A 72,089-nucleotide genomic window follows, 5' to 3' on the forward strand; every position below is an offset into this window, starting at 1 on the left:
GTTTTGATAGCGGGATGGAGGGTCTTTTATAAACTGCCCCCCCCCTCCCTACGTGCTCGCTTCCGTGACTGTATTTATAAATTCAAACTTAAAAAGCAGTATTTTTGTTCCTTATAAAACAATATGTAGAAGAATTGCATGTGACAGTCAAGTACTTCCGTATTTAATAATATGAATAAAATATGCTCATTAAAACCCCTTAAGCAGAATATTTTATAAATTGTTTTTATTATAAGTGACCAAAAAAAAAAAAAAAAAAACTTAGATGGTAAATATTCGCCAATAAATTTTAAATTTACCCAAATTTAAACAAAACAAATTTTTAGAAAGCCATTTTTTTCGGCATAGTCGAAATATCTAATAACTATGTCAGTCATGTGCGTGTGTGTGTGTGTGTGTGTGTGTGAGCCATTACCAAAGCCTAAAAGTAAAGTAAAAATTAAAAGCAGTCAAAAAAAGAAGAAAATAAAGCCATTTGGTTTTGATTTTGGAAAATGTCCAAAAAGTGTCCTTTTTTCAAAAAGTTGCCTTTTTTTGACTCAATAGTGTCCTTGTGTCCTTCAATGTAAATTTGACTCGATTATTTCCTACAAGTTAAGTTAGAATGAAAATCAAGAATTTAGCATATTTTAAGTTTAAAATGAAAAGTATTCATATGAAAGAAAATTAAATTGGGAAGATGCCCCTCACCTGGATTTGTTATTGCTAGCCTACTTCGGACTTTTCTAGATTTTTGCCCCTCCCCCCTGGATTTGTTATTGCTACCCTACTTCGGAAGGAGCACTAGAACTTTTAATTGTCATTCAAATGAGTCCTACAGTAGGATGTCTGGCTTTCTAAAAATTTGGATTGTGTAACTTTGGGGAACCCTCCCCCCTGGAGACTGTGGGGAGATTAAGTCATCCTCAATGACATAGGTATTAGATATTTCAACTATGCTGAACAAAATGGCCTTCTAAAAATTTGGATTGTTTAATTTTGGTGAAATTGAGCATTGAATGAAGCTTAGTTGCCCCTTCAGTTTTTTGGTCGCTTAAACAGGGCACTAGAACTTTTAACCCTCTCCCTGGATTCGCCCCTGTCAGTAAGTGGCAAGGGGCTGGGTTGATGAGCGTAATTTCCTATGGGACAGAGGGGACAACTGCCTCTCTCAGACCAAATTTTCACCCCAGACCTCATTTTGCCCCCCTCCACCCCAACTGAAATTTAGTTTCTTCCAAAATGTTTTCAAAACTAAGAAAAGAAACTAGAGTATTTCACGTAAAAAAATCTATCAAACGTTATTGTCATTGATCAAACAGTCAATGAATCAAATAATACCAAATATGAAAAGCATATTGACCCTGTCCAATAATTGTTATCTTAAAAATTTTGGGTTGACATAAGACACATATCAAATGATATTAACATTTTGATTACTAAATATCAGTATATGTCTATTAAACTGAAAATGCACATTAAATTCTGTTCTGGTCTTGGGAAGGCATATGGGTTGGCGCATGCACCCTCCCCCTGGATTCGCCCCTGTCCGTAAGTGGCACGGGGCTGGGTTGAGGAGCGTAATTTCCTATGGGACAGAGGGGACAACTGCCTCTCTCAGACAAAATTTTCACCCCAGACCTCTTTTTGCCCCCCTCCACCCCAACTGAAATTTAGTTTCTTCCAAAATGTTTTCAAAACTAAGAAAAGAAACTAGAGCATTTCACGTAAAAAAATCTATCAAACGTTATTGTCATTGATCAAACAGTCAATGAATCAAATAATACCAAAGATGAAAAGCATATTGACCCTGTCCAATAATTGTTATCTTAAAAATTTTGGGTTGACATAAGACACATATCAAATGATATTAACATTTTGATTACTAAATATCAGTATATGTATATTAAACTGAAAATGCACATTAAATTCTGTTCTGGTCTTGGGAAGGCATATGGGTTGGCGCGCTTACCCTCTCCCTGGATTCGCCCCTGCCAGTAAGTGGCAAGGGGCTGGGTTGAGGAGCGTAATTTCCTATGGGACAGAGGGGACAACTGCCTCTCTCAGACCAAATTTTCACCCCAGACCTCATTTTGCCCCCCCCCCAACTAAAATTTAGTTTCTTCCAAAATGTTTTCAAAACTAAGAAAAGAAACTAGAGTATTTCACGTAAAAAAAAATCTATCAAACGTTACTGTCATTGATCAAACGGTCAATGAATCAAATAATACCAAAGATGAAAAGCATATTGACCCTGTCCAATAATTGTTAATTATTACATTTATCTTTTCAGTTTGGTGGGCTTCTGTTCCACTTCATTAGATCAAGTAGGTTTGATGATTTGTTCAACCATGTCCTATTCAACTAATTAACAGAAAAAAAAACTGTTTGTACGGGGGCCTTGGCAAATTCAAAAGACCTATTCTACTAACCCTCAATCACAAAGGTCGTTAATTAGGATAAATAGTTCTTATGAAAGTACTAAAAAATCTTTGTCTTAAAGAGCGAGGTACTGACTAGGGGGCGAACTCAATCATATAGGTAATAATTTCTGTTCGTTTTACTTTTTGATGTTGCTCCTTACTTTCAGTTGAAAAACTTGTTCTTTTTAAAATTTAATTTCTGATCGTTTTTTAAATAATGCTGGGAAATCCGGCGCCCCCTTTATAGCAATGTCCCTTCCCCCATGAAAACTTCCTCCTTGGAAAGATCCTCCAACATAACCTCCGACCCTCCCCCCCCCCACCAGTAACAGAAAAAATCCCCCTGAAAACGTCTGTATACTTCCCAATAACCAATACTATACGCAAACATTGGGTAAAGTTCATAACTTTCAGCCCTCCCGCCGGGGGCTTTGGGGGATTAAGTCATCCTAAAAGACATATTTATCATATTTTCGACCACGTTGAACTAAAGGGCTATCTCAAAATTTCGATCGGATGACTTTGGGAAAAAAATGAGCGCGGGAGGGGGCCTAGTTGCCCTCCATTTTTTGGTCACTTAAAAAGGGCACTAGAACTTTTAATTTCCGTTTGAATGAGCCCTCCCACGATATTCTAGGACCACTGGGTCGATACGATCACTCCTGGAAAAAAAAAACAAATAAACAAATAAACACGCATCCGTGATCTTTCTTCTGGCAAAAAATACGAAATTTCACATTTTTGCAGATAGGAGCTTGAAACCTTTACAGTAGGGTTCTCTGATGCACTGAATCTGATGGTGTGATTTTCATTAAGGTTCTATAACTTTTAAGGGATGTTTTCCCCTTTTTTCGAAAATCAGGCAAATTTTCTCAGGCGCGTAACTTTTGATGGGCAGGATTAAAGTTGATGAAACTTATATATTTGATATCAGCATTAAAATCTTATTCTTGTGATGTATCTATTGATATCAAAATTCCATTTTTAGAGTTTCGGTTACTATTGAGCGGGGTTGCTCCTTACTTACAGTTCTTTACCAGGAACTGTTTGATAGTCGTCGGAATTACTTTTAACAGTGACAAATGACTGGAAATTACGGACAGTATGTTCATCTTAGGCTGCATTTGGTTTTCAATAATATAAATTTCAAGTGTTTCAAAACAATCATACTTGCCATTATCAATGCAACTTTTCCACAGCGTAAGCTTTTTCATGACTGCAAAAATGTCTGTTCTGTTTGAACCTTGCAAATACAAATTGAGTTCATTTAATTTGAAAAAAATATCCGCCAAATAAGTGAACTTGAGAATGAATTCGTCGTCCAGTAGATGTTTAATATGTTCAGTTTTTTCCTTCCAAGTAAATTATGACTTCTTTACACAATTTTACTAATCGTGTCAGTAGTTTTCTCCTGGATAACCAGCGAATTTCTGTATGTAGAAGTCATGTATTACGGCCAACCCCATCTACTAGCTCATATCTATGTGAGGCCGGATTTTCGGCTATGGTTTACATTAAAAGTAAGTACAGAAATAAACTGAATACACAAAACGCACTGCGATTAAAAGTAACTAGAGTCGAAGTTGTTGCTGAAACTCTAATGAAGAAAAATCGAAACAATACATCCTTCCCATTGAAATAACTTTGTAAAAAAACTTGCAAGTGTAGTTATGTAAGTAATAACAAATTATTTAAGTAGCGACCCACTGGCGGGTTATGACCCATAGTTCGGGAAATGCTGCCTCGAGACATGTCAGAAAATCGGGAATTTTCGGGGGAATTTTCAGGGAGGAGAAAAGGTTTGGGAAGGATTTCCTTTGAGCGGGGATCAAATTGTCTGGCAAGATTTTTTCGACGAAAAACGTGGATAAATACAGGTAATTTCTACGTATACATTCAGTTTACGCCTTTATTATTGATGCTGAGGCGAGGTGGGGGGAGTAGTAGTGTCCTAGTAGTGACCAAGTTGTTTAAAGTTATGTTTGATGAATGGAAATAAACTTCAAACATTTTTGTGCAATAAGAAGGGAGGTGTCACCTTGCAACTTCTTTGTGGATAATAACCGCATTTTTCTATGGAAAAATCTTGTCAGAAAATTCAATCCCCGCTGAAAATTTTCCCTGGACAATTCCACCGTAAGATTTTCCCCATATTTAAAATAGTGCGAATTCAGGGTAATTCTTCTCAAAAAATTTCTCCTCTCTGAAATTCCCCGAAGTAATCCCCTCCCCTCCCCCTTCTGCAGAAAGCTCCCACACGAAAAATATCTGATTTTTCCCAATCACAGATAGTATCTGTAGGCAATCGACAAATCCGGGGGGGGGGGGGTAAACGCCTAGACTCATTCCACACTAACGGACAGCTTTGCGCTACACATTGTAGCGATAGAAAAATTGGTATTTAAATCAAACGTATTCTTACTAGTCAATAATAAAACCTGGCTTTCTCAATAAATCAGATATGAATGGCATAGGTAATTTCCCTATTATTATTTCTTATATTTGAACCGGATGCTGTAATTTCTCCAATATACATATTAATCGAATTGTATTTTAATGCTGATCTTGAATATCTTTGAATTTTTTCATTTAATTTAATCCATCAAAAGTTATGAGGAATTAAGAATTATTGAACTAGAAATTCTGACGTCTCAGAACTTTGTTTCCACGGCACGATTAGATCTGACTTCAGAGACACGAATACTAATAGGCTAACAGGGGTTAGAAACGTTATAAGCCGTAGCGATGACAACTTTTAGTATTTGTAGGGATGAAAAAATGTGGCCTCTTCTTTCTCGAGCTTTCTGGAGATCAGATTCCTTTGGGAGCGTTTACCTTGGAGACATGCGAACTAGTTACCTCTTATTAGACTAGATGCTGACATATAAACTGAAATAAACACAGATAAAAAGGGCAATAGATTTATTGAACTTACATACTTAGGTGCACAGCAATGGGTCACTTCAAATGACAATAACGGTGACAACGATGAAAGAATATAAGAATTCTGTCTGAATGATCCTGTTTCAACTTTTCGAATCCCTCCAAATCTGACTTACGAATCCCCCTAGATCTGACTTGCTAATAATCTTAAAAAGTACTCCTACCCCACTATCAAACATAGTTTCTTAGTCCCGCATCATGAGGACTGGCTCGCCATTGGTTCGAGTAGACCAAGGATGTAAATCTTTCGTCCAATAATTTGTTTTGAATATTTCTGCTGATTCAGGCGTTCACAAGGCTCTCATAGTTTAAACTTCCTTAGAAATATGGAGCGTGGCACCTTTTTTATTACCACTTTCTTAGCGAAATCTAAAACTTGATTAATGCCGTTCTGAGACTGACTGTAATTTTTTCTCTTTGCTGATTAAAGACTTTTCATTTTTTGAAACTAGATTTAGCTTAATTGGAGGAAGTTGGAATTATCTTTAGAAAGAAGGAACTTTATTTTGGTATTTTAAATACATCGCATCTTACTCATGGTACATATCACCCGTCCCATCAATTAATGACGTCCCGTCATTAGTAACTGCTCGCCTTTGGTCTTTTAAAATGTTCGCCATTTATTAACTATTTCTTCTACATAATTATTTTATATTTATGTTATGGCTTAATCGGGATTGCTAAAAATTTTCTCTGTTACTTTTTTTTTTATTCTACATCCCTATCTAAAATTCATCTACAGGAATAAGATTATTCATGGTTCTAGACTAGCTACTATACTAAAGATTTTTTTTTTCAATTTTTTACAAGGCTTTTTTTTTATTTTGCTGTCTATATGACATACTACTTTCTATCTACGCTACATTAAATGAATATCTCGACAACGCTACACATAACTATCTGGACATCTAACACTACGTACAGAAACGATTTAAAACACACAATATTGGGTTTACCATGTTCACTGGTAATTTTAAAACACTTTCACTATTGGGATTTTTGAATTATCAAAGTTATTAGGAAGTAACACATGTAGATTCACATCTATTCATCACCTTCGAGTCCTTAGTGTACTATACCCTTCTGTTGCATATTATTGTCCTTCAATCTTTTTGTCTTGGCAAAAATTTTGAAGCATTTACGTTATGGTTTCTTCATGGAACAGTTCGAGCCTGACTGTCTTAACACGACAAGTTTTCTCTAATAGTCAACTGGGAAATGATGCTTCCCACTACAGGTGCTGGTGTTTTTTCTTCTCAGCATATAATTTTTAGGATTTTTGGAGGCACATAGAGAATGTATTCTCGCTTAAAATTGTTCATTTGTGCCTTTTATAAAATTGTTAGCTCATGGCTTGCGTCGATTAGCCTTTGCGGTGATTCCTAGGTTAATCACGGGGTAATTGAAGTTTGGATTTAGATTAGGTTGTCATCAAACTATTGTGGTTCTTTTAACATATTGTCTTTAACTTCAACTTCAAACATCTTCAAATATCATTTAACTTCCAATATCGTTAAATATCGTTTATTTTTTATTGATTAATTGGGTTTTCGTAATTAAACTTCAAATTGTCTCTAACTGCTGCTTCAAATATCTTCAAATGTCTTCAAATATCGTTTGACTTCAAATATCGTTTATCTTGTATTGATCGATGGGGTTCTCAGAATTAAACTTCAAATTGTTTCTAACTTCAGCTGCAAATATCTTCAAATATCTTTAAATATCATTTAACTTTAAATATCGTTAACTATCGTTTTTCTTGTATTTATCGATGGGGTTCTCAGAATTAAACTTCAAATTGTTTCTAACTTCAGCTTCAAATATCTTCAAATGTCTTTAAATATCATTTAACTTCAAATATCGTTAAATATCTCGTACGGATCTGGTATTGATCGAGCTGGATACTAAGATTCAAATATAGTGTTACCTGATACGTAATATGGTTCATGGTCGAAGAAACGACGATCGAAGGTAACTGTTGTTTTCGTAGACGAAGCTGGGATGAAAATTGCCTAGAGTCTATGGTGAGTATTCTTCGTTGGTTGAGATATGATAAAAATAGATGCTACTGGGTCGTAGCTGTACTGGGCAGCTCATTGTAATGCTCAATAAACAATGTGTCCATTTACTTCCTGTAATAAAAATAACGAGGCAGAATCACACGTTCTTTAAAGTAAACACTCATAGTACAAATAAGTCACGTATTGATTGGGTACATTAACTTCTAAGCTATGAGACAGAATTGAATAAATGCACTAATATTAGTACTCACAATGAAAATCTAAAATTTAAAACAGATATGTCTTCAAATTTGTTTTGAGAACGGAAACATCGATAAAGGGCTTATATAATTCTCCAATACTTATTGAATAAACATAATTTACCCTACATTATTAAGTTTGAGGTCTAATTTTACAACATATTTCATGCCTGCATTGTTCACGCACGTCCGTGCTGTTTAAGAAACGCATGTGCAGCGTCATAACCACACGGTTTTACGTAAACGATACTACAATGAGGGAAAAAGACACAGCGAGGACGAATGGAGACCTCTCTACCCAGTCGTTTTCTAATTTCTTCCCTATTTCTTGGCTTAGACGTTCTCAGGGGGTGTCGGGTTTAACCTCCGCATTTCAGCTGTTTCCCCGTGTTCTTCTCTTGGTTTTCGTCTTCCTAGTCCAGGATTTTTCCGTAATTACAAGTCAACATTGGTGCCTCATATTCGCCTTTCGAATAAGGTAATTATATGTAGGATTTCCAAGCTTGCCCGCGTAGATTCCAGTTGATGCTTGGCAAAGAATATAAGCGTAATGAAGAACTGACATCAATATCTTTTTAGAAGGCTATTGTTTGAGCAAAGCCTTCAGCACTAAATAAATAAATATGATATTAAAGTTTTATTAGAATCCGTTAAGTGAAAAACACCTTCACATTGATAGGGAATTCCTGGTGGGTTTTACTTAGTCGCCATTGGACATACACAGGGTTTCAATCCATGTATCTTAACTGATTAAATGGTTTTAAAATTTTCTATATTATTATTGAGATATAATTCCACATCCGCCGTGAAATTCTAAATATAAACGAACCAATAGCCAACTGCTGGTACATATATTTCTCAAGTACGAAATATTATATTTCTCGAGTAAGAAACACATGAATAAGTAAGCATGCAGCATATAATTACACTGGTATCCTATTTTATTTGTAGGCCTAAAACAATTATAATCTGCACTATGAAAAAATACTTCATATGATTAGACGCTTCTGTACTGATAATTTCTTGTTTTGGATAATATCCATCTTAGTTAAGACATGGGTTAATTTTTCATAGAAAATTCGAGGGGACCTGAGTCAGTATAGATAAGATATAACGTGACTGACTTGCGAAAATATGTCACAAAAATTAGAGCACAAGATATGTCATAGATAAACCAATGAAATTAAAGAACATTTTTGTCACAGAACTATAGAACAGTGATCACTCTGTTATTGTATGCGTCATAGACATAAACTAATGAAATTAAATTTTTCGCCAAGGAGCTAAAGACATAAATGTCTCTATTTCTCTTTGGAAGTAATGTTTAACACAGAGCTGTAGGACAGCATACGTCAAAGATATAATATAATGAAATTAAAAAGCTTTTCTCTTTTTTTTTCGCCTCGGAGCTATAAGAAAGTAAACTCTCTGTTTCTCTTTCAAAGCATTCTGATCCAAAAAACGAAAACTGAACTAGCTCACAGAATTTTCTATTCAACCTTTAAATATTGCTTTGACTGGCCCTGATTGGCGTAAAAATACTAATTTCGTACACTTGAATGACTTAGAAATATCCCTTCCTCTGTCAGTTTAAAAAAAAAAACTAAACCAAGACCAACATGGTCTGTTAGTCCTCCCCGGGCGTAACCACAGGCCGTGGACAGAGCCCCGTTTCGGTCTCAGGCATACACCTTCTGACAATCTTTTGTTATTTTATTTTAAAAACTCTCTCTATGATAACCAGTGTTTTGACCTCACTCGTATTATTTTTTTTTTTCATTAATATTGACTTTGTTAACTTTACTTGCACACTTTTAAATTCATTATGGTGTTAAGTTTAACATATTTGAAATTTGTATTTACAGTGATTAGTGATATTTCAATCTGTCGGGTTTTCTAACCGTTCTACCTGACTGTGTAGTTAGTCTCTACTCGGTTTCTTGTGGTTTTTTATTTTTATGTTTTTCTAGCGAAATAAGGTCAAACTTCTTGTATTGTTTTTTACAAAATTCTTTCCCCTTCAATCTTGTTTCCTTCGCGTGTGCAGCTGCTGAATTCGGTTTTGATTTTCCTATTTCTTTAGCTACTCTATGATCTGATTCGCTGTCAGACTCTTCGGAACTGGTTTCCGACGAATCTGGATGGGAAATTTTAGAGGTGGCACTTTTTTAGGTATCACCTGCCCTTCCTTCGTAAATTTCTACTCCCCTAGAAGTAGAAGGTTTATTCTCTAAGTCCTCGTCTTGAGTTCTCAACTCGGGGGATTTGAAAGATTCTTGAGAGCTTTGGGAGAAATCAATAGTTTTTGCGGGGTTCCTCCATTGTTTGAAGGCCATGTCTTTAGGGGGATGGGGCATTCTTTGCACAAAGGCTTCCCTCCATGAAGTCCACTTTTTAGGTTTGACCTGGGACACGGTTATATCATGATGTTGACCTTGCTGGTCATCCTTGGGAGTTTTATTCTCGGGCAATGTACTTTGACTCTTTTTTATGGGGAAATTAATTAAATCCTTAGCTTCTCGCAGGTTTGTTTTAATTAAATCTTTGAGAGGAGTTTTCTTTACAGCAATGCCGGGGGTTTCTACAGCTCTGTTTAATTCCTCCTGTAAAGACAGGGGCCTTTCTATCGGTGTTGCAGGGGAAACCATATCGTCTGAAAAATCTTTTGGGGGGACATGGGGTCGAAATTCTATCGGAAAAAAATTGGTTTTTTGGAGATATTGTATAATCTAAATCTCCTGCACTCGCCGATGAATAACTTTTTGGACTTTTTGGCATTTTTATTCTTACTGGTGTTAGGGTTTTTTTTTGGAATAACTAGATTTTTCATAGCTAAAAATTCTTCAAAGTTTTGTTCATCACTGTCATTCTCGAAATAGTCTTGCTTGAAATTAAAAGGTTTTAGCTCTGCCAATCTTGACCTAGGGGGCTCATTTTTCCGAATCTGACGAATCAGCAGAAGAGGGATGTGATACCCATCTCTGTGGAAATTTGGCTCTTTTTATTCGGCTAACATGCGCCTTGTAAGTTCTTCCACTATCGGGGTTTTCCATTTTAAAAGTATATTCGTTATCGTACTTTTTGACTATTCTGTACGGTCCAGAATATTTGTTGGAAAGTTTTTTTTCTTCCGTTTTTACCTCGTTCTTTAGGTAAACGAAGTCTCCTACTTTGAAACTTATACTCCCCTTGACTTTGGGTTGGTTTCTAAGCTCTTGGTTTATTTTACATTTTTCCAACTCTTGCCTAACAATTTTATAAGTTTTCCTCATCCTATTCATGAATACTTGTTTGTAATCTTCTGACCTATTATGATACTGCCGAGATTCAATAATCTCATTATACGGGATTCTGAAATCACGACCAAAAGTAAATAAAATGGATTGTCTTTGGTTGTTTCGGAATAAGCAGTATTGATTACGTTAGTTAAATAAGGTAAGAATTTATCCCAGTCGCTCCTGTTGTCTTTCGTATAGATACTTAGAAAGTATGAGAATATTTTATGCGTGTTTTCTGTTTTACCATTAGCTTGGGGATGGTACGGTGCTGTCACCTTTTTCTCTATATTAACGAAACTCGTCAAATCTTTTGTTACTTTCGCAACGAAATTTCCCCCGTTTTCGCTCAAAATTTTACAATTTGGGAATGCCAAAATGTAAAAATATTTTTGCTAACGCCTTACTTGTGGCATAAGCACCTTGATTTTTTAATGCTTTTGCAAAAGTAAATCCAGAAAAATGATCTATAACCGAAAGAATACAAGTATGGCCTCTGCTAGAAACAGGTAAGCCTCCACTTGTCCCGTATAAGTCAAATGAGATAATATCGAAGGGGTACTTTGCTACTGGGATCCTTCCCATTGGAGGATTAGGGTAAGCTGGGGGGATTTTTCTTAAGTTACATGCTTCGCATGTACTTACAAATTCTTTAAGTTTTGTCATTGCAGACGGGACGTAAAAATACTGTTTTAACTTATGGAACGTTTTCATAACTCCTAAATGTCCACCTGTATCCGAATGAAAATATTCAAATGCAGGCCCTATCAAGTTTTGTGGTAATACAGGTATTATTGAGGTTTGGTTTCTGTTTGTCTCAGAATTCACGATTCTACACAGTATCTCTTCATCAAGATCGTAGTAAAAATTATCTATTTCTTTTCTAAGAGTTTTGAATTTGTCTGGCAACGCATCATCATTCACAAAATAATCAATTAGTGCTACACATATTTCGTCCTTTTTTGCTTTCTTTTTATATTTTTCCAAAGATAAGGGACAATAGTTAGTCCCATTTTCTTTTAATGTGTCTTTAACTTTGTTTTTCTTGCGTTTTTGTTTGCTCTTAGTGTTAATAGTATTGTCTTTATTTTCTTCATTGCCCAACTGAATATTTTATAAGTATCTACTCAAAAAGTCACAAGCTGCGTTTTGTGTGCCTTTGCAATGTTCAAATTTGTAATCTAAGTCTTGAATTTGCATAATCCCTCCAGATAGAATACCCGTGGGGTTTTTGAATGTGCGCAGGTACTGCAAGCTTTTATGGTCTGATCGTAGTATAAATTTTCTACCAATTAAATAATGTCTAAATTTGTCCAAGTGGTGTATAATAGATAGTAATTCTAAATATGTGGCGGAATAACTACTTTCGCTTTTTGCTTAGGTTTTACTCGAATAGCATAAAAACTTTTTCTATTTGTTTTTGTTTAGGCGTTCCCTCTAGAGGATTAGGGTTTTCTACCGGGATAATTTGCGAAAGGATAGCGCCTATGCCCTTTGAGCTAGCATCCGTCGTAACCACAAATTTTCCGTTTTCGAAATCAGGGAGCGATAAAATTGGTTCAGAAGTGAGCGCCTTTTTGAGTCGGTCTAGGGAATTTTGGGCTTCTTGGGACCAGGTAATATTATGGGAATTCCCTTTAGTTAATTCCGTGAGGGATTTTGCAATTTGGGCATAATTGCGTACGAATTTTCTGAAGTAGCCAGTAAGACCGAAAATTCCCCTTAATTCTTTCTTAGTTCTTGGGGGCTTGAAGTTTACAACGCAATTTATTTTATCAGGGTCTGGGGATATCTCTCCCTGGGTAAATACTACTCCTAACAGTTTAATTTTGAGTTGAAATAAATTTACTTTCTCAGGCCAGCATTTTAAATTGCCTTGCCTGAAATTCTCAAACAACTTAATTAATGTTGCTAAGTGGTGTTCAGTGTTTTCCTCCACGCATAAAATATCATCTACAAAATGAATTATATTCTTTAATCCTCTTAACAGGTGTAAAAGAGGGTCTACATAGCGCGTTTGAACTTGTTTTAAGCCCAAATTGTACTCTTAAGTATTCATAAGAACCATATTCAGATGCTGAAAATGCAGTTTTAAGGACATCCTTTTCGGCTATTTTCACTTGGTGGTAGCCTTGGCTAAGGTCCAAAGAAGTAAAAATTTTGTTTTTTCTTGAAATTGAGTCAAGAATTTCATCTATTCTTGGTAGAGGAAATTTATCGCTAACTACTTGTTTGTTGAGGGCTCTATAGTCTACTACGAGTCTAAGATCTCCATTCTTTTTTGGTACTAGGATCACTGGTGCACTATACGGACTTATACTTGGGCGTATGATTTCATTTTTTTTCTAATTCCTGGATTTTATTTTTTAACCATTCTTTGTGCTTATATGGCACACGATATGGTTGTTTTGCTACGGGATTACCAGTCGTTAAAATTGAAAGTTAATAAAAAGGTATTAGCCCGATGTCATCTTCAGATGCAGAGAATACATCCTTAAAATTCCATAATAATTTGCATAATTTTTTCTTAAGGTCTAAGTCCGTAATATGATTCATATTAAATTTGTTTGAAAATTGCGATTTAGTTAAAGTATATTTGTTATGTGAAGTTTCAACACCGTTAACTAGGTTTCTTTTAGAAATTCCCCATCTATTTAAATTATTTACCGTTAAAACCTGGATTTGAACTAAACATGTCCTCTTTTTGATTGTAATTGTATCATTTTCGTGATTATTATTTACCCAAACAAAACCTTCTCCTTTGTCATAAGATATAATCTGTTCCTCGCATAGCAGATTTTGGGGTATTTCTGATGGTGTCGCAAACCATATTTCTGATTTGCTAATCACTGGCTCAATCATCTGTGATATTTGAATTTTTTGCATCGTTTTGGGAGGGACTTTTGTTTTCCTTATCGCGAATCCGTAATATTGCTCTTTATTTTCATTATTTATTAGATTCATACTGGCGCTATGCTGTACCATTGTGGCATCTTGTGGAGTCGCGGTGTGTTTTACTATGTTCTTTCATAATTCTGCTATTTTCTTAATTTCGTTTGACCTGTATTGTCACATATCTCCTGTTTTTATTTTTGCAGGTTCTATGCTTTTATCGTTTAAATATATTTCATTTCTGCAATGTCTCTCGGGGTAATTGAAGAAATTTCCCATTATGCCGTGTGTTTGCGAGACATGAGGTTCAAAATACTGCGACATTATACCACCAGACATTTTGTCTACTGTCACGTTGTCTTCGTAACCTCTGTTACGATTTCTTAAGGTAGAAATGTCTTCCCCTACCTTAGCCGGGTAGACAATCCTTTCATTAGCCACGTCTAATAGTATTCTATTAGACCTTAGAAAAGTTGCGCCTATAATAGCTTCATGTGGGAAGTTATCGCATAGAATAAAATTTGTCATGAAGGTTCTATTGTCTCTTTTTACGTTTAGGCCAATTGAACCTTTTGCATTTAATTTATGACCTGTCACGCTCGTTAAATTGGGATTATTAGAGTTCCTCTGTTATTTAATGTGCGGAGGCAACATATTAAATACGCATGAGTTTATTATATTTACAGTAGCTCCGCTGTCAACTAAGGCCATAAAGTAAACGTTTTCTACACAAAAATCATTAAATATAGGTAACTTGTTATCAATATCACTACAAGACGGAACCACTGTTGTTTTGGACCTATTAAATATACCGGGCAACATCTGGGTCCAACTTATATTTTTGAGGGGCCTGAAACGTTTCCTTGAGGATTTGTTTCATTTGTCGGTGCCCGTAATAGATATTCAGACGAATGAGGTTCCGTAGGCATATGTAATTGATTTACATCTGCCTGCCTTTGCCATGTATTATTACGGTAACGTGTATGTCTCGTGTCAGTGCCGTTTGCTGGCGCTGATTGCAAGTGCCGTTGGATTACAAAATTTTCATTTCCTGTTGGCGAATTTTCGTGATTTCTATATGGTATTCTTGCATTATATTGGCCTTGGCGAGTATTTTGGTTTTCAAATCGGTAATTAATTCGTCTGTTGGGGGGAGGGATATAAAAGTTTTGTTGGTACGCATTGTAAGGTACTGATTGGCGCAATCTTCCTTGGTTGTAGCCTAGTGCACCATCAGCGCTGAAATTTGTTCTTTCGAAGAAATGGTTGCCGTAATTTTGCGTATTACCGACAGCAATTCTTGGTATGCGGTTGGGGACATAATGGCACTCTCTCGCGATATGCCCAACACGATTACAATTATAATACCTTATTATTGTAGGGTTATTTCCGTAATTAGATTGTTTGATAGGCTGAAAAAGTACTGTTTTCTGCCTAGCGGGTTCTTGTGTTTTATTTCTTTGAGGCACTGGGGAGTTATCCCTTCAAAAGTAATTGGGGGATGCCTGATCGCCCTTGAAAATTAAGTTCGCGTTTGAATCGCTTGGGCTATTTATTTTTGCATTATTATAATTAGCGACCAATGTCATAATTTCGATCAATGGTTTTACCCCCTGTCTTATGAAATTAAGTGTCTGAACAAGTTAGGACATTAACACTCTATATCGTTTTTTAGTTAGCCCATGCAAATCTGCGGGAGGTATGACTTTTTTATACCTTTGTCCCGAACCCCATTTGTCTCTTTCTTTTCCCTAAATGCGTATGTTATCAAGGTATTCCCTAATATTCTGTGAAAAGTCAAAGTTCACTGCTCCACGTTTTAATTTATTTATTGAACTGGTTTCTATAAATTTCTCTTTGAATGCTTTTAACAAGTCATCAACCATATTTATTGGCAAGTTGGCGTTATTGCCTATGGTATGTTCGATCTGTTTTATAAAGGTTAAGGCCTGGCCTTTTAATCGTAGTAGGAACACGTCTTTTAACGCTCCAACGTCTGTTTTTGTTAGTTGTACGAACTGGGTCAATTGGATATTAAATTCGTCAATATCTGATTGACCATTGTACTCTGGTATAGATTTTACGATTTCTATATTTTTCGCGACTAACTTCTGCACTATTAATAAATCATTAAGTTCGTCCATTTTTTTTGAATCAATCGAAAATAAATTTATTTTTACTTAACCTATTTTGGGGGTTGCTATTATCTCCTATGAGATATAAGGGTTTTTCTGTCGTAGCCTAGCGGTTATAGGCCTAATTACTTTTCTTATATGTCTGTATCTCTATAATAATTAAATTCGAATTACAAAGGTTATAGCGTAGCTAGTTCGCAATTTTTCCTCCAATTGCCGACTGCACCATTTGTAGCGATAGAAAAATTGGTATTTAAATCAAACGTATTCTTACTAGTCAATAATAAAACCTGGCTTTCTCAATAAACCTGCACCAGCAGTAGAATACCATATATTTAAAATACAAGATTCTTTCCTTCTAAAGATGATTCGGGCAGAAATTAAACGTACCCTAATTGAGTTCAAATACCGCTTCCAAGAGTCTAAATTCTTAATCAGCAAAAAGAAAAATTTCATTTCTAGCTTCAGTCAGACAACGGCGCTAGTCGTTCTAATTTCGCTAACATAATTAGTAGCAAAAAATTGCTACGTGCGATATTTCTAAGGACGTTTAAACGGCAAAAAAACTGTATCAACGCCGGAATCATCTGAAATATATTAAAGAGATTATTTGACGAGGATTCGCGTCCTTGGGACACGTGAGCCAATGGCGGGCAGTCCCTACAGCGCAGGACGAAAGAACTGCGTTCGGGAGTGGGGTAAATGTGTTTTTTAATTTTAATATGAATTCAGATTTAAAACGATTAGTACCGCAAATAATCTCAGTCACCATTTATTGTCATTGAAGTGACCCGTTGCTGTACAACTAAGCATGTAAGTTCAATAAATCTATTGTCTTTTTATATGTGTTTATTTCATTTATATGTCTGCATCTAGTCCGATAATAGGTAATTAGTTCGAAAGTCTCCAAGGTAAATGTTCCCAAAGGAATCTGATCTCTAGATAGCTCAAGAAAGAAGAGGCCACATTTATATGTCTACATATTAAATTTTCTCTCATTAATTGAGAGCGGCGCTAGCCTAGTTGACACAATCTCCAGCGCTATAAGCGGCGCTATCGGAGAAATTTCTATCGCCACATAAAAACCTTTTACCGCTACAAACGGCGCGTGTCGGAAATTGGAGGAAAACTGCGAACTAGTTAGGCTATTTAAACTTTGTAATTTGAATTTAATTGTTGGAAACATACAGACATATAAGAAAATTGATTAGGCCTATAACCGCTAGGCTACTATAGTAAACCCATTTTATATCATTGGAGATAATTGCATACCCAAAAGCTTGTTAAGTAAATTTTGATGTTGTTATAAACGCAAAAAAAAACAAAAAAACATGAACGATATTAATGAATTACTATTAATCGAAAAGTTAGTCGCAAATAATACAGAGATTGCAAAATCTATCCCGGATTACAAAGGTCAATCAGATATTGACGAATTTAATATCCAATTGAACCAGTTTGTACAATTAACAAAAACAGACGTTGGACCGTTAAAACACATGCTGCTTCTACGATTAAGAGACCAAGCCTTAACCTTTCTAAAGCAGGTCACAAATAGCATAGGCAATAACGCCAACTTGCCAATAAATACGGTTGATGACTTGTTAAAAGCATTCAAAGAGAGATTTATAGAAACCAGTTCAATAAATAAATTAAAACATGGAGTAGTAAGCTTTGATTTTTCACAAAATATAAGGAAATATCTGGAAAATATACGCATTTCTGTAGAAGCAAAATACGGAAGTGGTTCGGGGCAACTGTATGAAAAAGTCATACTAAATACCTTTTTGCAAGGGCTACCCCCAAAACTATATAGAGTAGTAATATCCAAAAATATTCAGACGTTGGATCTTGTAGTCCAAGAGGTAGAGAGACTAAACGAAGTTGATAAAATGGTTGTTAATCATAGTAATGCGAAAATAAATACCCTAGGCGACTTAAACGCGAACCCAATCTTCAAGGCTGACCAGACATTTCCCAATTTCCTTTCAAGGAATAACCCCTTAGTGGCACAAAGAAACAACACACCAGAACCTAGCAGGCAGAAAACAGTACGGTTTCAGCACATTAACCCCACAACAATAAGGTGCCATAACTGCACTCGTGTTGGCCACATAGCAAGAGAGTGCCACTATGTCCCCAATCCCATACCAAGAAATGCTGTCGGTAATACGCAAAATTACGGCAACCATTTGGTTAGAAGAACAAGTTTTAACACTGGTTGCACAATAGGGTATAGCCAGGGGGGATTGTGACAATAAGTACCTTATAATGCTTACCAACAAAATTTGTATAACCCTCCCCCCAACAAGAAAATTAATTATCGGTTTGAAAACCCAAATATCCGCCAAGGCCAATATAATGCGAGAATGCAATAAAAAAATCATGAAAATTTGCCGATGATAAATGAAAATTTTACAAGCCAACAGCACTGGCAAACAGCGCCAGCAAACGGCACTGACACGAGACATCCACGTTACCATAATAATACATGGCGAAGACAGGCAGATGTAAGTCATTTAAATATGCCTACGGAACCTAATACATCTGAATATCTATTACAGGCACCGACAAATGAAATAAATTCTCAGGGAAACGCTTCAGGCCCCTCAGAAACATAAGTTGGACGCAGAGGGTGCCAGGAATATTTAATAGGTCCAAAACAATATTAGTGCCTTCTTGTAGTGATATTACTAACGAGTTACCTATATTTAATGATTTTTGTGTAGAAAACGTTTAATTTACGGGCTTAGTTGACAGCGGAGCTACTGTAAATATCATAAACTCTTGCGTATTTAATGTGTTGCCTCTGCACATTAGGCGACAAAATAACCCTAATAATCCCAATTTAACGAGCGTTACAGGTCATAAATTAAATGCAAAAGGGTCAATTTGCCTAAACGTAAAAAGAGACAATAGAACCTTCATGACAAATTTTATTATATGTGACAATCTCCCAGATGAACCTATCATAGGGGCAAATTTTTTAAGGTCTAATAGAATAATCTTAGATGTAGCCAACAAGAAGCTCGTATATCCAGCTAAGGTAGGGGAAGAAATTTCTACCTTAAGAAATCGTAACAGAGGTTACGAAGATAACATAACAGTAAACAAAAGTCCTAGCGGTATAATGTCGAAGTATTTTGAACCTCATGTCTCGCAAAGACATGGCATAATTGGAAATTTATTCAATTACCCTAAGAGATATTGCAGAATGAAGTAAATTTAAATATTAACAGTATTGAAGCTGCTAACATAAAAATAGGAAATATACAACAGTACAGGTCAAATGAAATTCAAAAAATAGAGGAATTATGGAAAAACATAATAAAACCAAATATGACACAGCAAGATGCCACAATGGTACAGCATAGCGCCACTATGAATTTAAAAAACAATTAAAATGAAGAGAAATATTACGGATTTGCGATAAAGAAAACAAAAATCCCTCCCAAGACGATGCAAAAAATTCAAATGTCACAAATGATCGACCCAGTGGTTAGAAAATCAGAAATATTGCTTTCGACCCCGTCTGAAATACCTGCAAATCTGTTATGCGAGGAACAGATTATATCTTATGACAAAGGGGAAGGTTTTATTTGGGTAACCAATAACCATGAAAATGATACAATCAAAATTAAAAAGGGGACGTGTTTAGTCCAAATCGAGGTTTTAACGGAGAATGATTTAAACAAATGGGATAATTCAAAAAGAAACCTAGTTAACGGCATTAAAACTTCAAATAACGAATATCCTTTGACTGAATCACAATTTTTAAACAAATTTAATATGGATCATATTACGAAGTTGGAACTTAAAAAAAAATTATGCGAATTATTATAGAATTTCATATTGTTATTTTTCGCATCTTAATATTACAGAGAGTTGATAACTTTTTATGAGCATAAATTTTAAACGACCAGTAATGCCATTGCAACACTACCATATCTTGTACTACACCAGCACAAAGACTGGTTTAAAAATAAAATATAGGACTTAGAAAAAAACGAAACTATACGCCCAAGTATAAGCCCATCTAGCGCACCAGTGATCTTAGTACCAAAAAAGAATGGCGATCTTAGACTCGTAGTAGATTATAGGGCTCTCAACAAACAAGTAGTTAGCGATAAATTTCCTTTACCAAGAATAGACGAAATTCTTGACTCAATTTCAAGCAAAAACAAAATTTTTACTTCTTTGGACCTTACCCAAGGCTACCAGCAAGTGAAAATAGCCGAAAAGGATGTCCATAAAACTGCATTTTCAGCATCCGAATATGGTTCTTATGAATACTTGAGAGTACCATTTGGCCTTAAAACAAATTCAAGCGCGCTAGGTAGACCCCTATTGCACCTGTTAAGAGGATTAAAGAATATAATTCATTTTGTTGATGATATTATATGCGTGGGGGAAAACACTGAACAACACTTAGCAACGTTAGCTAAGGTTTCGAGAAGTTCAGGCAAGGCAATTTAAAATGCCGGCCTGAGAAAGTAAATTTATTTCAACCTAAAATTAAATTTTTAGGAGTAGTAGTAACCCAGGGAGAGATATCCCCAGACCCTGATAAAATAAAATGTGTTGAAAACCTCAAGCCCCCCAAAACTATGAAAGAATTAAGAGGAATTTTAGGACTTACTGGCTACTTTAGAAAATTCGTACGCAATTATGCCCAAATTGCAAAACCCCTCATGGAATTAACGAAAGGAAACTTCCATAGTGTTACCTGGTCCCAGTAGGCTCAAACTTACCTAGACCAACTTAAAAAGACGCTCATTTCCGAACTAATTTTGTCCCTCCCTGATTTTGAAAATGAAAAATTTGTAGTTACCACTGATGAGTTCAAAAGGCATTGGCGCAATTCTTTCGCAAATAATCCCGGTAGAAAACCCTAACCCTCTACAGGGAACACCCAAACAAATAGAAAAAGTTATATGCTATTCAAGTAAAACTTTATCAAAAGGCGAAAGTAGTTATTCCGCCACAAACTTAGAATTGTTATCTATTATTTACCACCTGGACAAATTTAGGCTACCAATTTTTCTACCAATTATGTAATTGGTAGAAAATTTATACTACGATCAGACGTTAAAAGATCACAGTACCTGTGCACATTTAAAAACCCCACGGGCATTCTAGCTAGATTGATTATGAACTTCAAAGACCTAGATTATGAATTTGAATATTTAAAGGGAAAACAAAACGCGGTTTGCAACTTTTTGAGTAGATATCCAGAAAATAGTTCGTCAGAAACTGAAGAAAATGAAGTTAATGCTATTAATGCTAAAATCAAACATGGATGTAAGAAAAAAAAAGTCAAAGAGGCAGTAAAAGAAAATAAGATTAACTATTGTCCCTTGTATTTGGAAAATATAAAAAGAAAGCAAAAAAAGGACGAAGTGTGTGTAGCACTAATTGATTATTTTGTGAATGATAAAGCGTTACCGGATAAATTCAAAACTCTTAGAAAAGAGATAGATAATTTTTACTACGACCTTGATGAAGAAATACTGTGTAGAATCGTGACTTCTGAGACAAATAGAAACCAAACCTCGATAATAACTGTGTTACCACAAAACTTGATAGGGCCTGCATTTGAATATTTTCATTCGGACACAGGTGGACATTTAGGAGTTATGAAAAAGTTACATAAGTTAAAACAATACTTTTACGTACAATCGGCACTGACAAAACTTAAGGAATTTGTAAGTACATGCGAAGCATGTAACCGCACACGGGAAACAAACGAAATTAAAAGGGCAAGAATTTTTGAAAAAACAATACAAAAAGTTTGACCTTATTTCGCTAGACAAACCGAAAAAGAAAAAACCTCAAGAAACAGAGGAGAAAATAACGACACAGTCAGGTAGAACGGTTAAAAAACCTGACAGATGGAAATATCCCTAATTAACGTAAAGACAAATTTCAAAGATAAGAAATTTAACACAATAATAAATTCAAAAGTGTGCAAGTGAAGTTAACCAAGTAAATATTAATAAAAAAAAAAAAATAAAATAAAATAATACGAGTAATGTCAAAACGTTGACGATCAGAGAAAATAACCAAATGTAGGAAGCTAGTGGTCTACTGAGAACGACAACTCGCATTGGACCACATCTTGTGGGAAGCCCGAGGAGGAACTCAAGGCCCATTATTTTTTTTTGTAATTTTTTTTGTACACGATCGTAGAAAGGAATATTTCTCAATCCTTCAATTTTAAAAAATAAGTATTTTTATGACAATCAGGGCCGGGCAAAACAATACTTAAAGGTTGAATAGAAACTTCTGTGAGCTAGTTAAGTTTTCGTTTTTTGGATCAGAATGCTTTGAAAGAGAAACAGAGAGTTTACTTTCTTATAGCCCAGAGGCAAAAAAAAGAGAGAAAAGCTTTTTAATTTCATTATATTATACCTATGACGTATGCTGTCCTACAGCTCTGTGTTAAACATTACTTCCAAAGAGAAACAGAGACATTAATGTCTTTAGCTCCTTGACGAAAAAATTTAATTTCATTGGTTTATGTCTATGACGTATACAATAACAGAGAGATCACCGTTCTATAGTTTTATGACAAAAATTTTCTTTAATTTCATTGTTTTATCTATGACATATATTGCCCTCTAATTTTGTGACATATTTTCGCAAGTCAGTCACATTATATCTTACCTATACTGACTCAAGCCTCCTCGAATTTCTACGAAAAATCGACCCAGGTCCAAACAGAAATTGATGTCATCAAAAACAAGAAAAAAAAAATTTTTACTTATCATTTAATTTCTACCAATAAGAAGACTGCAAGGTGATGACGGTGATATCTTTACTAATGATCTTATGCATGCATGGATTAAGTCAAGGCGAAATCTCCTCTCTACAATGGGCATAAGAGTTTTCTAAGACGTAGAATCCCTATTGAAATTGCCTTCCACGTGAAGATTGGAAAAAAAAAATTTTTAATTATGAAGAAAATTAATCAAAAGTAAATCAAATATGCCTAACTTGACTTAAAAATTCGATAATCCGACACTATTCATAGCTAGACCTTGATCTGAATCGTGTTTTGTTCTATTATTAGGCTTTTAGTGTTTAATCATCCTTTATACTTGCCGTTTTGTTCGTTTTTCTTGCTTAAAATATCAGTAAAATTATTATTTAATTATTCTAATAGTCAATTCGTACTCAATTCGTTAATTTAATTATTTATTAAAATATAATCTCTCAATAAATTATTAATAAACATTTAATTATCACAATAAACTATTTAGAACCTGATAATTTATTTAAGTTAGACTAAGGTTTATGTTTAACTTGAAAAGACTGTGCTTCATTTAGTGAAAAACGTTTATTTTTGTCAATTTTTTTTCCTGTTTCCCCCTTTTTTAGTTTATACGAAATTTATTTGAGCAACATGTATATTAAATTATCCAATTCTGATACGGTGAATACTAAAGAAATTTCCTCTTGAAACCTATATTTATTCAACCCCATTATACCCGTACAAATATCCGCCAGTTTTCAATATATTTTGATAAACCGAATTTGTTTTTATCAGCTAAAGTAAACACGACTATTTCGGAGTGTCGGTTTTTTTGAAAATAATTTTGATTTTTAAACTATGCAATCCAGTAGGCCATACCCCTATATCTGGTAGATTTATAAAATCAAAAAAAAAAACTACCAGTACAGAAGCGTCTAATTATATGAAATTTTTTATCTTAGAGCAGAGTATAATTATTTTAGGCCTACACATTGCTCATTCATGTGTTTCTTACTCGAGTAATATATGTACTAATAGCCAACTATTGGTAGGCTAACTATAACCAAACAACCTATTGGTACATTTACATGTAGAATTTCACGACGGATGTGAAATTATATCTCAAATATAGTATGTAAAATTATTAAACCGTTTGATTATGTAAAATATGCGGATTGGAACCCTTGGAATGATCAAATATGACTAAGTAAAATCCACACGTAATTCCCTATTAATGTGAAGGTGTTTCTCGCTTAAAGGATTATAATAAGATTTTAATATATCATTTTTATTTATTTAGTTCTAAAGGATTTGCTCAGACAATAGCCTTCTAAAAAGATATTGATGTCAGTTCTTCATTATGCTTATATTCTTTGCCAAGCATTAACTGGAATCTACGGAGGCAAGCTTGGAAATCCTGCATCTAATGACCTTATTCAAAAAGCGAATACGAGGCACCATTGTTGACTCGTAACTACGGAAAATCCAAGAGAAGAACACGGGGAAACACAGAAGAACACGTCTGCATATCATCTGTTAAACCCGGAATCCCATGAGAACGTCTAAGCCTAGAAATAGGGAGGACATTAGAAAATGAGTGGGTAGAGAGGTCTCCACTAGTCCGTGTTATGTCTTGCTCCCCCATCGTAGTATCATTTGCGTGAAACCGTGTGGTTATGACGCTGCACATGTGTTTCTTATACAGCACGGACGTGCTTGAACAATGTAGGCATGAAAAAAATATTGTAAAAGTAGACCTCAAACTTAATAATGTAGGGTAAATTATGTTTATTTAATATCGATATGTCCGTTCTCAGAACAAATTTGAAGGCATTTCTATTTTAAATTTTTAGACTTTTGTTAAGAATAGTAATATTGGTGTATTCATTTAATTATGTCTCATAGCTAAGAAATTATAACCCAATTAATGCGTGAATTATTGTATGTGTATTTACTTAAAAGAACATGTGATTCTGCCGCGTTGTTTTTATTACAGGAAAGTAAATGGACACTTTGGTCATTGAGTATTACAATAAGCTCCCCAGTACAGATACGACCCAGTAGCATCTATTTTCATCATATCTCAACCAACGAAGAGTACTCACCATGACTCCAGGCAACTTCATCCCAGCTTCGTCTACGAAAACAACAGTTACCTTTGACCGTCGTTTCTTCGACCATGAAACGTATTACATATCAGGTAACACTATATTTGAACCTCAGTAACAAGTGCCTTAACGAACTATATAATCACATAAATGCTGATAACCCCATCAATCAGAACAAGATAAACGCTATTTAACGATATTTGAAGTTAAAAGATACTTAAAGACATTTGAAGATATTTGAAACTGAAGTTGGAACAATTTGAAGTTTAATTCTGATAACCCCATCGATCAGAACAAGATAAACGCTATTTAACGATATTTGAAGTTAAATGATACTTAAAGACATTTGAAGATATTTGAAGCTGAAGTTAAAGACAATTTGAAGTTTAATTCTGAGAACCCCATCGATCAGAACAAGATAAACGATATTTAGCGATATTTGAAGTTAAATAATACTTAAAGACATTTGAATATATTTGAAGCTGAAGTTAAAGACAGTTTGAAGTTTAATTCTGAGAACCCCATCAATCAGCATCTGATAGATGATGTTTGAAGTCAAACGATATTTTAAGATTCTTGAGGTTGAATTTAAAGACAATATATTAAGAGAGTCACTATAATATGACGACAACCCGTTTCAAAAGGCACAAATGAACAATTTTACGCGAGAATACATTCTCTATGTGCCTCAAAAATCCTAAAAGTGATATGCTGAGAAGAAAAACACCAACACCTGTAGTGGGAAGAATGATTTCCCAGTTGACTATTAGAACGATATTTAACGGTCATTTCCCAGTTGAATATTAGGGAAAACTTACCGTGTAAAGACAACTAGACTCGAACTGTTCCATGAAGAAACCATAACGTAAGTGCTTCGAAATTTTTGCCAGGACAAAAGGAGTGAAGGACAGTAATTTACAAAAGAAGGGTGTAGTACACTAAGGACACGAAAGGTGACGAATAGATGTGATGCTACATGTGTTACTTCCTAATAACTTTGACACCTCAGAAATACTACGATTTACATTGTTTTAGGGTCAGCATTGAATATGATGAGCCAAATATTGTAAATTATAAAAACTTCTACGATTTACAACAATTAGAATTAGATGCAGTACTATTATGCCTATCATTTAACGCACTGCAGACATTATGTTTTTCATCATAGAGACAGCAAAATAAAAAAAAAACTAATGTAAAAGTAGAATAGTCCCAAACTCATTGGAAATGTAAAAGTAATCAGCGTTAGATATAAAAAAAAAATATTTAATATAGTAGCTAACCTAGAACCAAAATTAATCTTAGTCCGGTAACGAATTTTAGATTGGGATGTAGAAAAAAATAATTATAATAATTGAAAAATTTTCAGCAATGCGAATGAGCAGCTACTAATGATCTGATGTCATTACTTGATGAGAAGGGTGATGTGCACCAGTAGTAGAATACCATATATTTAAAATACAAGATTATTTTCTTCTAAAGATGATTCGGGCAGAAATTAAACGTACCCTAATTGAGTTCAAATACTGCTTCCAAGAGTCTAAATTCTTAATCAGCAAAAAGAGAAATTGCATTTCTAGCTCCAGTCAAACAACGACGCTGGTCGTTCGAATTTCGCTAAGATAATTAGTAGCAAAAAATTGCTACGTACGATATTTCTAAGGAAGTTTAAACGGCAAAAAAAACCGTGTGAACGCCTGAATCAGCTGAAATATCTTAAAGAAATTATTGGACGAGGATTCGCGTCCTTGGGGCACGTGAGCCAATGGCAGGCAGTCCTTACAGCGCAGGACGAAAGAGCTGCGTTCGGGAGTGGGGAAAATGTGTTTTTTAATTTTAATATGAAGTCAGACTTAAAACGATTAGTACCGCAAATAATCTCGGTCACCATTATTGTCATTGAAGTGACCCGTTGCTGTACAACTAAGCATGTAAGTTCAATAAATCTATTGTCTTTTTATATGTGTTTATTTCATTTATATGTCTGCGTCTAGTCCAATAATAGGTAATTAGTTCGTAAGTCTCCAAGGTAAATGCTCCCAAAGGAATCTGATCTCCAGATTGCTCAAGAAAGAAGAGGCCACATTTATATGTCTACATATTCAATTTTCTCTCATTAATTGAGAGCGGCGCTAGCCTAGTTGACACAATCTCCAGCGCTATAAGCGGCGCTATCGGAGAAATTTCTATCGCCAAAAATAATAAATCTTTTATCGCTACAAATCAGATATGAATGGCATATGTTTATTTCCCTATTATTACTTATTATGTTTGAATTAGACGCTGTAATTTTTCCAATATGCATATTAAACAAATTGTATTTTAATGCTGGTTTTGAATATTTCTGAATTATTTCATTTAATTTAATCCTTCAAAAAGTTAGGAGGAATTAAGAGTTATTTAACTAGAAATTCTGACGTATCAGAACCTTGTTTCCACGGTACGATTAGATCTGACTTCAGAGACACAAATACTTATAGGTTAACTGGGGTTAGAAACGTTATAAGCCGTAGCGATGACAACTTTTGGTATTTGTAGGGATGAAAAAATGTGGCCTCTTCTTTCTCGAGCTATCTGGAGATCAGATTCCTTTGGGAACGTTTACCTTGGAGACATGCGAACTAGTTACCTCTTATTAGACTAGATGCTGACATATAAACTGAAATAAACACAGATAGAAAGGGCAATAGATTTATTGAACTTACATACTTAGGTGCACAGCAATGGGTCACTTCAAATGACAATAACGGTGACAACGATGAAAGAATACAAGAATTCTGTCTGAATGGTCCTGTTTCAACTTTTCGAATCCCTTCCAAATCTGACTTACGAATCCCTCCAAATCTGACTTACGAATAATCTTAAAAATCACTTCTACCCCACTATCAAACACAGCTTCTCAGTCCCGCACCATGAGGACTGGCTCACCATTGGCCCGAAGGGACCAAGGATGTAAATCTTTCGTCCAATAAGTTGTTTTAAATAATTCTGATGATTCAGGCGTTCACAAGGTTTTTATAGTTTAAACTTCCTTAGAAATATTGTGCGTGGCACCTTTTTTATTACCACTATCTTAGCGAAATCCAAAGCTTGATTAACGCGGTTCTGACACTGACTGTAATTTTTTCTCATTGCTGATTAAAGACTTTTAATTTTTTGAAACTAGATTTAGCTTAATTGGAGGAAGTCGGAATTATCTTTAGAAAGAAGGAACTTTATTTTGGTATTTTAAATACATCGCATTTTACTCATGGTACAACATCGGGAAAGATATAGTATTATCGAAAAATCTGTCTTAAAATTCTAAGAAAAGCTCTAAGCTTTACACATTTTAACCTTGAAGACTTGAACTAAACACTTATTACAGATTTTCTTCAGCTGGATCAAAACTAAGGAATAAGTTCTGTTGAAAGTTGGGGATCTGTTTTTTGGTCACCTTGTACTAGTCAGCATATAACACTCGTCTAATTTTTTGTAAGTGGACTCAAAAAATATTCGCCGGCCGTTTTCAAAGAAAAGCCCAGCTTTAAAGAAGTCTCAATTTTGTGGTCCCAATTCCTTGGATATTCAATCCTTGACGTTTCCTTAATTTGTGTAATGTAATAGCACAGATGGTGAAAAATCTAAATATTAAAGGCTAATTTTATATGATAAAGGCAGGGGTCAATCTAGATTCACTCGTTTGTTTACTCTAGGGTCCTATTTGACGTTCTTTTTAAGGCAACATAGGCCGTCTAACGTTAGATTAAACTGCTAACAAAACATCTTGACCATGTGCACCAAAACTATCATGGGTGAACTGTAGGAGAAGAAGGGGCGCGATTCTGCACATAACCCTACGTTCCCCTGTAAGATCAAAGAATCCAACATTTTACAAATATTTACAAAAATATTAACTTTGCTGACAAAAAAGTTAACCTGTTACAAACATTTGCTCCACAATTGAAAATTTATTTTGCAGGCTTGCCCTCCCAAAATTTTGGTCAAAAATACACTTTTTGTTTTTGGCCACCTTACCCAGGTAAAGTACATACCCCCCCCCCCAATCCCACTGATACACATACACATGAAAGTCCCTTATTGAGTCCTACGTGCATCAAATTAGAGGTCATTTTCCGCTTTCGCGGAAAGACAAATGAAAGGATTACTGGAAAGTGATGACATCCCAAACATGACTGACATTTTGTAGAGTTTTCCAAGCTTATTGTAATGGACTTTGGTTGGTAATTGGGTCGTAAAAAATTCTAAAATGAAAATTTGCATAGCGGGAATATCCTTACATGATAAGTGTATGCTGTCCAAGCAGTCTTATTTACTCTCTTGTTGTCTGTCTTTTTTTTGACGGCGTAAGTTATATCGGCTGTCAATTAATCATCAGCATGGTTAAAACTAACCACTTAACAATTTATATTACAAATAGCATTAGCTCTTTTGCTTCCACACGTATTAAATAGAAAAATAGTAAAATCCCACGACTCTAAAATGCCCACAACTAGAATATTGATAATAATTTCCATCCGGAACTGTAAAGGAATATTGGCCACAGTAATGCCAGTAAATGCATAATAAAATATTGTTGTGAATATCAGCTAATTTAAAAGCTAAACTCTGTTTCGCTTCCAGAAAAACGTTTTGTGCAATATTATGCTTTTCCCATATTCAATTGGAAACACAAAATCAACTTATCTATCAAAAGAATACGTAATAACACAATTTCATAAATACTCCTGATTTATTTAAAATTACCTCAGATAAAATTACATCAGATAATCAATTGAAATGCTATCCACTTCGCTATTTATTTTATCATTTCTGAAATTTTATCTTTGGCTTCATAAGAATACCGGGTAATATTTTCCGGAAGTCTATCAAGAAATTTGAAAGTTGCATAAACACCGTCGTTCCAGGTGGCAGGGAGAGGTTTGTGGGCTGGAATAGACCAAAATATTCCCTAGAATTGAAATAAAAGTAAGCAAAAATGCAAAGAATAAAGCAAACAAATCAGTTGACGGACGCGTACGTAGTATGTTGCTAGAAGGAGAGGAGGGGGAAATTACTACAGGAATAAAAGAGGAAAATTATTATGATTTATTGGAGCAATTGTTACCCCTGTATATGTGACCCAACTCGGCACAAATAGACATGTTGTACCTCTTTCAACTTACGATCATTCAAGTAGTGTTTAGAGAATGATACTAAGGGATTTCATGTCAATCATCGAAAACCGTTAAGATTTCAGTCGTCTTAAAACACATTAAGTGCATTCACAAATGGCATTTGATTTTTGAAAAAAATGATATTTAAAAGGTTTTCGAGCTTGTGGATTATAACTTAAAAGTCCTAAATCAACACACATTAAGTACACATCTCTCAACTAATGTTTTATTTTGGCACTTAAGGATTTCTGAGATATATCTGATGCTAATATTGCAATAAAAAGATCTAAAATCAAAACGCAGTTGCATATTTTACACAAATGTATTTGATTTTCAGCAAAGTCGGTATTTAAAGATTTCTAAGCTTGTTTATTAAAAACGTAAGTCTAATATTGCAATATGAAGGGTCAGTCCAGGCCGAATTACCCAATAAGCACTTCGCATGCAATTCTGGGTTTGCCTGAAAGCTTCTCAGTTGTTCTCTGAATTAACCACACATACTATTTTTCTTTTTCTTTTAGGTAGCCAGTTTCAGCACAGAAGAATGTTTGAACACATTCGAAAAGAATAGCTTTTCGAAAAAACTAATTTTTTTAAATCTTGGATCAAATAACATACATAACTAGGAGAGGTCTCAGAAAAAATTAAATCAATCTGATCACTCCCAAAAGTTAGGGTAGACCAACCAAATTTTAGAGCCCTTAAACAAAAAAGCGAATTTTCTAGGATTAGTAGATATTCGATCGGATAGCGTTTTTTTCTTAGTAGTGTCGTCTGGCTACCATCTATATGGAGGTGTCTTCCATAATGTCAATTTCTACTTAGTTTTTGGAATGTTTCATTGCACTTCGACAAATTATCAAAATTGGCACTTTCCGCGCGCAAAAAAAAGTCTATGGGCATCATGATTCAGAAAAGCGAATTTCAGATATTAAACTCTTGATTGTGATTTACCTGAAACACTACAAATCTCAGTGGCAATGTTCAATTTTTTTTTCTTAATTGCAACAATCTCCTATTCAGAGTATGTCGTTCCTTTGTCTGTGAATCTTGGAATTTATTTAGAAACCACTTCTCTTAATCGGATTGACCCCTAGTTTTGCAAGCAACTTCAAACCTACTGGAAATTTGTTTTTAGCAGAAACCATTGCAAAAAACGGGAAGAAAAAGGCTTTAATGGCAACTACTCTTTTAAGAGGTAGATGGCTTAGAAATTAAAAGCATGATGCGAATGTTCTACATCAAAGTTTAAATAGATTGGTCCAAGTATCTTTTATTATATAGTCTATAGAGTGTACATGTTAGCAAGGTTTTCAGAAATGATACTAAGTTTGTTTGTCTTAATATAAATTAGTATCCCAAAACAAGTATCCCAATATAATTAGTATCCCAAAGTATCCCATATTTAAGTATCCCAATATTTTCCATATTTAAGTATCCCAATATTAAGTATCCCGAATTTAAGTATCCCAGTATAATAAGTATCCCAAAATAAGTATCCCAATATAATTGGTATCCCAAAGTATCCCATATTTAAGTATCCCAATATTTCCCATATTTAAGTATCCCAGTATAATAAGTATCCCAATATAAATTAGTGTATTATCCCAAAGATAATACAAAAACTATGACTAGTGTTTCAATGTTTGGTGAAGCTGTGGTGAAAAGTAAAATTGATTTTTTAAAAATTACGAAAATAATAACTAAATTATATTTTCAGCAAAATTCAGGGCTTCGGCCAAATTTTGCATAGGTTAGACTAGGGGAAGTAGTTCCTAAATAATATATGGGAATGATACACAAAAGATCGAGAGACAACAGAAAACTTATAAAAGTGGTTCAGTTCTACAATATTTTAGAAAATTAAAAACAAGAACTGCTGCTGACGTTTTTATTGTTTTTGGTAGACCATAATCAAGAGTTAAATAGAGTTCAGAGTTTTTTATTCCACAATACATACACAATCCAATCACAACACTCCTAATCCCCCTCGAAAGGCTCCATGGCCAGGGATACAAGGGGGAATGAAAAAAAAAAAAAACACATACTTTTCTTTTCCATAATGTACAATAATGCATATAATGTTTCATAATGCACACACATATTTTCTGGACGAGGAAAAGAGCCAATTTGAAAAATTCGCAAAAATACTGTGGAAAATATTAAACTTGTAACAAATCGAGTTTTTTGGTTTAATGGCTAAACAGGTTTATAAATCCACTTTTGAATCTTTTGAAGCACTAAGAATGAATATCTTTTCTTTCCAAATTCTTTCCACTTATTTAGATCATTTAATCATAATTTCAAGAGAAAATCCAACCTTTAAATATTTTTTTTCGAATATCCTCGTGTTTTACAATTTTTCTTAAACGTATTTGAAAAGGGCCTGTAACCAAAAAACTCCAGGATAGATATCGCAATGAGAAATAATTTCGACTACTCTTACCACAGCTACCACTACTGCTCTTTCCAAGACTATTTTTACTTCAGCTATTCTCAACCCAAACATCCTCTAGAACTATTATTATCACAGCTACCCCTTAGATGTCCCTCCTATCATGACGTATCCAACCACAAATACTGCTACCGCTTTTGTACTATTAAAACACATAAACTGCAATCATTAATGCAACTTGATTAGACAACATTACTACTATTAATATATAGAGAACTTATTCAGTTAAAAAACCAAGTGAGTTTAAATTTGAAAAACAAAGTTTTCTTTAGAAAAGTAAGGATCAAACTTAAGACGAGCATATATTAGCAAATATATAATATGAAACCTAAGACGAGTAGAAATCACTTAAAGACCTGTTTTGTATAGACAAGCACCACTACTGCTTTTGGGGATTTTTCTCCTTGTCTTGGCATATTATGGTCTTTAGCTTGTAAACAGTACGAGATAGAACTTTGAATTTTTTTCAATACAGAGATAGTCAAATAGAGAAGAAAAGCAATCATAATTTTTTTTCAAATTTCAAAAAGCTTTCTAGAATTTTTTTTTTCTTTATTAGTCTATTAAACGATATAAGGTAAAAACAAGACACCGGCTTGGTTCCCCCACAAAGAAAAGACATATATTTGAAAATTGACCTGCTTCTTAGTTAAGCTTTTTCAATCTCTATATAGTAGCTGGAACCAAAATCAATGAACATTGCCATCTGTCACCCTATTTAGAGGCACAACAGTGTCCTTGATGTAATTTTGGTCTTATTTTATTGCTCTTGATGACAACTCTAGATTGTTTCAAGTTGTTTCTTTTGCATCTAACCAATTTTTACTTAAAATTTACGACCATATAAAACTAGTTAATTTGAGAGATTTAAAGTTTAATATTGTCATATTGCAAGCTATTACAACTACTTGAGTTCCTCTGTGTCTGTGTATTTATCATTATTTGTGAGTCAAGGAGCCATTATCAGAGGCAACGCTATAGCGTTGCCTATAGTAAAGGCCATACGGCTCCAATGTTTTATTATATATTACTATTATTATAAACTACATGTGTCTTGAACAGTTTTGGAAAGTGTAAACACCATCAAATTGAACATTTTATTTATAATGACATTAATTGTTGAAAGATCCATCAGTTCAAGAATTTATTTCAGTGTAATTTTATTTTTATTTTCAATGCTGTAAGAACTGGAAAATAAAATATTCATAATATAATCCGTTTTCAGTGAAGCGCCAACGACGCAGTAGGTTTTAGACTTTTACAGTGAGAGAAGGAGGCGATATTCAAACTCTGTTTCGTAGTGATTTTTGTTCGTTTCAAGCTTGATTTGCATATTCAAGTTAAGTTTCACTCGTTTTAAGATTTATTACTCGTTTACATTAATATCTATTGTATGTTTGTTTTCATTGATTGTTTATTTAATTTCTGTTCGTTTTAAGTTTCATTTATACTTCAATAGCAAAATATTTTTTTTCGTTTTAAGCTTGATTTTCATATTCAATCTAAGCATTACTCGCTTTAAGATCTATTTATTCATTTATTTTATTACATGTTGTATGTTTTTTGCTATGATTGTTTATTTAATTTCTGTTCGTTTTGGGTTTCATTTATTCTTTAATAGTAATTTCTGGTCGTCTTGAGTTTGAATTTTAAAAGGTATTTGCATCTGTTGAGCTTAAGCTTAAAATGACCTTAAAGTTTCTTTGAAAAGCGTACTTTTTGGAAAGTATTTCTTTAATTAATTTTTGTTCGTTTTTTATTGGAAAAAATTTCCAGTTGTTAAAAATTCCTTATTGCAAAATCAAACTTAAAAAACAAACAAACAATCAAATCTTCATCAAAGTATCAAAACTGGTATCAAAGTAACAATATAAAAGTGAAAAAAGCTTGCCCCCTTTGAAGTTTATACGACGACCCATTCTATATGAAGTGGGCCTGGGAAAAAATAAATGGAGTGTGGGGGGAGTCTAGCTGCCCTCCGATCACTTTTTACTCTTAAAAAGTGAATTAGAACTTTCAATTTCCAATCAAATGAGCCCTCTATGAAGTTTATACGAGCATCCCTTCCATAACAACCATATATGCCCCCAAGGCATAATTTACCACGCCTACCCTCGGACCCTGGGGGCTGTGTCAACACCGGAGTTTTTGTTATCTGAACTTTGAACTATTTTTTCATTTTTTTTTTTTCAAATTTTACAGTGAGAGATGGAGGCGATACCCAAACTCTTGTTTGTACTGATTTTTGTTCGTTTTAAGATTTATTTGCATATTAAATTTAAGTTTCACTAGTTTTAAGATTTATTTATTCATTTATATTAATATCTATTGTATGTTTGTTTGCATTAATTGTTTATTTAATTTCTGTTCGTTTTGAGTTTCATTTATACTTCAATAGCATAATATTTTTTCCTGTTTTAAGCTTGATTTTCATATTCAATCTAAGCATTACTCGCTTTAAGATCTATGCATTCGTTTATATTATTACTTGTTGTATATTTTTTGCTATGATTGTTTATTTAATTTCTGTTCGTTTTGGGTTTCATATATTCTTTAATAGTATTTTCTGATCGTTTTGAGTTTGAATTTTAACAGGTATTTGTATCTGCTGAGCTTAAGTTTAAAATGACCTTTACTTTTCCTTGAAAACCTAATTTTTCGGAAAGTTTTTTTTAATTAATATGTAAGAAAAAATCTCAGGTTTCAAACGATTTCCACCATAATTTTCCTTCATTTTCCTATAATTCACGTCTTTTTTCCGCATCTTTCCTAAACCCCCCTCTTCCTCTCGAAACCGATCCAAACATAGATGCCTGAAAAGAGTCTATTTGCTTCTTCTAAAAGAGTAGAATATGATAAGCATAACCAACTGGAAATGCAGTTTAAAAGAAAAAAAAGACTGTAATGATCTGATCATACTGGTTCAGGTTCATTTATTTCCCGATCATATGTACATAACATACCAAGTATACCAATATCTGGCACAGAGACAAGCTCGTTTTGCACAGACAAAACAACTAAAGTAATGAATAACGAAATATATGGATGATTAATAAAAATAAGAAGACAAGGAAAAACAACAAAGATGTTCACCTAAGGACCCTTTTTAATTATTTTTAGGAGGAAAATGCCTAGTTTCAATATTGCTAGTCTTTGTGATTCATCATCAAATCTAGTTATTCATTCATTTTCCCAATGATGATTTTTTCTGTAGTACGTAATTTCTAGTCATATTACAAAAAAAAAAAAAAAAAAAAAAAAAAAAAAAAAAAAAAAAAAAAATCACTGTCTACCTGCTGTTTCGTGAATTTCTAATGTAACTGCAGTTTTAGGTTCAACAGCCACATAAATTACGTTCGAAAAAAAAAAAAATAACAATAAATAAAATGAAGGTCTATCATAGACATGCAAAACTGAAATTTTGTTTCTCAGTTTTGAAGAATTAACACGTTTAACTTGATAAATTTATATTTCGAGGGGGTTTTCTTTGGCCTACTGATCTTCGGAGAATTTGTTAGTGATTTATAGCTAAGGTCAGTAGCCAATATCCAGCAAAATTGTCTTCCCTTTGTTTTGAGAGCCACAAGCTAACATCGTTGATATCCATGTTACTCTTCAACTGCATAGTCGATTACCAATCTCAATATTAAGAAACTTTCAAAAAAATGGGAAAAAACTTTTTCATAGAAAAATCTTGTTCAAACAAAGTTTGAACAAGCTTAAATAATATCTTTCAAAATAAAAGAATTTCTTTTCTAGTCTATACAATAATATTTACTTTACCCGTTTATATAACAGCATTTTTGGTTACAAATAGTTAATTTCTTCTTGTTTTTAATAATGTTGCCTTTGTAGTTTTTTTCTTTTTCTTTATTCACCATTATAAAGAGGATACCTTTTGAAGGTTGATTTTCTCCAACTGCTTGCTTGCCCCTGGTATATATTTATCAATCTCTGAAGCTTCGCTCTTCAGTCTTTCATAGATCTTGAGTGCTTCATTTGTTTCTTTCCAAACCCCTTGCTCAACAGTGAAATATAATGTTCCAACAACAATTCCGGCTTTGGTAGATAATCTGAAAAAAAAAAAACAATAGTTTTCAATGACTTATCTAATTGCCAAGTCAGAATGAAAGGATATATTCCATAATTTTACATCAAAGCAAAAATATGGTTTCTAAGATTTTTGTGGGGTTTTTTTCTTTCTTTCTGTGATTGATAATTAATTTGGTATCCTAAATTGTTGCTAATCACAGGAAGTATAATAAACAGTAGGCGATATTCTAATTTCTGTGATTATTCTGTCCTCTACCTTTCTGGTCTTTACCTCCTTTAAGAAAAGAATTATGTTAAGTAAATTCAATCATTTTATTTCAGATGTTGTAAATAGGGCGTGACCGACTATCAATACTTGCCAATACACACCTGGTGTAGCAATGTTCAAAATGTATGGCAAGGTCAAGAGCGTACAGCCAGAGAAGTTGTTTTTGCTCGTCTGCTGGATTTTAGATACAAGCACTGACCCCTAAATCAAGAGGCACTCAGTAACGCTAAAAGGTGGCACTCAGTAACGGTAAAGTAACGCTACAAGAAGAAACACAGAGTCAGAAATTGGAAGAAATAAAATTAGCCACTGCAAAAGAAGAGGAGGAAAACACAAAATGAAGGAGACTAGGCATAGCAAGTTTAATTGACTGCCTGTTTGATAACATGGTTGCAACTTCAACGAGTAAGGAAGAAGAGTCAGCAGATAAAAAATGATCAGGAACTGGGTGGGTATACAAGTGAGGTTGTCAATGACAGGAAAAAAAGCTGTCCGTTAGAGTGGTGGCGAAATAGCACCAGTCATTTCAAGGTACTAGTACTACTTACTCGGAAGTATCTCTGCTGTCTGCCCTTTTCTGTCCCAAGCCAAAGAGTTTTTAGCCTCGTTGGGAACATTTATGATGACAAACAAAGGTCTCTAAAAGGAGAAAATGCTGAAAAGTTGTGAATTCTGTACCTTGTCCCAGTTGGACTGGGCTTATTAAGCACTGTACAAACTAGAACTCTATTTGGCTGAATTGTTTTTCTAAACATTTTCTAAATAAATCTGTTTTACATTATTTGGAATATATGGTGAATTATTGAGGCTATTCTTCGGTGTATAATAGATCAGGGAGAAACAAGTGAGCATGAATATGGGCAGTGAATGCAGAGTTTAAACCAGTGGCGTAATTTCGTCAAAATCGTGGCAGGGGCAAAGTTGGAGCCAATTTTCCCAAATCAAGCGAAAATGCCACTCAGAAATGAGCCACATAGTACCATAAAGGTAAAGATATACTAATTTAAATTGACCCGTTTCACTGGAATCTTGAATTATGCAGGTTTATCTTAGTTTTGACAGAATTTTTAAAGAAACTAAATTTCAGCAGGGGAGGGGGGCAAATTGGGGTTTGTGGAGGGGGCAAACCGAGTTCTGGGAGGGGCAGTCTCCCAGAATCTAAACCGGTCAATCCCTAGTTGGTAAATGTTACTTGATGTCCCCCCTCTGGTACAGTAATAGCAGAATAATTTATAATTCTCATGTCCCAGATGCAATATTGAAGTTGACCATACTTCACAGAAAGTAAAATTATTTTGTTCGTTTTGGGAGGGAGCTAGATACCAAACAAATGTTTAATTCCCAACAATGGCCATTCTTCACTATATTCTACAAAGTAAGCGACACTTCTGAAAACGTATGACTACCCCCTTCCAATTTGGATATAACCATTAGCAACATGATGTTGCATCAACCGAAAATAACCACAACAAAAATAGCGTTACCAGCCTTGCTTTTGCCTATAAACATTCATAATTGTTCTCTATAGTGGGAATTCAGATAAAGAACAACATCTATAAAATTCCCTGGAAATTGTGCAGTAATCACAGGCAGCTTAAAAGTCGCATCTTTAAATAGAGTAGGCTTCCTTATTAGGCATTCTATCAAATGTAGCCAATCACTATAGAAAGGAAACTATGACTCCACTAAAAATATATTTTTTAAGCGCTTTTTGGAAGAGGAAGAGGGTAAGCAAATGCACACCTAGACATCACTACAGTTCAATGTATACTTGTTTTTACAATTTTTGACACACCTGCTGTCTATAGGCCAAATTGTTTTTACCTTCTTGACTCTTTTATTTTTAAAATAAGCATATGTAAAAAATGGTGGTTTCACAAAAACAATTGTGGTGTGAGAACAATGCTTTGACTTTTCCAAGCCCCCCCCCCTTATGCTGCCCATTTCATTTATATTTAAAAAAATGATAGGGGTTTAACCTGCACTTGTAACAGAAAGTGCTGACCTCAGGCTGAATTGATGAATAAGGCATTACATTTTTAGAAAGCTCCATGTAATATTTTGCTCGGACTAAATAGGGCTATTTTTACTAGTCCTTGAACAAGAGTTTACAGTGCAAGAGACAAAGTGGAGTTACATGGTCAACTTCAGAAAGGATTAGCTGAAGTTGTTCTGCCAAGCTTTTGTTACTTCAAACCTTGATTCCACTTTCAAGCGGAAAGCTCTGTTCAAGCCACCAAGTAAGAAACACCAGTTTCAAATTGAAGTTTTAGTATAATCTTAAAATGCTTAAGCTGTGTGGCAGTTCTGTGGCCCCATTGTTAAAATATTACCTTAATATAATGAATAGAAAAAAAAATTAAAGATGGAAAAAGGAGCGTATTTCCACAGATCTAAAAGTGCTGCCATTTACTTTTACAAGCCACTTCAATTTGATTTCAGTTGAGTTTGTTATTTAATTTTCTGCCTTTAAGACCGGGGCAGATGCAATCCATCAAATTTGTCTCCTATGCTTCAATAATTCTCTCATTGTTAAAGAAATAGGAGCTTATCATCTGCTTTTTTCTTAGTTGTAACATTATAAGTTTACCTATGGCAAGAAAATCGACCTTGAAACTAAGAAATTTGAGCTTCATTTTTAATGTTTGATCAATAGTCCTTGGAGTGCTGATAAAAGTATACACAACATCAGGTTTTTGTACAAAAATTAGTTCATGTGATATATACATAATTTTAAAACTGTCAGGGGGCTGACAATGTCATTATTGCAGTAAACATTATAATTTTTTTTTATAATGATTGCAAAAAAAAAAAAAAAAAAAAAAAAAAAAATTGGCAAAGTCTTTATTAGCTTAGTGTGAAAACAAGCTGTAGACACTAAAGATATTGCTAGCTTTTTCATCCCTGTCCATTTAAAAATTTTACCCAGAGGATATTTGCATCTTTTTTGAAGCAAAATGATACAAACATTTTCAACCTGTATTACCAGAAGCACAAAGCTGACCTATAGCACCTCTGACCCCCCCTTGCAACACTCCAATCCCCAGCCTTTTTTGCAAAAAGTAGACATTTTGAAGCTTCTTCAAACCACAATGGTGCAATAATTTTAAAACTGTATTTTTGGAGAATAAAGGCTAGTCATTGGTTTCTCCAAAAACAGCCTCCAACTCCCAGCTCCAACAACAGCCAGTTCCTCCAAAATTCCTCTCACTTTCAATTTTTTAGCATAAAGGTATATATATTATGTTTAAGAGGTAATTACTTGGCAAAAAAAAAAAAAAAAAAAAAAAAAAAAAAAAAAAACAAAAAAACTGTCGTCCTAATCCAGCAATTGAGACAAATGTGCACTTGAACGAGGCTTTCACCTTACCCATCCATCCAACTACCTAGGACCAAACAGTATACCCAAACCATCAACCAAATAGAAAAGTCCAAATCCATGCACAGTTGTCATCAATAAATGTAAGTCGTTGTAAAATTACCAGCAAAAGCACCTTAAATCTAGCAAAATATTTCCAAGTAAAACCTTCCATTTAGGGCTCATCCGAAGAATACCACCGGCCTTAACGGGTTTCGAGGCTTTACATTCTTTACCCAGCACGGTGGCGCCTCTACCATAAGATCTATATGGTAACCCTATGTCAGGTCAAACCTATGAAATACATGCATACTAGTCAAGCTAATACAAATTACATACAAAAATGGTTTCAATGTTTCCATAATCAAATCCCAGAGGTCACTGAAAGAGACCATTCTGGAACAAATGAAGACATTTCCAGATGTATCTTTTATTGGTATCTGGAACCAATTACCAATTTAAAGATCCTCAAGCTTGTTTGAAACCCCTTGAAACTCAACCTGCGAGAAATTATATTAAAATATCATTCAGTATTTCTTTATAATTTTTTGTATATTTACTTAAGAGTTCATGATACATGAAACTAAATTTTTTGAATTGTCAACTATTTTTTTTGGCAGAAAAACCTCTTAAGATCAGTTTTTCGCTCAGCTTTTTACATCTAATTTTAAAATCTGCGTAATTACTGCATATTTTTGCATACCTAAATAATTGGGAATAATAAGCCGAATAAGTAATATTTGAATGTATATTACTTTCAAGATATGGAAAATTAATTACTTCAAAATTAAAATCATCCGTTTTATTATATATTTTAAAAACTAATTTATTATTATTTGAAATATTAATATTTAAATCTAAGAAATGGTCGGAGTGTCCCATCCCATAGCTAGGCTCTAGAATTAACTCTTGTGGATAAATATTTTTTGAAATCTCAATAAACTCTGCACAATTTAATACCAAGAGATCGTCCAGATATCTTTTATTATTTGAAAGGTTATATTTTACGTTGCTTGGGCTATTTTTATATATCATATATTCATATTCTAATTGACTTAAAAACAGGTCTGCTATGAATGGACTTGCATTCCCACCCATAGGAATACCTACAGTTTGTTTATATAAATTCCTACTAAATCTTATAAATGTATTAAATAGAACAAATTCCAATAAATCGCATACCATATCCAAGCTATAACATCTTGAATTAATAGTGCTTCTAAAGAAATTCGTCCATCGGTCTTTTTTATTAAAATTATAAATTTAAAAAAATCCTATTTTATAAAAAATAAATGTTTTCTTTATAAGTGCTTTAATTTTTTTTAATACTAATTTATGTTAAAATTTTTTATAAAGTGTATTAAAATAAAATGAATCGACTCTTTTAGCTGAAATCATTCACCAAAGAATATATCACTTGTGACGAGTTATTAACACTCCAATATGGGTTAAAGTTAGAATTTTTTTAATTCCGGAGCAATATGCTTTAAATTTATTTCTAATTTCTCCAAAAATTAAAGATAGATCAGTAGCCGCAATTCTGGTTGGACACCTTGCTGCCCCAGCAATAAAACGTGGTTTTGGTGGATTTTTATGAAATTTTATCGTCCAATATAAGAAAGGAAACTGTTTGTCATTATCATTTATTTTAATATTGAAATTTTTCAAAATTCTTTCCTCTATATTTTCAATTAAACTTTTCTCCTCCATATGGGCCTTGTCGTATGTATTTGTTGTTTGTAACTCTTTTGATAAAATATCACAATAGAGTCTCTGACAAATTACGGCAAAATTATTGCTAGCTGTATCAACTGGTACAATTGTAAATTCATTCTGTAAATTAGCAATTGCTTGTTTCATATTGGCATTATAAAATATTGATTTTTTCAAAGAATCTGTAGGATTAATTCTATACATGCTATTTCTTACACTAGTCAAAATCAAATTTATCCAATTCTGAAATCTATCTTTAGTAATTTTCTCCTTCTTGTACCAATTATCAATAAATACATTTAAATCATTCTTTAATCCCCTAAGAATATCTGCTGGCCTCATATGGTAAGAAAGACGGAACTTAGCCCCCATTTTCATTATCTTTTGAAGATCACGATGCTTTATAATGGACACATCCCCCGTTACAATCTGCTTATGAATTTGATCCCCATACAGTAAAAAGTGCTCACAATTACAAACTGGTTTCCAATTGCTCCCCCTGTCCAGTTTTTTAATTATTGAATTATAGTTAAAAATCCTTTGACCAATTGTTTTTGAAAATTTATATGTTAAAATTGGACTACCATTATACACCAAATTACATGGAAGGGTATTCTTTACTCTCCGCTGGTTTAAGATTCTTGGCAAATTAATATCTTCTATTTGTTTAGAACAAAAACTAATAGACAAATATAATCTATTATCCTTATTTACAATTTTTTCATATTTATTATATTTTGAGATAAATTTTGATTTAGCTAAAATACAAACTTCATAATAAATTAATTTATTTTTTGAGTTAAATTTTGCACTATTTTTTTAAATCCAGAATACTTTTATTAAATTATTCTTTGATAAATTATTTAAAGATTGTATTAAACTAGTCATTCCATTATTCTCAAATATGTGACCTAACTCTATTAAAAATTCATTTAAATCTAAATAATTATTTTTATTATTTTTCCTATGTCCTCTTGATCGGTTTTTACGTTTAGTGGGGCAATTAAAAGAAGGGTGGTCAGTTAACCCATTAATACAATTAGCAACTACATTGGACATGTCTCCGTATTTCGCAACTCGATCATTTAGCCCAGAAGGATGCGCGGTACCCAGAGCATGGATCCAAGACTCTTCTTGTCTGCGTAATTTATTATTTTTTTCCTCTTTAGTAAAGTTTTCTAGGTCCAGATTTTCTAAAATTGTAATATTTAGACTATATACTGATCGATTACCATTATTACTCTGTTGAACTATATAAATGTTAGTTTTTTCCTGAGTAACTGGAGGTTTATGTACTAAAAATCTCATATATATTGTTAATTATGTCCGCCACATCCTGTAATCGACAATTTTTACATTATAGTAAATAGATAAATATATATATTATATATATATATATATATATATATATATATATATATATATATATATATATATATATATATATATATATTATATATATATCATATAAAAAGAACTTGACCTTCACATCAAACATAATTCAATGTATAAAATACATAAAAAAAAAGAGTCAACACTTAGTTAAAAGACAAAATAAAAAAAATAAATAGATAACAATAAAATTAATGACTAATTTTCCAGGTTATTATACAGTTCAACAAAACTCGGAACGAAACTCTTGCGATATGTTTCATGTTTAGTGAGGATGGAAGTCAGTTTGGGGACTTTTTTGGGATTTTATACAGGACGGTCTACTGTGGGCGGGATGGTAGGGTTCGGGGATGATGGAACGTAATCGGGGAACAGACAGGTTCTTGTTACCGAAACGAAGGCACAGGAGGTTCCTTCTCTTGACCAACGTGGTTAGCTTGAACTTACCTGGTAGATAATGATATGGAACCTCCCCTTCACCATTTATGATTCTAAGTGCTCGTTTTTGGACATTTTCAATCATATAGATATGCTCTGAAGAAAGACCAAAATGCCACACTGGATGAGCAAACTCGAGTATTGGCCGAATAAAATAACAATAAAGTTGGAGAAGATCTTTAGGGGGGCAAGAAAATTGTATCAAAAGTTTTAGAAGGGAAACCAAAGGGGAAGCTTGCTTGAGGATGTTTTGAACATGGATGTCCCACTGCAAGTAAGCAGTAATTATCACCCCCAGTAGTTTAATGAATGTGACAGAGATTTTGGGAAGAATGGGGCTTGTGAAAAAGGGGGATGATCTTAAAAAATTAACTGTCATAACTGACAATTTATTAGCGTTAACTTTCATCAGTGACAAAGAAGCCTCCTTTGTGACATCGTCAAGTAATGTCATAATTGAGCTTTTAATATTTTGTTGGCAAACCTCAAGTCCAGACAGGTCGTCCACATACTTTCATTGCTCTGTGTGGTCAGTCTTGAGCCTGTTAGCCATTATAAGGAATAAAATGGGACCCATCAGAGTTCCCTGGGGGGCCCCAAAAGATAGGAAGGGGATTGTAATTTTTTTTTTATATTTAATCACTTGAGAACAATTTGTTAAAAAGGAGGCAACAGTTTTAACTAGAAAGGAACTCACTTGAAATTCCGCCAGCAGTTTATTTACAAGGATACTGAGGTCAATTAGGCCAAATACTTTCTGGAGATCAATTAATAAAAGATTCAACTAAGTGTCAGGGTTTTCAAGGTTTTTAAAAACGGTGTCAAGAAGACTAACAAGGTAGTGTGAAGTAGATATTTCCTTCAGGTTTCCTAATTGTTGTAAGTCAATAAGTTCAAGAATCTCTGCCTTTAACCAATTAGCTAAGCAACCCTCGTACATTTTGAAAACAACTGGGGTTAAGGTGATTGGTCGTACTCCAGTAAAATCGTTCAGGCCTCCCTTCTTTTGGATTGGAGTAATATGGCCCAGTTTCCAGCACGACGGGCAACATCCAGAATCACTAATATCATTAAAAATACTAACAAGGGGTGTTGATAGTTTATCAGGGAATGCTTTTATTAGATCAATTGAGATATCAATGGGACAAATACTAGTTTTTTTTAGTTTCTGTATTTTTTCTATTATTTGCTTTGCCGAAATTTCTGGGATTTTATCTTTTGGAGTTTCAGGGATTACCTGGTTTTCCGAGAGAGGGAGGAACGTTTGCACAATGTAGCTAGGTGTTTATTAAGCTCATTGGCTGTTTGTTCAGGCAGTTCATCCAGAAGAAAATCAAGGTTCTTGAATGAGCAACCCCCTATTTCTTTACTTTCTCAAACCATTGCTGAGGTTTGCTCTGTTTTAAGTAATTCAATTTATTCTTAACAAAACGAGAAGCAGCACGACGTATTTCTTTCTTCCTTTGTTTACGGAGGGTAAAGGTATCCTCTTTCTTTCCAATGGAAAAAAGTTTTAGTTTCAAATGGATTAGTCCTTTTTTTCATAAATATAAGGTTTATCTGAGATACATACCTTGTTGGTAACCTCTGGGAAACAATTTTGGTAATTTGTCATTAATTTTGTTTGAAACCAACTAACCATTGAATTATGATTTACACACGACAAAACATCAACCCAACTCTCAGATGTAATCCAAGATCCAAAATCAAAAATACCTTGACTTGTTATTGGCCAGTACAAAAATTCAGGACTTGAGTAATTTGTTTTAAAACTAGCAGTGGTTTCAAATGTAGCATAAAGTAATAGCTACCACCGAAGGGGGGGGGGTGGGAGGGTAGTTGGAACATTGTAAAAGATTTTAAGGTTGGTGCAAATAACGTCCAAACTAGTTCCACGTTTGGTAGTAGGGAAATCAACAATTTGCTTAAGCTTCTGATCTTTGCACAGATAATTAAGACTTAGTTAATTTCCATCTCCTGCTATAAAAATGCCGGCATTTGGATACTTTGTTGTCACAAAGTCGAGAATTGCTTGTAGCCTGTCATGAAAATTACGGCAAAAACAACCATTCTGTCTGGGTGAATAATAAAATGAGCAAAATTATTAAATTAGTGTAAGGCCGCGGTAGGCATTTGGGTTTAGTAGATATCCAAATGATTTCATCGCAATCACGTAGTCCTGGCACATGGATAAGGGTAATAGATAGGTAATCTTTTGCGAAAATCATTACTCCTCCTCATTTTCTTCCCAGTGGGTGGTCATGGGGGGTGAAGCTTTATAAACTCCTGAAAACCAGTCATTTTAAAGAGATCTGGATTTTATGCCTGGACTTCAGTAACTGCAACTATATCAATATGTTTCAATTTTGCTATTGCTTCTAACTCAACTAACTTTTCAAAATTCAAACTTTCGGCGTTCGTAAGGAGTAAAACGGGGAAATGATAATTTTTTTTTGTATTAGACTCTTTAACAACAGATTTCTTCAAAAAAGCTTTATTTTGAGGCAACTTTGGCAGGGTGCAAGTATTAAAATTAATGCTGGGAGTGGGGAGATTATCCCTTAAAAGTGAAATATTATCATTCAGGGTATTGAAGAAATGTTTGTTGTAAGGCTCAAACTCACCACCCTGGACCAAGAGACTACTAAACCAGTTTTGAACTGGGAGGGGAGAGGTTCCCTTTTCTTCTATCAAATAGGGGGTAATTTTCTAAAGTATAATGGCTCTGCATGCCTAATGTGTTAGGTACAATTATTCTGCATATTATGTAGTAAGAATTGTTTTCTAGCTTCACACTGTCCAAATACTTTACCCCATCCATCTAATGTGCAAATATATAGCCCAAATATATATTTTCATATATTCTGCCACTTTTCTTTGTCTTGTCTCACGCTAAGCAGAAAGAAACTAACGAAAAAAAACGGTTCTATAATGTGTCAATGAATGAACAACTTGAGTGGTAGGGCATATATCATACAAGTACAGACTTTTTTGAAGCAAGTCTTCACAACGTTATTCATAATGCAGTGAAACATTTTATTTTAATGAATCAAGACAATAATAAAAAGCATGTAGACAAACAGAAACAAAACAATGATAAGAAATAAAGTAATTGTAAATATAGTGAATTAAGAGGAAAAATAAATGCAAAATGTATACTATAGCATAGGGTATGCATGTGTGACACAAGTGTGACAGTGGTGATTACAGTGTTGTAGGAGGAACACTTTGGTTTTGTCTTATTTTTGTTTTCCTTGTCTGCCAATTGTAGCTTATTGCTAGAAAGTGCCAAGGGTCTAAGCTCCACGGTTTTATAGTAAGTTTGGACTTCAAGCTGGATTGAAAAGACAACCATACATTTTGGGAAGTTGCATATAAATCTTGCCTGGGGTAAAAAAGGAAGGTTTTTACTAGTAATTGAGCCAGAGCCTAGAATATGTGAGTTGAAGAGGAGTTTAATAATCTTTGTTGAACAGGACTCCCTGAAGTTATGTAGCCAAGGTCATCAGTCATTATCTAGCTATTGAAGAGTGAACTCCTATAATCGGATTACTTTTTCAAGTTAAAAGGATTAAATTTGATATTGTTTTGGACTTTGCCATTGCGTAATTTGATGCAAGTGTAGACTTCTACGTGCGGATTATAGCATTCATTATGGCTGTCACTCAAGCAAAATTTGATGAAGGAATGAAACGGCTTCAGGCGTTGCTGGATAAAATATTAGCAGAGCAAAAGTTTTTCTGTCTCAATAATTGTCCTTCATGATGAAATTAGGCAAATATTAGCTAAAAATGCGAATGTACGAGAGGAATCTAAAAAGCTTCGAAATGATCTGGAGCAAGAAAAATTGCGGAATAACGATTTGGAGAGTAAGCTTTTGGACACCAAAGTGAGAGAAAGAAAGTTGAATTTGATTGTTCATGGTCTGCCTGCTGAAAAGCATAATCAATCAGTGACTAGCAACGTAAAGTCTCTTCTTTCTGACAAATTGCAAGTTACCAAGGACATTTCTCTTATCAAGTGTTATCGCCTTATGAGAAATAGCAGTTGAAACATCACTAGTAGGAAAACTAGTGTTCGAAAGGTCCCTGTTTTTATATGGCTAGACACATATCATAGCATTTAGGCGATTCTCAGTGAGGTGAATAAGTTGAAGGGTAGTGGAATTCGCATTTGTAGTGATCTCCCACAAAAGCTAAATTTTCTACGGAATGAGCTATTGTCTAATGGAAAGGACATACGTAATTCGGGTTCAGTTGATCTTACGCGTATTGAACAAAAAGGGAGCAAATTATGGCTCGAGTGTAAAGGTTTCCGTCTTCAAAGTGGGTTAAGATTGACTAGTTACGGTGATTAATAATGATATTCGTTTTGTGAGATTATTTTTATTACTTTATGCAATGTTTCTCTGTTCATAGGATTTATTATTTTTTTTTCTTGTGAGGTTTTTTGTCCCTCTGTAGCTTATTATAAGTTTATTTTCTTTCTTTTTTGTGTGTTTCTATTTATATGAAGTAATTGAGTACAATAATTTTTTCTGCATCTGCATTTTGTCTTACAATGAATAAGTTCCATTTCTTTCTCTTGTTTCTATTTATTTTCAAGCAGTTTCTTTTTCTTTCATCAATATTTTCGAGTTCTCGCTGGTTCAGCTGTTTTTGCTATGTTAAGGCTCAGACGGCGTGCATTTTGCGAAAGTTTCTGCTAGTCCTGATCATAATTCTGATTATTTACATTGGATGATAATTGTATTGGGGATAAACTGAGAGACCTAGAGTCTAGCCCTTTTGATTTTTCCATTTTCCAGAGTCATGATAAATTTGTGGAAATGAGATAAATGATGGTGTGCTAATTAATTTTCCAAAATGTAAATATAAATTACCTTCCGAAGTTTCTGATCTTCCCAGTACTGGTATTATGAGAACAGGATTTTTAAATTGTAGAGGTTTTTTTAGTTCACAGGACGATCCTGTCAATGTAGTTCATAAACTATCTTGTCATGTCGTTGGATTCTGTGAGACTTTTCTTACAGACCCAACTCCTCATGTTGCTTTTCCTGGATATAAATTTACTTTTTAGCTCTTGACTCGATTGGGGTGAAGGGTTCAAGCCTGGAGTGATTTTCATTGTATCTACACAATCGGTATCACGTAGTTCAGAATGGGTCATTTTTATCTTCAAAAAAGAAAAAAGAGTGCGGGGTCCCACAAGGGTCAATCCTGGGACCCCTACTTTTCATAATTTTCATTGATCGAGTGAAACATTACCTGTCTGAGGCTGGTGTCATCCTGTTTGCAGATGACACTTTGCTCTTTCTGGCAGCGCCTTCCCTTGATGTTGTGTATAATAAAATTAATAATGCAATTTCTGAATTTCTAACTTTTTCTCAGCAAAATATGTTAACCCTAAACTTTTCTAAAACTTTCTTCATGATATTTTCTAGACTTTCGTCTAGTGCTGGAAATGACCATATCATGGTTCAAGAAAATGTGATAAAGAGAGTAGCAACAGCAAAGGACCTTGGACTTGTGATTGATGAAAGCTTATCTTTTAAAACACACATTCAAAATATAAGCTTAAAGATTTCAAGGTATGTTGGTTTAATGCGGAGGTTGAAGCATTATTTGCCCTACTCTGCTTTAAGAAGCATTTATTTTGCTCTGATTCAGCCTAATATTAATTATTGTTCTCTAGTATAGTTATCTACATATAAAAGCCATATTAAACTGATACAGATTTTACAAAATAAAGCCCTAAGAATCCTGAAACTTTTTATTCCATCGCCTATTGCACTTTCAAATAAGTCTTCTACAGCATCTTTATATACTTATCTGGATATACTTCCAGTTTCTGAACAATTTACTTTTGGAGCAATTATTTTCAAATTTAATTATGACATTAAGAAATTACCGCCATATTACCTCAATCAAAGTTTGTTCTCCCAATCATAAGATTTACATCATTATAACACGTGACAAAAAAAAAAGAGTATCTACATTGACAAGTATAGTACTGAGAGTTCTAAATTCGCTCCGTTTGTGTCAATAGCCCGGTGGTGAGATGCTCACAAGGAACTTATTGATAAATTTTCTTCTATCCAATTAATAAAAAGGAATCTTAAATTTCATTTAGTTCAGGATTACTTTTAATTAAGCGTTTTTTGAAAAGACAAAGTTATTTGTCTGGTTTGCTGTTCTGGGTGAATGTGGGCCTCTCTGCTATTTTCTAGTATTAATTTATATTTAATAATATTGAATTTTTTTATATTTATTTATGGATCCTGGGCTAGCTGCTACTTTCATATTATTGTTGTATTATTGTATCATTGTCATCATGTTTATCTTTGTATTGTAGTGTAATTACTTATTGTATCTTTGTCTAGGCCTAGTTTTTCCAGCTTGTCTCCCCATGGGCCTATGTGAATTATATACACATATAGGTTAATAATAAAATGACTGAACTTGAACTTGAAGGTATCCTTTCCATTGAGCCATATTTATGCCTTAGACTGAAAAGATCTGTTCTAGCATACAAACACACAGACATCAGTTTCAAATCAAAGCAAAGCTAAAATCGAAAAGTGCTTAAGATGTGTGGCAGTTACCTGGTCCTATTGCTAAGAAAATTGGCCCCTTTGCTCCTTTCTAAGTAGCAAAGAAAATTAGCTTTTGAACCAAGACAGACAGCTTTTTTTTTTAATGCTGATCAATGGCCCTTGGTGAGTTGGTCAAAGTTTATAATATCAGTTTTTGGTTTTAGGTGTTTACCCCCCCCGAATTTTATTTGAGATTTATCTTTTTTATTTTCTTTAGGGGGAAGGAATTTTGGTACTTGTGAATTATGCACCACTCACTCAAGTTTATGCAGTATAAAACTTGAAAACTAACCGGTTTCTTTGTTAGTTTTTTTTTCAGCTTTGCATGAGAAAAGACAAAGACAAGTGACAGAATATATGAGAAATATATAATTTGGGCTACATATTTGCACCTAAGGAGGGGGAGGGGTAAAGGGGAGGGGGAGGTTCCAGGGGTTATTTTCCGCGAGGGTAATCGACGGGGGGGGGGTAAACTTCGGCCACCCAGTTTTTTGTACAAAAATGCTTTCAAGTGATACAAAATTTTAAAGTTTTGAACAGCTGACAACTTAGTGTTGTGGCACAAATAAAAAAATAAATATGTTTCAAATTTTAAGACACAAGAGGGACTCAAAAGTATCAATTGGCAGTTGTTCCTTGGTCATCTTTGCAATGAGGGGTTTGCATCTCTTAAAAGTTGATTCATCCAACTTGCTTCCAATATATTTCAGGCCATGGAAATTTTTTATTTCATGTCTGTTATCAAGAGAGGTGTGCAAGTAAAAATGGTTTTTAGACCATGATCATCTTCTTGGTTAAGGGGTTGGAAACCTCGGCAAATTAGTTTACTTTATATTTGATCAAAAGAATTTAGAAAATTAGAACTCAGAGACAGGTGAGGGAGTTTTAATTAAGAATTGGTTGTTGTTAGGCAACAGTAATCTTCAGGGATTAGAAGTAATATATTTCTAGTGACTGATATATTTTTCTTTTATTTTTAGCAGTGTGTACCTATATAAAAAGGTATGGATAGCTTTATAAAACCAACTAGGTTTGAAAAAATTATGTCCTAAGTTTTTAGATCTTGCATGAGACATACCATTTAAAATGTTTCAATGTGTAAACCACTTCAATTTTAATGTGCTCCTTGAAAGAAAAAAACTTAATTAAAAGTTTGTGGCAATTGAGATACTTGATAATAACATTAGACTGTTGATCTTTGTTGATGAGATCCTTGCAAATTTTCCAAGTTGATTAACCTATTCTTGGTTCCAGAAATGTATTTCAGAGTAACACAAGTAATGTATCTACGTTTTATTTGTTTCTGATACATTTAATGGTAACAAATTTTGTCTTTAAGGAGTTATATAGAGATCATAAACATAAGTGTATCATAATGGGGTGGTTTGGTGATTAATATTGTAAGAGATAACTGCAGCAACAGGATTCTGAAAGGTTAGGGATAAATACTTAGCACTGAATAGGTTTTTTAAAATGATAATTTAGGTTTTGATCCATGATTGTTCTAACAATTAAAAAGGAAAAAGTTTAGGTGGCTGCAAAGTCAATATATATTAAAGGGTAGACATCTTTTTGGAGTGGGTGTACCTATTATTGGTTCCTGATACATTTGAGGATACAAAAAACTTGGCGCCATGCCCACTAAGGAGACGGACTTGCAAGTAAGAACAGATAACTAGAGGATGATCATCTTCTTGAGTGAGGGGTTTGAAACTTCTTCAAATTATTTTCCCTTTCATTTGACTAAAACAATTAGGAAAGCAGAATTCAGAGACAAGCAAGCCAATTTTAATTAAGAGTTGGTTCTTAGACCACAGTCATTTCAAGAGATGATGGGCTATGCACTTTTAATGTCTGGCATATATTTCTTTTTATTTATAGCAGGGTCCATCTATAGCAGTATGATTATAAAAATCAATGGGCAGCTTATAGAACAAACTAGATCCAATAATGTTGTGTTGCAAGTTTCTTGCATGAGATACATCATTTAGAAAGCTTTGAGATGTTAACAACTTCAGTTTTACTGTACACATTGAAAGAATTTGGAGTAGAAGTCTGGGGCAATTTTTAGACTTGAAAGCTACATTTGGCTGTCATACAGCAGTCATCTTTGCTTATGAGGGGCTTGCAACTTCCTAGCTGTTCTATCTGTTATTGCTCCCCAATATGCCTTTTTGACTAGCACAAGTAATTTGTCTACATTTCTTTTGCTCCTGATGCATTTGAGGGTAAAATAATTTGCCTCCATGCATTTATGCAGCAATTAAAAATAAAAATGCATCACAATTAAGTGGTTTATTAGCTTTTATAGTACAGAGTAACTACAGGGATATGCTTCATAAAAGTTAGGCATGGAAACATAGTAGTACTAACTAGGCTATATAAAATGATATTTCAATTTTTAATCTGTAACAATTAAGTTGAATTTTCTATGAAGTATATATGATATTTTCAATCCCTTCCTTGAATTTCTGATCATCAAAGTGTTCAGGAGTCCAAACTACAACACCAAAAAGTTGCTCCTGCAACAGTTCTCATTACTTAGGCAAGATAAACATGAAAACTTCAGAAAAACATCTTCAGTCCACACTAAGATGTGTTAAGCATTATAACTTTGCTATATCTTGATTTTGTAGGCCTTCAGGAATTAAAAAAATGGGTATTAAGTGTGGAAAAAAGATCCCAGTACAACCTAGCATCCTAGGCCAATTCAAATCATTACAACAGAATGCCAAAAACCTAGAGTCAAAGAAGACTAACAAAAATTATGAAAAAATATATTCTTTCCCAAGATCAGTACAGAAATAGACCAAGGTATGTTTTTTATGCAATTTTTTAAGCCTTTTAAAAACAGCAGGAGTGGAAATATAAACTTGAAAACACCTCCTGAGCCGTAATCTAAGATCTAAATTCATTCCTGTATTTTTCATTCTCACAACTTAACTACTTTCCAAGATAAAGCAATTCATCACCACAAAAATGACATTGCAGCAAAACTGATGTCATTTTTGAGGGGTTTCTGGTTCTTTAAAAATTCCATGTTGCAATAACATTTTACTTTGAAGACCAAGGAAAATAATAATTACCATCCCTGAATTCAGCTACAAGTGGCAATTTTTTCTCACTAGGTAGTTTTTTCAAAACAATTTTTTAAACATTTGGTTACTATGGGCTGGTTTGATTCCTTTAGAACTGTTTTTTAACCCTTTAGGGGCTTAAACTGTAATTCCCCCTAGAATTGATTATTAGATTGTAAAAAGCATAGAAAAGGGCATCAAGTGATGCATTCACTTTCATCTTAGCTAATTTGGTAAATTTGCAGGTGGCACTATAATTTAGCTAGGATGAAAGTGAAAACATCATCTGATGTCTTTTTTTGATGCCTCTTTCATAAATCAATAATCACTTCTGTTGCAAATTGCATCTTGAGCCTGTAAAGGGGCCACAAAGACATTTTGTATGAATTATGAAAGAGCATAAAAAACATCAAATGATGTTTTCACTTTTATCCTAGCTAAATTATATGGCCCACTGCAAAGTTACCATGAAATTTACCCACCCCACCCCTGTAATGTGTAAATATATTCCCTGAATTGGAATATAGCTTAAATTGTTGACTGCAAAGTTTCAAATTGCAAAATTCAGCACTATTTTTGTCAACAGCATTTGAAAAATTGAAACGTTTGTAAAACAGTTTATATTTGTGTAGCCCAATAAATGAGGTTTGAATTGTTATAAATAAGTATTTTTGGAATATATTACTCTTGAACAACTTATTTATAAACTAGTGGTATGTTTTAACAATTTTTTGATAACTTAACTAGTGTTGATAACTTCTTTGCATGGTTACAAAAATGAAATACCTTTGGGGCCCCTTTAAGGGCTCAAGATGCAATTTGCAACAGAAGCAATTATTGAATTATGAAAGAGCATAAAAAAGGCATCAAATGGTGTTTTCTCTTTCATCCTACTCAAATTATAGTGCCAACTGCAAATTTACTGCTAATTTATGGTGAAAGCTGCAAATCTACTTAAAGTAGCCTAGGCTTAGTAGAGCTGGGTGAATGAAACTTAGGCTACAGGAAATATCCCAAATATCAAATCCTGGAAATTTCTGAAAGGTTCAATGATTTAGATTACTTTACCTTGAAATTTTAGGAAATTTCTTTGGAAATCAATTGTTTACCCTATTTTAGCTAGGCTATGTAGGCACAGACCTAGGTAAAATTCTACTTTATTTACTTTTGGCTATCTTGAAATGGGGTTAGGTTAGGAAAACGAAACTTTTAGGGATGGGTCTACAGGCTAAAGTATGGGTAAAGTTCTATGAAATCATATTATTGAGATAGGACAAAAGTGAATACACCATTCAATGCCTTTTTTATGCTGATTACAAATATAATAAGCATTTCTATTGGAAATGTATTTCAGCCCCCCCCCCAATATATGCCAATTCAGGGCTAGGTTAGGTATAGCCTATATAGGGGGGGGGGGCTGAAATTCATTTCTGATAGAAATGCTTATTTTATATTCATAATCAGCATAAAAAAAGGTAAAGTTCTACAAAATCATATTATTGAGTTAGGAGAAAAGTGAATACACCATTCAATGCCTTTTTTTATGCTGATTACAAATATAATAATCATTTCCATTGGAAATGGATTTCAGCCCCCCCTCCCTATGCATTCACTTTATTCCTAACTCAATAATATGATTGCATAGAAATTTACCAAAGTATGTCCCAGGAAGATATTTTGAAGTAGGCCTACCCACCTCCACTCCTTCTCCCTCTAGAGGGTCCTGAAATTTGCCTACATGACAGATCTATACCCATTGAAATTTTGAAAAAAAACATTTTACCTTAATTTTCAGTTATCAGTTTCCTTTTCTCTGGCCTTAGCTCTGGAAATGCAATTTCAGTTATTTGAGCAGAATTTTAAGTCATATCAATGTTTTATTTCCAAAATTTAGAAAATTCCAATAGAAATGCTTATTATATTCGTAAAAAAAGGCATCGAATGGTGTATTCACTTTAGTCCTAACTCAATAATATGATTTCGTAGAACTTTACCCTTAATTTAGCCTGTAGACCCATCCCTGAAAGTTTCATTTTCCTAACCTAACCCCTTTCCAAGATAGTTAAAAGCAGCTAAAGTACAATTTTGCCATTATTTTTATGCCTAATTTTCAAGAAATTTATAGTCAGCTTTCTCCCTCTGCATCACCACGCAAACTTAATTACATGTTACCTACTTTATTAAACCAGTCAGAAATCCCATTTTCAGTGATATTTACATTTTCCGCAAGAAATTGCCATCTTTAAATAAACTAGTTCTGCAGCGTTTGAGTGACAACATTTCGACATTTTGCTGTCTTTTGACGACCGGAAAAGAGGCAAGTTTTGTTTCTTGTTGACATAGAAATTAGGAAGTCAAGGGGCATATTCAAAAGGTATTGTGAATTGACCATATTTGTTATTTTCAAATGATTGTTTGTGAATGTTCAAGAATGATAAAAGATGATGCGAAGGGACCAAGCGTCGCTCTACTGCTAGTACTACTAACAACTCATTGCAGCACCAAAGTGTCTGAGGTTAACACAGATACGCACTCCTCCGCCATGCAAAACCTCCCTCTTTACGCCCTCCCAAGAAAATCCCATTTTCTTTAAATATTTTCTTATGATATATTCCCCCTCCATAGTGACCTGTTTTCTGTTTGGTCCTAAGCGATTGCCGTAGCATGACGATCCTGGGCAATCTTTCATGCTTAAATCTGAAGAAGCTGTTCTAGGCATCATAGCTTTTCTCTCATTAGTAGTCCTGGAAAGTGGAATTGATAATTATTTTTGGTACATCTTTCTGTTTGAGATAGGGTCAGTCAGTCGGGTACGCAAACTCTTTCACTTCCAACTTCAATATTTCCAAACTTTTTTAATTGTGAAAAAACACCATGGTTTTCACGATGCTCATTGCCTTACTAGGAACACTGATGTCGGGGTGCGCTAACTTGAGAACTTTGTAAATGTAAATGGCGTAGTTTACCTTCGTCTTTCGTTTCTTATCAGTTCTACTGATATTTTTCTGCGCCTTACCAGCTTTCTTTGCTGCTTTTCCTGAAGTTTTTGGAGCCATAGTTAATGATGCCTTTACGAAATCTAATTTTCAAATGAATAGCATTTACAAAATTTGAACCGCCTTTATCCACGATAGAGTTTGCGCATAATTGTTTTGTCAGAGGAACTCGGGTTTGCTAGATCACGTATAACTTCTTTGTGCTTTAAATATTAAGAACAGACATCATTAAAAATTTGTTGGGTTAGAGTCAAAGTGAATTTCGTAACCTAGGCATCACGACAGGAAGAGGAAAGGGTGGAAAAAAGAAAGGAAATTAAAAGGCTCGTTCAAATAGGGCAGGTCTCCAATTCCCAATAGGAAGTACCCACCGTCTTCTGAGAAAGGGCAACTATGTGGAGCGATTTGATGCAGGGGCGCCTGTTTACCTTGCAGCAATAATGAAGTATTTTGCTGTCGAGGTTCTTGAGCTTGCTGGCTATGCCGCACGAGACACTCTAGGCCCTACCCCAAATTAATCAACAGCCCTTTTAAGGGCTACCAATTAATTGAATGACACTATAGCATTTGACCACGGGGGAAGGACAAAATTAAGTAAACTGAATGTAAAAAGAGGGGAATTCACATTTATCTAGCAACAAAGAGCAAGGATTTATGGGTAGCGGGGGAAGGATTTTCCTTAAAAACCGCTAAATTATACTCCAACAAAACCTAAATAATTTTTTGAGGCTTGCCCTTTTGTTACAAGCAAAAGTTTGCTTTCAAATTGATCTAGTTACAAAGCATAGGAATTATTGTGGAATAGGGAGCTCATTTTCACCAAAAAACAATATATTATACACAAAAAACGAGGAACTGTTTGAAAATTAATAAAAAAAAACAAGAGCCAATTAAAAGACCATCTAATTCGATTAATCTAGGCTAGGAAGCCATAGAGTAGTCGCCAAATGTAGAAACATTTTTGGGGCTTGTCGTTTTTTTTAAGAAGGAAAAAAGGTTAAAACAACAATGAATAAACATGTTTTGATTCTTTCTAAATTTTGTCTACTAGTAACCTTGCTTCATGACTTTACAATTAGGCATTTTACTTCTTTTAAGTTTGTGGACCAACAATTATTTTGTTACAAAATTTCTCATCCAACGGCCATACCACGTTGAAAGTATCCAGTCTCGTCAGATCTGAAATTCACAAAACGTAAGACCAGGTCAGTGCTTAGATGGGTGATCGCTTAGGAACACTGGGTGCTGTGGGCATTATTTCTAATTATTGTGACTTTTTTCCAAGTAAAGTGATATTCTAAAACAAATTCCGGTTCCTTATTTTAATAGCACCAAGCTGATTATAGGTTTTATAAGAAAAAAAGAGACAAAATTGGACATCTCCTTGATTCTCTTTTCTTGGTAATAAATGAATGTAATTCAATTGTTTTGGCTTAGCTGAAAAGCCATTAAATCAAGTTGAAAATTGAACGGCAACAACAGTTGACTCACATTTATTTAAGCCAATAAAAAAGTAAAAATTGTAATCAAAGCGACATTATAAGCCCCCAAGATATTTTAGTTGACAATTCCGGTAACTAAATCAAGTGGAAAGCCACCAAGAAACGGACAGTTTTCAATGCTTAATTCTTCTATGCCGGAATTGGTTCTTCAGCCCTTGGGGCATCTCCTTGATTCCCATCTATCGGTAAAATATATTGGGGGCTTATAGTGTCACTTTGGTAACAATTTTCGACCTCATTTATTGGCTCATCAGCTGAGCCAAAACAACAGTTGACTCACATTTGTTTCTGATTTCATTAGCGAGTTCTTTCCAAGTAATCTGTGTTTCTTTCTCTTTACTTTTGCAAAGATTGCGATTGAAATGTTGTATTGTTAAAAAAGCAAACAAAACAAGAACAGGTATTTTTAGAGTCTGAACTGTTTGAAACCAAACCTTTCCCTTTTGCCGGGATTTTAAAAAAAAACGAGCAAAAATATTTTTAGTTGTATTATTTTTATGTTATATAATACTATTATTTACAAGCTTAATTGGAATAACTCCTCAGCTTCTATGATTTACGCTTTTTTCATTAATCTTTTCAACTGAACAGAAAGCTTCGAGTGTCGAGAATTTCCTTTGAAAACCCTGAAAAGGGCTGTTTGGTAGGTATAGGATTATCTATTATAGAAATTACTTTTTTGCTGCCTTCTTAGCTACTGGCTTTTTAGATGCCATTTTATCGGCGGGAGCCTTTTTGACAGACGATACATTCTTGGGTGTCGATTTCTTTGCTGCTACGGCTGTTTTGGCAACAGTGCGTTTCTTGAAAACCTTTACAGGCTTCTTGCTACCAGCCATAGGTTTTTGGCTGATGAATTTTACCAGCAATTTTATTATCCTCGATCGTTAGGTGTGTTAAATGGCTATGAAAAGGGAACTTTTGGCAGCTTTCATTTCTAGACTTCATCTTGATTATAACTTGGATTCCTTAAAAGATGAGTACAATCAGGTGACTTTCCAAAACGACGATACTGGTTTTAGTGTAGTAATTAATAATCCAATAAAGGTTAATACAATACATAGTGACATACATTGCAGGAGGTTCTGCTCAAGTTACTTTACGCGTTCATCGTACAGGATAGTGCTTTTATGAAATAGGACCTCAAAGCTTATTCTATATCTAGTGTAGACTGCTTATGTTTAAGACGAATTATCCAGTGCTTCCATTCCACTAAGTGGGAATAAAGTATTTAAGTGCGAAAAAAGAGTAGAATTATAGTAGGACACAATCCGGAAGTAAATATGTTATTGTGCTTACTACTTGAACAGGAATGTTAACAAAATTGATTCTTACGCTATAGTACAAATGTTTCCACTTCAAATTTTTTCAGTCCCTAAAAGGCTGGTGGAAAATCCCTAGAAGTCCCTATTTTCAATACCAAAATCCCTAAAAGTTTCCCCATTTTCTAACTTCTTTTCAAATTACAAGTAAAGACTTATTAGGTTGACCTTTAATAGCATTTGTTCAAGACGGCTTATTTTGCAAATCTATAAAAATCAAATAAATTTTTTTAATTCAATATTTTAAGAATACCAAACACCAATATATTTGGCATCTTGAGTAGAAAATTAAATCTTTTTCAAAGTGACAACTAGATAAATACAATACAATCACTCCTGAAAAAAAAATAAATGATAATAAAACACAAAAAAATGTTTTACATGTACCAAAATATCTTCTTTTGACGTTTAAAACATTGCTTTATATTTATCTACTAGTTACGTTCGGTTTTGATTTATAGATTCCGTGTCCAGATCTGAGATTCTCAACCTTTCGAATATATTTTACTTATTTGTAATTCTTTGCCATTATTTTTTCCTTCTCTATCACTACTTTTGCAACACCCTCGTTTTTACTTGAATTGGTACGAAGGATTGGCATGAATGATTTCCAACCGGTCGCGTTTTCAAGCGTTATTTTGGCATTGACTTTTTTTTATATTGAGTTGTTAATTTGAAGCAGAGTATAGTAGCAAAAATGGATCACATAAAGCTTGATTTAAGGACAGCGTCTGCACTTTGATCTTTTAAATTATTCGATATTAACTAGTATAGACTGCTACCTGCCTCTTAGTTTTCCAGAAAATGCCGAATGTAGACGCAATTTAATTTGTATTCAAAAGAAAATTAATGAGAATTGCCAAATAATAAGATTTAAGAGAAAACACTAAATACTAAGATTAATACCCCGAGTCAGCGTTGTCGTCGCCATCCCCATCGTCTTTCCCAATGCCTAAAAAAGTGACGCATTCGGACGCAGTCGCATCGGATTTCACGGACTTCATTTGTTTCTTTAAACTCTCGGTGAACGTAGGAGGGGCCTTTACGCTTCATCCCATACCCAACAGAAATCGTTGCAGCCAAAGTTACGTTTTTGAGCCCATTCCTCTTTTCATTTTTTACTGTTTTCAGAACGCTGAAAAGTCTTTCCACAACGACATTTTAGCAGGGAAGTCCAAAAGTAAACCGAATGACATGAAGAACGCTAGTGAGCTTTAGCACTCCACTTGGCGTCTTGATGGATGCCACCCAGTTCCAAAAATCAAACCTTCAGTCCTTCCCCGTTGGTTATTTTGTTTCAAATTTCGCGGGTCTATAAGTCCGACAAAGACAAGAACGTTTTTCAATCGCTTTTGTCGAAATCCCGCCGTTGTATCCAAAATTCTATTTCCGTAACAAAATTCCATAGGCTCGGCAAGGAAAAAAGTGGAAAATCCAAATTTAAAGTAGAAATAAAGTACTAAAGTAGGTCTAAAAATATTAGAGGAGAAACATTCAAAACAGAATAGTCTATTCTAAAATATAGTAGAAATGGAAAAAAACTGGTATTATTAGAGGCAACGCTATAGCGTTGCCTATAGTAAAGGCCATACGGCTCCAATGTTTTATTATTATCATTTATTTATTTTTTTCCAGAGGCACTTCATATGGAAGGAGTCGTCGTAGAAACTTCAAAGGGGGCTCATTTGATTGGAAATTGAGAGTTTTAGTGCCCTTTTTAATAGTCGAAATGTGCCCCCCGACCATAATTCCCCCAAACACATCCAATCAAAATTTTGAGATAGCAATTTTGTTCCGCGTAGTTGATTTCCAGATAGAAAATATGTTTTTGAGGAGGACACTCCCCCACAACCCTCAGGGCAAGGGTTCTAAGTTATGCCCTGTGGGCATATACGGTTTTTATAGAAGGTGTTGTCGTAAAAATCAGAGGCAACGCTGTAGCGTTGCCTATAGTAAAGGCCATACGGCTTCAATGTTTTATTATTTATTTATTTTTTTTCCCAGAGACACTTCATATGCAAGGGGTCGTCGTAGACACTTCAAAAGGGGCTCATTCAAGTGGAAATTGAGAGTTCTAGAGCCCTTTTTAATAGTCGAAAATGATTGAAGGGCAACTAGCCCCCCGCCCCCACGCCCATCCTTCCCCCAAACACATCCAATCAAAATTTTGAGATAGCCCTTTTGATCAGTGTAACTGATTTCAAGATAGAAAATATATTTTTGAGGAGGATACCCCCCACAACCCTCAGGGCAAGGGTTTTAAGTTATGCCCTGGGGGCATATAAGGTTTTTATAGAAGGCGTTGTTGTAGAAACTTCAAAACAGGCTCATTCAATTGGAAATTAAAGAGCTAGTGCCCTTTTTAATAGTCGAAAGTGATTGGAGTGTAACTAGCCCCCCTCCCCCCCACGCCCATGATTTCCCCAAAAACATCCAATAAAAATTTTGAGATAGCCATTTTGTTCAGCGTAGGTGATTTCCAGATAAAAGTATATTTTTGAGGAGGATACCCCCCCACAACCCTCAGGGCAAGGGTGTTATGTTATGCCCTGGGGGCATATAAGGTTTTTATAGAAGGTGTTGTCGTAGAAAATTCAAAACAGGCTCATTCAATTGGAAATTAATGAGCTAGTGCCCTTTTTAATAGTCGAAAGTTATTTGTGTGTAACTAGCCCCCCCCCCCCCACGCCTATCAATTCCCCCAAAAAATCCAATCAGAATATTGAGATAACCATTTTTTTCAGCGTACTTGATTTCTACATAGAAAATATATTTTTGAGGTGGACACTCCCCCACAACCCTCAGGGCAAGGGTTTTAAGTTATACCCTGGGGGCATAGGTTTTTATAGAAGGCGTTGTCGTAGAAACTTCAAAACAGGCTCATTCGATTGGAAATTAAAGGGCTATTACCCTTTTTAATAGTCCAATATGATTGGAGGGAAACTAGCCCCCCCACGCCCATTATTCCCTCAAACGCATCCAATCAAAATTTTGAGATAGCCATTTTGTTAAGCGTAGTTGATTCCCAGATAGAAAATATATTTTTGAGGAGGATACTCCCCCACAACCCTCAGGGCAAGGGTTTTAAGTTATGCCCTGGGGACATAAGGTTTTTATAGAAGGCGTTGTCGTAGAAACTTCAAAACATGCTCATTCGACTGGAAATTTAAGGGCTAGTGCCCTTTTTAATAGTCGAAAGTGATTGGAGAGTAACTAGCCCCTTCCCCCCCCCCACACCCATCATTTCCCAAGATACATCCAATCAAAATTTTCAGATAGCCATTTTGTTCAGCGTAGTTGATTTCCAGATAGAAAATATATTTTTTAGGAGGACACTCCCCCACAACCGTCAGGGCAAGGGTTTTAAGTTATGCCCTGGGGCAAAGAAGGTTTTTATAGAAGGTGTTGTCGTAGAAACTTCAAAACAGGCTCATTCGATTGGAAATTAAAGGGCTAGTGCCCTTTTTAGTAGTCGAAAGTGATTGGAGTGCAAGTAGCCGCCCCCCTACGCCCATCACTTCCCCAAACAAATCCAATCAAAATTCTGAGATAGCCATTTTGTTCAGCGTAGTTGATTTCCGGATAGAAAATATATTTTTGAGGAGGACACTCCCCCAGAACCTTCAGGGCAAGGGTTTTAAGATTTGCCCTGGGGGCATATAAGGATTTATAGAAGACGTTGTCGAAGAAACTTCAAAAAAGGTTCATTCAATTGGAAATTCAAAGGGATAGTACCCTTTTTAATAGTCAAAAGTGATTGGAGGGCAACTAGCCCCCCTCCCTACGCCCATCATTCCCCTAAACACATCCAATCAAAATTTTGAGATAGCCATGTTTGTTCAGTGTAGTTGATTTCCAGATTGAAAATATATTTTTGAGGAGGACACTCACCCACAACCCTCAGGGCAAAGGTTTTAAGTTATGCCCCATGGGCGCCCATAAGCTGAATTCCAGGGGGGGGCAAACCTCATCTAATTGGCACTTTTAATGCTATATAATAGAAATCTCAGAACAAAAATATGAAAATAAGGCAGCATCATTCAGCCAGGGGGGGGCGGTGGCCCCCCTCCCCCCCCCCCCCCTTCTGCCCCCCCCCCCCCATATGGGCGCCCATGTTATGCCCTGGGGGCATTTAGGGTTTTTATAAAAGGCGTTGTCGTAGTAACTTCAAAACAGGCTCATTCGATTGGAAATTAAAGGGCTAGTGCCATTTTTAATAGTCGAAAGTGATTGGAGGGTAGCTAGCCCCCCCTATGCCCATCATTTCCCCAAACACATCCAATCAAACTTTGGAGATAGCCATTTTGTTCAGTGTAGCTGATTTCCAGGTAGAAAATATGTTTTTGAGGAGGACACTCCCCCAGAACCTTCAGGGCAAGGGTTCTAAGATATGCTTTGGGGGAATATACGGTTTTTTAGAGGGTGTTGTCGTAGAAACTTCAAAAAAGGTTCATTCGATTGGATATTCAAACCGATAGTGCCCTATTTAATAGTCTAAAGTGATTGGAGGGCAACTAGCCCGCCATTCTACGCCCCTAATTCCCCCAAACACATCCAAACAACCTTTTGAGATAGCCATTTTGTTTAGTGTAGCTGATTTCCAGATAGAAAATATGTTTTTGAGGAGGACCCTCCCCCACACCCCTCGGCAAGAGTTTTAAGTTATGCCCTGGGGGCATATAAGGTTTTTATAGAAGGAGTTGTCGTAGAAACTTCAAAACAGGCACATTCAATTGGAAATTCAAAGGGCTAGTGTCCTTTTTAATAGTCGAAAGTGATTTGAGGGCAACTAGCCCCCCCCCCGCCCATCCGTTCCCCCACGACCGCCAAACACAATTTTGAGATAGCCATTTTGTTAAGCGTACTTGATTTCCAGATAGAAAATATGTTTTTGAGGGGGACAATCCCCCACAACTCTCAGGGCAAGGGTTTTAAGTTATGCCCTGGGGGTATATAAGGTTTTTATAGAAGGCGGTGTCGTAGAAACTTAAAAAAAACTCATTCGATTGGAAATTCCGAGGGCTAGTGCCCTTTGTAATAGTCGAAAGTGATTTGAGGGCAACTAACCCCCCTCTCACGCCCACCTTTTCCCCAAACACATCCAATCAAAATTTTAAGACAGCCATTTTATTAAACGTAGTTTTAAGTTCTGGAAATTAGGTCTTTGAGGATTACAACTCCCCCAAAGCCCTCAGGGCAAGGGTTGTAATTTAAGGATTCTCCGAATCCTTCATATTATTTCTTATGGAAGGATGCTCGTATAAACTTTAGAGAGATTTGATTGGAAATTGAAAGTTCTTGTTCATTTTTTAAGAGTCAAAAGAGATTGAAGGGCAACTAGCCCCTCTCCCTCTTCCACGCCCTCAATGCATCAGATAAAAATTTTGAGATGGACATTTTGTTAAAATAGTTCAAAGTTCTGATAACAAAAACTCCGGTGTTAACACAGCCCACCAGGGCCCAGGGGTAGGTGTTGTAATTTATACCCTGGGGCATAAATTATTAAGGGGGTTTATAAATTAGGGGAAGGGGTTTTGTTTGGGAAGAAAACATAGGAAATCTATCATAATTATCCAATTATAAGGTTAAAATACATACTCTGTGATAGATGCAAAATTGCTTTGGCACACAAATTCCTATTAAGGTCAATTCCAAACAGCTGTGATCCCTTTGTGTCAGCAAGTGAAATGGTCTAAACTCCCTTTTTGGAGCTATTTTTTCAATCCATTCATTGTTGTTAATCGATGTCCACAAGTTATGCAAGCTGTCTATTGTTCATATATAAGGTTTTTATCAAAGAGGTAATCGTATAGACTGTGATAAAAGCCTCATTCGATTTAAATTGAAAGTTCTAGATCCGTTTATAAAGTCAAGAAAAATCGGACAGTAAGCACCCCCCCAAATGCCAAAAAAAACTTGAAATTTTATGCAATCAAAAACGAACAAAAATTAATTAAAAAAAACTGTCCGAAAAATAAGCTTTTCAAAGAAAAGTAAAGGCCATTTAAAATATAAAACCTTATATGCCCCCAGGGCATAACTTACAACCCTTAGCCTGAGGGCTGTGGGGGAGTTGTCATCCTCAAAGACCTAATTCCCAGAACTTAAAACTACGTTTAATAAAATGGATATCTCAAAATTTTGATTAGATGTGTTTGGGGAAAGGTGGGCGTGAGAGAGGGGTTAGTTTCCCTCCTATCACTTTCGACTATTAAAAAGGGCACTGGCCCTTTAAATTTCCAATCGAATGAGCCTTTTATGAAATTAATTAAAAAAAACTTTCCGAAAAATAAGTTTTTAAAAGAAAAGTAAAGGCCATTTTAAATTTAACCTCAGTAGATACAAATACATTTTAAAATGAAAACTAAAAATGACCAGAAATAACTATTAAAGAATAAATGAAACACAAGAGGAACAGAAATTAAATAAATAATCATTGCAAAAAACATACAAGAAGTAATAATATAAATGAATATATAGATCTTAAAGCGAGTAATGCTTATACTGAACATGAAAATCTAGCTTAAAACGAAAACAAATATTTTGCTATTAAAGTATAAATGAAACTTAAAACGAACAGAAATTAAATGAACAATCAATGCGAACAAAACATACAATATATATTAATGTAAATGAATAAATATCGTCTCACTGCAGAAGCATCCAATAATTTTAAGATAGTAAAGGGAGGCAGTTTTAGGAACGATATAAATTAAAATAAGAAATAAATTAAAAGAAGTTTTCATTTTTTCCAATTAGCCTACATAAGGGCTATTAATTAATCAACATGTTCTTTCTCCATAGTATGCAGAAAATATCCAATAAGAAATGAACTTACGGTATCCGTTTCCATTTTTTCAAAGGTTTCAATAACTGTAACTATTCTGTATAACTGTATATAGAAATTTCGACGGGACGTTAAGAGACATCAAAATACACTAATTAGAACTAATTAAACTTAGTAGAAAAAGGGACTTGGGGTCCGTACGGAGAATAGATCCTCACGAAATTCAAAAAACTTTTTAACCTACTTGTTTGTTATTCGTAACAGCGCTTCACTTAACTGTACCTATCATCTGCCAATCCCCCCTTCAAAATACGCAAACATATAACAAGAATTACTTATTCTTAATGAACATGTAACTTGATTTATAAATTTTCAGACTAGGAGGGGGGATAAAGTAAATTGAGACACTTTCAGGAATGATATATATAAATATTAAAAAATAAAATAGTAGTTTTTAATATTAACAATTAGCATATAAATTAGGCTATTAACAATGGAACACGTCACAAAGAAATCGATCGTTTCAATGACAAAATGTTATCTTATATCCAGTTTGAATCCGATTTATTGGTTTTACTTATATTTGAACGCTGGAAAAACCAAGAAAGTTAAAGACACACGGTAGATATATGTTTTTATTCAAATATAGTATTATATATTTCACATTAAAAAAATATGTGGTAACACCAAAACATCGATCGTTTCAATTACAAAATGTTATCGTATTTCCAGTTTGAATCTGATTTATTGGTTTTACTTATATTTGAACGCTCGAAAAATCAAAAAAGGTAAAGGCACACGGTAGATATATGATTTTTATTCAAATATAGTATTGTATAATTCACATTAAAAAAAAATATGTGTTAACACCGGAACATACTGACTCTCATTGAATCTTCCGGCCTATACAGAATTAGTTCAAAGGAAGGGGCTGGGATGGTTGTAAAAATCGATGCTTAATCAATTGGAAATAAAGAATTTGGGATTTTACCAGGGGGAGAATTTTCCTTGGAAAACTTTCCGACGGATTGTGGAACTTCTGGGGAAGGGGACGCAGGTTCCCTATCTAACTTGAAGATTCCATTGTCATAAATTCAGAGGAAAAGAACAGGAGCTAGAATTTTTGTTGAGGAGGTGATGGTATTTTTTGGGAGAGGGTGGGGGAAGAGGTTCTACCCAACTTTCTACATTATGCATTAGTGGAGAGGCAAAGCCTCCCCAGTTACGGAGAATATTTCCTTACGAAAAATGATCTAACGTCGGCTTCAACAAAACGTTTTGCAATTAGGTTCAATAGATTGTCAAATAATTTTTTTTAGCACTTTTGTACCCAAAATTTACTTGTGAGTTCCCTCCTCTAACGAAATTATAAAAAAATTGAAAAAAACCTTTTAAACTACTTATTTATTATTCCTACCAGTACTCCACTTAACTTTACCACAATCTTCCACTGCCCTTCCCCGCAAATACGAAAATATATAGGCCTAGCAAGAATTAATCCTACTTATTTTCAATGAATTTCCCATGCTTAATTGAACATTTACGTTACTGTATGGGGCTTGTTGACTCGGTAGTACTGAGTTAAGGATAGTGTTGCTTGGCTGGAGTGACGTGGTGCTATTATTGGGGGGTGCTTTAGTGGAAGGGATGTTGTGACTGGGGTTCAGCAGCTTCTGGAAGTAATATTGCCAACTTGCGATTATGTCATCTTTTCTTGACAGAAGCGTTCCATATTCGCCTCCCACTCCAGTCGAGATCTTTTTACTTTTCCCAGTTGCTTCTTTTTGGTAGTTGGTAAAGCTTTCTGGTATCTGAATGACTAGCAGCCTTCTGCATATCTGCTGCCACGTAGTCGCAATAGCGTTGTCTGTCGCGGCGGGTGGATTTGTGGCATTCTTTTCTCAGTATTTTAAACACTGTGGAAGGGACACATTAAGGGACAATCGTCAATTAATAACAATCTGAAAATAACTGCTGGATTTGTGAGTCTACTTTCTATAAGACGTTTCTTTTCTACAGAGGCCGAAGAAAGAACAATTATGCTATTCTAGATATGGTTATTCTATATCTAGTTAATATGGATAAATATAGCTTATACAGTTTATTAATCAAAAAAATTTTTCCACAAGATAAGTTTTTCAAAGAAAAGTAAAGAACTCCATTAAACCAAAAATGAGCAAAAATGAAATCAAATAATGTACCAAGCGTGAAACTACCACAAATCAGCATTGATAAATAAACGAAACCCAAAACGAGCAGAAATTACAATAAATAACCGTATCAAACTCAAAACGAGCAGAAATTAACATTACTAGGGCTCAAAACCCCTATGCCTTGCCAAGGCCAGAACGTTATTTTCACTTTACTGAAAAAATATAAATGTTTTTACTTTCTTAACTTTAATAAATCAAATAATATTAACATTTTGATTGCTAAATATCAGTATATGTAAATTAAACTGACAATGCACATTTATTTGTATTTTTTTTAGTAAAGTGCAAAATATGTTCTGGCCTTGGAAAGGCATAGGGGTTTTTAGCCCTACTCATGTTAATTTCTGATCGTTTTGAGTTTGACACGGTTATTTATTGTAATTTCTGTTCGTTTTGCGTTTAATTTATTTATCGATGCTGATTTTTGGTAGTTCCACGCTTGGTAGATTATTTGATTTTATGTTTGCTCATTTTTGGTTTAATGGAGTTCTTTACTTTTCTATGAAAAACTTATTTTGTGGAACAAGTTTTTTTTATTAATAAACTGTATAAGCTATATTTATCCATATTAACTAGATATAGAATAACTATATCTAGAATAGCATAATTGTTCTTTCTTCGGCCTCTGTAGAAAAGAAACGTGGTATAGAAAGTAGACTCACAAATCCAGCAGTTATTTTCAGATTGTTATTAATTGACAATTGTCCCTTAATGTGTCCCTTCCACAGTGTTTAAAATACTGAGAAAAGAATGCCACAAATCCACCCGCCGCGACAGACAACGCTATTGCGACTACGTGGCAGCAGATATGCAGAAGGCTGCTAGTCATTCAGATACCAGAAAGCTTTACCAACTACTAATAAGAAGCAACTGGGAAAAGTAAAAAGATCTCGACTGGAGTGGGAGGCGAATATGGAACGCTTCTGTCAAGAAAAGATGACATAATTGCAAGTTGGCAATATTACTTCCAGAAGCTGCTGAACCCCAGTCACATCATCCCTTCCACTAAAGCACCCCCCAATAATAGCGCCACGTCACTCCAGCCAAGCAACACTATCCTTAACTCAGGACTACCGAGTCAACAAGCCTCATACAGTAACGTAAATGTTCACCCTCCCTCAATACAATAGATCAAAGAGGCGATCAAGTAGCTGAGGAACCGCGAGGCGCCAGGCACAAATTCTATCCTAGCCCAGTAAAATTAGCTAAAAAATAGGCCCAACCTCAAACAAATTGTAACAAAAATGATTTTTACATCAAAAAATGCAGAAAAATCAGAGAATAACATACTAAAAGCCCACCAAAATCCACCCATGGGAAAATCCGTGGCAGGGGAAAAACGGGGGAACCAGGGGAAATTTCGGAAAATCCAGAAGTGTTCGGATTGATTCAAGTCAAGACAATTTTCGTTGTAATTTTTAACGTAGAAGCCAAATCTTGCATCAAAATCTTGATTACTCTGTCCTCTGAACATTTATGAGGGGAGAAGGGGGAGGTGTAGGTTAGTTATGGTTTACCAGATCATTACGACTGTATAATATAACATTCCTGGTAGCCGGATATATGCCTGAAATAAGTAGCTAAGAGATCAGAATGGCACCTAGAAACGAGTTCTTTCGACTGATATCTAGTGTCTCTTCAGAATTACCCAAAATGTAACGCCCTGAATACTCAAAATAGATAAGTTTTCTTGTGAATATTTGGTCATTTTTGTTCCGAATCTTCAAGAATGTTAGTCATTTTTTGTTTATCTTGTACCATTGAGTATTCTTTCACTCTTAAGTGACTACTATACTCAGTTTCGTGACTTTTTATCTCTATTTTTACCAATGCCATCTTGTGGCTCCTGGAACCGAATCTTAATGCTTGAAATGATCAATCCGTGGAAACTGTGTTAGTTACGTCACTGACAACAGTTCACTATGTTCGTTCAATTTGTGGATCAATTTCAGTTTTCTACAAGAAGAGGAAAAATCTCGTGAATTTCTTTGCTCCATATCTCCCTAATTATCAAACTAAAAAATTTCACAAACAGGGAGTGCTTACAACATCTTATCAGTCGTGTAAAGTGTTCAGTTTTGTGCTTGCGTCGGGGATTGTTTTGTTTAATTGGTTTTACCGTTTACACTAGTTGATATGATTATCTACTGTATATCTTTTCTAATTCACTGATGATTATTTGGGTTATTTTTTTTTACCAATTGCAGCTTGATGCAATGATGTTCATATGATTTATGTTTGTTCAGTATTTAGGAACCTAAAAAAAGAAACATGTCGCGTACCTTCAGAGTAGTGCAAAATTGAGTTTTTATTTCTCGTTTTGTGTAATCTGTTGTAAGAGTTGATTTAGATCTTAATTCCAGCTTTTGTTACTAAAAACATGTGTAAAGTTGCTAAGTTTATGTCCATTGCTTTTTTTTTCCTTATTGCTCCGTCTTTTACTTTTATGTATGACGGGTTTTCCAATAAATAATAATAATAATAATAATAAAAGAGATTCGGGACTTCAATCCTCTACCCACATCAAGTTCTTTGTTACTGAATTAAGTTCTCTGTTATTCTAATATTATTCTAATATTCTAATTAAGTTATATTCTAATATTATATTCTAATATTCTATTATTATATTCTAATTATACTAATATTCTAATTAAATAAATATTCTAATAATATTAATTATATAATATTCTAATATTATATTCTAATTATATTCTAATATTCTAATATTAATATTCTAATTAAGTTATTCATCAAGTTCTCTGTTACTGAATCTTTTGTATCTTCATTTCAGACGAGTATGGCTTCACAATGTGCAATCTGTCCTCAGAGCGAAGGAGATGATAACAGTCTCTCTACGCTTGAAAGCAAAGGTGCCGTCACAATTAATACTACCAGTAAAGAAAGAGGTGATTCTGTCGAAGTTAACCCCGGTGACAAGGTTCATGCTCACTGTCGAAGAGACCTCAGTAACCAGAGAAGAATTTCTGGTCTTAAACGTTTCAATGAAAGTGATTCAGGAATTAATCAACAAAGTAACAGTAGATCCTTACGTTCTGCAAGTTCTTTATTCGTATTCGACAAAGACTGTCTGTTTTGTGCGACCCCTGTCATTGCTGATCCGCGTCATCCAGGCTATTCGCCATCCCAGACTGTTAGAACAGACGCATTTCAAGCCAGTGTTAGACTTCTGTGTTCACAAAGACAAAACGAATGGTCGACCAGCATTTTGGGAAGGTTAAATGCAGGTACTGCTGATCTCCACGCAGCTGATGCTATCTATCACACAGTTTGTTCAGTGTACTTCCAGACTGGAAAAAAATTGCCTCAGCGCTATTCGAAATTTAGTGGTGAACCTGAAGTAAAGAAGTGTAAAAATGGCAGACCTTCCGACGAGGCTCGAAAAGAAGTGTCTTACAAAGCTGCGAACTTCTTTGTCAGTCTGGACGATGTGCAGGTTACACTAATCAATATTTCGAAAAAAAATGGAGGAGTTTTTAACCGAAACGGATCTGAAGCCATACAGCAACGTTTACCTTAAGAAAGTGCTAGTTGATTACTTCGGCGACAAAGTGATCATTTCTGATGTTCCTGGGAAGCAAAGTGTAGTGACGCTTAGGGAGACGGCTGCAAGCATTCTCCGGGATTATTACCAATTGCCAAAAGACGTAAATCCGGAGAAAGAAAAAGTCGAGGTTGCGAAAGCTTTTGCAATAATAGTGGAGAGCGAAATAAAGACTATGATATTGTCCAAAGAAGAATATGACCAAATACGCACCTTAGTTTCGGCGGAGGACAATCTCGAGTTCCTTGTTCCATCCCTACGGCTTTTCCTGTCCATTTTGATCAAACACAACAGCGCCAAACTTGTGGTCAGTACAATAGGGCAGGCAATAATGCAAAACACCAGACCTCGAAGCATTATTGCACCAATGCAGCTGGGGTTGGCTGAGTCTATGCATCAACGGTTCGGTTCACGCGACGTTGTCGACACACTG

General features: G+C 34.6%; 1 protein-coding gene across 1 annotated transcript; it reads right to left on the bottom strand.

Moving 5' to 3' along the window:
• Positions 1-29,482: 29,482 nt before the first annotated feature.
• Positions 29,483-55,526, bottom strand: QIL1 (MICOS complex subunit MIC13 homolog QIL1). Its single transcript, XM_089094083.1, has 3 exons — positions 55,451-55,526; positions 36,276-36,453; positions 29,483-29,720 (listed from the first exon to the last, which is right to left on the bottom strand). Exons 1-3 carry the CDS (start codon positions 55,474-55,476, stop codon positions 29,568-29,570), a joined length of 357 nt encoding a protein of 118 aa, XP_088950209.1. The 5' UTR covers positions 55,477-55,526; the 3' UTR covers positions 29,483-29,567.
• Positions 55,527-72,089: the final 16,563 nt, after the last annotated feature.

The sequence above is a fragment of the Artemia sp. Qi Xiang Cuo genome, chromosome 9 (assembly GCF_049724085.1).
Source record: "Artemia sp. Qi Xiang Cuo chromosome 9, ASM4972408v1, whole genome shotgun sequence".
Lineage (NCBI taxonomy): Eukaryota > Metazoa > Arthropoda > Branchiopoda > Anostraca > Artemiidae > Artemia > Artemia sp. Qi Xiang Cuo.

Excerpts from the sequence above, each read along its gene's own strand:
- QIL1 (XM_089094083.1), bottom strand. The coding sequence starts at position 55,476 with ATGGGATTTCTGACTGGTTTAATAAA. Across the intron at positions 36,454-55,450 it reads TTTCTGACTGGTTTAATAAA|ATTATCTACCAAAGCCGGAA; the intron begins GTAGGTAACATG and ends TTTTTTTTTCAG. Across the intron at positions 29,721-36,275 it reads AGAAAATCAACCTTCAAAAG|GGAATATTTTGGTCTATTCC; the intron begins GTATCCTCTTTA and ends TTTCAATTCTAG.